Consider the following 72089-nt stretch of genomic DNA (forward strand, 5'->3'; position numbering starts at 1 on the left):
TCACTTAACATTAAATCTCCAAGAAGAGAATACATAAAATACATTTCTAAATCATATAATATTTTAACATGGAACACTTTTGCTCCAATAGAATCTTGCTTAAATGTATATTAAGAAACTCAGAGGTAGAAGTTCACTATTATTTGTTTGAAATAAATATTCACTTTTGTGGTGGGGTAATTTTCTCATTCTTATTTTTTTTAATTTTTCTAAAGGTTTTGTCATATATTCAATATTATGATCATTGTAAGCTTGCTTCATTTGACCAGCTGCTGTGATATGTTTTGTTACTAGATTGATTATTTCAAATCTTCATTGAGTTGATTTGGTGACAAATTATGTTTGGCCATGGTAGGTTATTATCTTAATATTCAGTTAAGTTTAATTTAATATATTTTTATTTGTAGTATTAGTTTATATCTTCTAATTGAGGGCTGTTTTACATATTCTGGTATCATGAGGCTGCCAATACTAGAAAATGCATATGAATATTTAAACATTTTATCTGTCTTTTAGATCTTATCTACGATTTTTGGAAATTTCTTACAAAAGTAATTTTCATGCTATCAGGTCTGCTATGTATGAGTGAAACAGCTTTTTTTACCAGTAGCAGTTGAGAAAATCTGAAAGCAGCTACTTAGTAACCACTGAGGAAATTTGAACTAATTACAGTTCCGGTGTCTTCTTTATATTAGTATTTTAAGCATAATAGGTGTTGTCAAGAACTGTCAAGAATCTTGAGATTTTACCATTCTTGTAGGCTAACAAGTTAGTCTTCTAGAGTTTCATGGATGCCGAAAGAAGACACAAGACTCCAGGATCAAAGGCACAGGACTTTATTATACAAGGCATAGCAGGCAGAATGAACTTCATGTTTGGATCAGTCCCATAGGAAAAATGTGGAGCTGCCCAGCTTGGTGTATACACTCAGTAGGTCATGTCACAGCTGAGGGACACTGAGTTTAGAAAATACTAATCTGTGAAAGACTTGCTAGCAAACTTGCTCCACTTTGCCTCAGAGGGAGACAATATCTTTATTATTCTGGAAAGCAAACATATCTGCCTTTGCTGCACTGGGAGACACTATCTTTATCTCCCATAGCCACTCACTATAAAACATATTCTTAAAAAACTGCCTATTCTGTGACTCAGAAGCAACTCAAAAGCTCGGGAGATGGGAATAAATACCTATGGAGAACTATCTTCCAGCAGTTGTTTTATCACTATGTTTCCAAACATATCTTAAGTTTTGTCTCCAGTGTATAATCTACCCTTTGCTTGTACCTTTTATATCTCATTTTTACATTTAATTTTTTTTTGCGATACCCCTTTCTACTTCATGATTAAATTCAATCTAATTTTGCTTGTTTGCTCAAAAACATAATCTTGGATGAAAGTGTCCATCATGTTACTGAGTGTCATCTTTGTGCATATCCCGTCTGTGCATGAGCTATTTCTTTCTATTTTAGAGAGTACATTTTTACCTCTAAAACTTTGCTTTGTTTTTATCTTATGACATTTTAAATTAGACAGCTGATTGATTATTAACCAATAGAAATCTTAAAACCAGTTTTCTGGCCCACCTAAAGAAAGATGAGTGTCTTTGTGTAAGCTTTTAAATATTTACATACAACTTCACTTTGACCTTAACCTTTGGTTTTCTTTACCTTTTTCCCCAATATGGTTGAATATAAATAACTTAATAAGTATTTGTATCATTTTAGTGCACTGTAACCAAATAGTGCAGCATGCAAAATATCCTCCAGTCCCTGAGCTAGGTGGTAGGGATAGGATGATGAACTAGAAAAACAAGGTCATTGCTCTTGCAAAGCTTGCAGAAAGGTATATATCCACCATAGCATTTTTTACAATTACAATTTTGCATATTTTGTGAGATTATTATTTTTTATTGAAGTGTAGTTGATTTTCAATGCTGTGCTAGGTTCAGGTGTACAATAAAGTGATTCATATATATATATATATATATATATATATATACACACACAGACATGTATATTCAGATTATTTTCCATTCTAGGTTATTATAAGAAATTGAATATAGTTCCCTGTGCTATACAGTAAATCCTTGTTGCTTATCTATTTTATGTATAGTTATTCATATCTGTTTATCCCATGTTCCTAATTTATCCCTGCCCACTCTCTTTCCCTTTTGGTAACCATAAGTTTGTTTTCTATGTCTCTGAGTCTGTTTCTGTTTCCAATATAGATTCATTTGTATTATTTTTTTTAGATTCCACATATGTGAGATTACTTTTTATTATGTATTTTTAATATATTCTTCCTCACTGGACTGTAAGATCCATAAGAACATTGACTAAACTTCTACTCACACATTGCCAAAATGTAATTCTCCAACCTTATAACTCATAAAAATAGAACTTCTCCATATTTTAAAATATTTAATTTTTAGTTCCTCAAACAAAGTGGACTTGTTGCCTCAGTTTCTTACAGTATACTTTATTTATTTGGCAAGCTTTTCCCAGTATTTCTAAAAGGGATTCAGAATTTCTCTGAGGCTAAAACATATACCAGAACAAATTATTCCACATATAAAAATATTACCCCTCAACAATCATTTAGTTTTTGCGAGATTAATTTGAGTCTCTTTCCTTTCCCTTAATTCATTGTGACTTCTCAACTCACTTGGAATATTTCTAAGAGATAGTTTTTATCAATTATTTCCTGGTAGCCAGAATTATGTGTGTTTTTTTAAATATAAAATATCATTTGACCATTTTAAAGACTAGCTTTCTTTTTCCTTTAATATATTTAATTCCAAGTACAAAGTTCAAGATTGTTTACATTAAACCCCATACAACTTTCTGGAATCAAGATACACCTTCTACAACTATTCTACATGTGCCTTGTACTCTAGCCACTAAAGGTCATTTTTACTTTTTAAACTTTATATATATTTTATGCTTTCATATCTTTGTCCAACTCTCTCCACTGGCTGTAGTAAAATAATTAAAGATTAGAAGAGATGACAGGGAAAGGAAATTAACCAAAATAGCATAATTAAGAACTGTTACAGAGCCCAAGCTCTTACTGCTCATCACAGAACAGTAAATCAAGAACGAGGTGTTGGGGCAAGGAATAGCAACTTTATTTGGAAAGCCAGTAAGCCAAGAAGATGGTGGACTAGTGTCCCAAAGAACCATCTTACCCAGGTTAGAATGCAGGTATCTTTATTACTAAAAGGGGAAAGGGTGTAGCTGGTTATCACAAACTTCTTCATGCCAGAACTTTTTGTGCTTGTAGCTGTCCACGTAGGTCTGATCATAATGTTCCTGTAAACTTCCAACAAGACAAATGTTATTCTCTGTTCTGAATGGAAAAAGGTTATATATTTAATGGTCAAATCTGAGAGGCAGAGCATTGAGAAAGGGCTATTACATATATTTCAGGCTATAGGTCACATTATTTTATAATGGTGCAGAGCAAGCATGACTAAGCACAAGAAACAGAGCACAAAGATTAGAGCTAAAGGACTAGATCCAATATGGAGTCAGGTTTGTTCTCCTCTGTTGAAGAATGTAGCAAACAGATAAATTGAGTGACATAAAGAAGGATTAATGGAATAAACACAGATAGCCTTTGTAAACAGGTTAAGGGAAAATAAATAAACATTTAAATTCACAGAAATAGGAGGATTCAAAGGATATTGAATTCCCTGAAATGTCTGGAAACAAAAGAACTAAAGTAATAATGAGAAACAAGGGTTGAAACAATCTAAGTAACAATTATTAAAGTTTTAAAAGAAGTTATCCCCAAGAGCTATTATGAAAACAGTAATTTGAAATTGGGCACATAGCCATGAGTCTGGAAGCAAGATTTCCTAGGTCATTACAGGAATTCACTATCAACTTCACAGGATTGCTACTGTATAAATCACAAGTTGGAGAAAAATGCAAAAGAAGTTTTTGTCTTAAAAAGGGAAAGAAGTGCCTGACTGTGGCTGCCTTCATATAGATTTCAGGCACACGAACTTGTGTTCAGTAACAGTAGAACATTCTAAACGTGAACCAATGGGCTAACTAATTGACTAAAGTGTTAATTTTGATCATAATTTTCATGGGATATCTAGAAAAGAAAATAATAATTGATTGAAAGATGCATGTGACACAAGTTTAGAGCACGTTTCAAGAAGGAGCCAAAGTAAGGATTCAAATAGGATCTCATTTTATTAAATTTTGTGTACCTAGACTCTAGAGCCTTAACACAACACCTGTTGATTAATAAGTGATCAGTAATACTTGCATAAATGTTGGATGAATATAAGACTCAGATTCATACTCTTGAGATTTATAAGCTATTTATTTGGAGTTTGAACATTGAGTGTGATATTTTTGTGGAATAAATGAGTTCATGGCTGGTAATAAGTGCTGTTAAGTGTATCTTTCTTTTCTCTCTCTCCTTTTCTTTCTTTTTTTTTTTTTTTGCAATTTTACTAGAAAGAGGAATTACAGCAATTTTCAAAGGAGAAAAGAAGGAGTTTTGCAGAAATGGGTATTCACAGAGATTTCCAGTGTAAACCTTCACTGCTCTATTCCTTAATATGATATCCACCTCATCCTATGATGTTATAATATATACAATTACATAAGACTGTATGTAACTAGCAAACCAGGAGAAAAATTAACATCCAGAGTTCTAGCAGCCTTTGTTTCACTCAATTCACTGATGTATATATCTTAAAAAATAATCTTATTACTAAGTTTGTAAAACATGACCTAATTTTGATTTTAAAAATGGAGCACTGTTATGTCTTTAAAGTAAATCCTTCATCACAGGAACATTGAATTAAGGATTTTAAACAAATTGGGATATGACAGAGCATACATCTAAAAAAGAATTTACATTTTACTGGAGTCTTATTCTTTGCATCCCCTTCTATAGTTCTGTTTAAACAGATGTATCATAGATGTGGAAACATCTGGCAGGTCAACACATTTCTGCCATGCCCATACTCAGCTTAGGATTGTACATTTTTTGAATCTAATTGTTAAGTAAGGACCCTTCCCTGGAAAAAGTTTGGTACTTTGCATCAAATGATATTTTTCCACTTGCTTCTCCTTTCTTTCCAATAAGTGTTTTCACATGTGCTCACTAGAAATATTTTGGTAGCCATGGTTACTTTTTATTTGTTTTAGAAATGTATGTATAATCTCATTGACCTTTAAGTAATCACCTACTTAAGCGTTAGGACCAGGTTGAATTATAATCAATAGATCTTAATTTCATTTGTGGGCCTATTCAAATTACAAGAAAATTGTTTCAGTTTTGCATGGTTAAATATATAACAATCCATCGAGTTCTTGAGTCTTCTTTCTTCAGTTGTGTTGCATATGTCAAGGAGATGAATGAGACTTCTTTTAACCTTACACCTAACCACAGAAAAGACTTCATTTGGCTTCTCTCTTTTATTAGCATAATATAGAGGACTGAGTATACATATAATGTATACTGAGTGTGTGTATGTTTGTAATTTTAGGATTTTTTTTGGTAGAAGAAGGTATAAGAAATTAGAAGATTATAGAATTTTAAATTTTATTTTTGTAGTACACATTTATAAACCTAGCAGTAAAAAGTTGCAATGTTTACTTTAAATTATCTCTCTGCTTTTATGAGCCAAAAAATAGTTATGAGACTGAAGAAAATACAAAATTCAGGGTCTGAATATCTATAACTTTACCCAAATCAGAGCAAATTAATAAGATTTACAGCACTTTGCAGAGAGTGTTAGTAAATCCTGAGGGGAAAAGCAGATTGTAGCATTTCATTCAGTGCTGGGAATTTGGGTGATATGTGGTGACAATAAGAGACTTTTCACTCTTGAAGAGACTGAGGCTGTATGACCCCAGGGATCAGCATGCACTGAGGCATGCTGTAAACCACATCTAATATTTATCAAGATGTGCAATGTAATCAAAACATCCTGAAATAATACACCACACAAACAACTTTAGTCCAGGAATAGGATAGCAAAACAAGGACATTTAAGGATAAACTAGGTTCTTAAGGTATGTTTCTCAGCACCATTTGTTTAGATTCATCAGCTAGTTGTTTATTTTTCTAGCTACTTTAGAATTTCTTATTGAACTAAATTTATTTTCAAATGCAACATGAAATACCAAAATTGCAAGGTTCTTGTTTGTTTGCTTGCTTGTTCTCCTTCAAAACATGCATTTTCCTGAAAAGTTTACTTTTGTTTGTGTTTAAAATCAACCACCTATCCACAGTTTAATCAGGTTATGGAAATCCTAAATATTAACTCTGGCTCAGAAATTCATGACCACCCCACACCTACTTGGAAGATCAACAAACATAAACCATGAGTTTACACAGTATCACCACAGGACAAAAGCACCGTGAGGGAACATTCGAAGTTGTGAATATTCTAATCTAAAATTTTCCATTACAGATACTCACTGAAAACAGATTTTTTCAAAAAACCAGATGATTGTTATAGAGTTGCACTAAAGAGGTCCAGAAATTCTAACAAAACAGTCTTCATGGCAATCATTCCACAATGGGCTTCTAATTCCTTCACTATAGAAGCCAAGTCTACTTCCAAGTTTCCAACCAGGATGTTTGCAATGTGCCTCCCCCATTGACAGCTGTTAAATGCCATAAGGGTTACAAAAGCATGCGCTGGGAGTACTCCAGATGTCTTCACACAGTGGTAGGTCCATTTCTAATAAAGACAATGAGAGAGAAATGCTGACATAATATTTATAGGAACTTCTTAATCTCTAGTGTATTGTAAATGTTTACAGTTCAAGGTGGGGGAATCTGGCTGCTTACCAAGTGTACTTTTTCACCTCTGAGTTTAAGCATCAGATTATATTTAAATCTTTCTATTCCCTCTCACTATCCATATTTATGTCTCTGTCTCAAGTCTGAATCAATCTCTTTCTCTTTCTCTTTTCCCACAAATATTTACTGTGCAATTTTTCCCAAGGTGTATTTAACTTATCCCTGCCAATCTCTGGCAAATAATAAAGTTTCCATCCTTTGGACCTGTCTATATACCAAAAATGCTCTGGACTGATTCAATGTAACATTGGCATGTTTTTTAAATTATTAACCCATATATAAAGATGCCTTATTGAAATCCTGAAGCAATTTAATTTCTAAAGAGTAGTTTTCCATTGGACCTATTTGATTTTGACCACAACCCCTTTGTGCAGAAATGTTTCTTTGGTCTTGCCCTCCTCATAAATTATAAGAGATGAATGAAGAGAGAATTATTTTAGGCCAATTGTTGAATTTTTAAAAAAGCCAATGAAAGATAGGAAATTAGTAAAAGATGCTGAAGAAAACATCACAAAATGTGATATTGGGCTGGTTGCAAGCTTATTTTTGAGGGAGTAAGGAGTGGAGTTCTCTCTCTTTTGTAAAAGGAGAGAATTCAGTTATATTTTTATGGTTTCTTCCAGTCCTAAAATTTATTAATCTCTAGTCCAACATTTTTTCGAGCCTTCTGGCTTTCTACAGCTCTCATGAGCATGGCCACCTTAATATCTGATATCACCTTTCATATTTCTTTAAAAGTAACCTTGTTCTCACCAACTCCCTTCCCTTCAACCACACCAGAAAATGAAAGTAAAGAGAAAAAAACTGATAATAAAAATAGAATAAATTTTTGGTCTATCATGCTATTTTTTAGACTGAAGATACTAAACAAGGAATATCCTTTGATCACTTTCTTTTGGAGCTACAACATTATCTTAATGACTCAGGGCAGAAAAAAGTTACTACATGAAAATAAGCAAATTGTGCTTTGATTGTGGAAGCAAAATCTGATTAAAATAGCTATAGAAAACAAAAGTCTTCAATAGACTAAAATTAAGATCTATTGCATATCCTACTAATTTGTATTTATTTTGATTAGTATTAACACAAAAATTAGTGAATGGTTAGTATCATTTAGTTAATGAAAGCTGTTTTGTTTTAAATTTGGAGATATAGGAGGAAGTACACATTCGTCCTTTGATTTGCTCATATATAAGATTTTTCAACTCAGAACTGCTCTGTAATAATGACCACCCAGTCACCAGTTAATCATTAAGAATGTTTTGCTATTTGTATTCTAAGCAAATCATCAACAAGGTACTTTAAATTCTAAAAGTTCTTTTTCTACCACTTATTTTGATAATCGCTTTTGTCTTATGAACAGTACATCTGCCCACTGGTAATTTATAGCCATGTTATGACATTTAAGACAAATATACAATTAAAAGAAAATCTAACCGTATTAATTTTTTTGAAGGGAGAACAACTAAGATCTAGTCTCTTAGCAATTTTGTTGTTTGTAATACTGTTGTCCCCCATTATCGGAGGGAGATTGCTTCCCAGACGCCCTTGGAGAACAAAATCCGAGGATGCTCAAGACTCTTATATAGAATGGTGTAGCACTTGCTTATAACCTACTCACATTCTCCCATATACTTTAAATCACCTTTAGTTTAGTTTACTTACAATACCTAAAGCAATGTAAACACCATGAAAATAGTTTTAAATACAAATACAAATAAATGCTATGTAAATAGTTGCCACCATCCGGAAAATTCAAGTTTTGCTTTTTGAAACTTTCTGGATGATTATTTCTTAATTAATGTTTACAATCTGCAGTTAGTCAAATCCTTGGATGTGGAGGCTGCTGATAACAAAGGGTCAAGGGTACCATATTGTTGACTATAATCACTATGCTCTGCACTAACCCTCCAGGACTTATTTATCAATTAGTTTTAAGTTTGTACCCTTAAACAATATATCCCCAATAGCATTATTATTTGAAGAGGTTTAAGACATGAGTTAGATTAGTTTATCAAATATTGGACAAGTATTAGAATCACCAGGAGTACTGTTTAAAAGAAAAAAATGTACCTGAGTTGACCTTAGGCTTCCTATTCAGAACATAAGGAACTGAATTTTAACCAGCTTCCCAACTGGTTCTTAGGCACACGACTCCTGAAAAACACTACACTACAGCCAGCAGCGAGGAATCTAACTGGTCTTCCCTTTTTGGATCCAGGATAGGAATAACTGAATTGCCAGAAGGTATCCAGTGGGTCTCAAGATAGAGGCTCTGGCTTCCCCACCATTGTGAACAACCTTTGCCTTTCTCCCTCTTCCAATGAGAAGGAAATAGTCCTTCAGAGGTAGCAAACTACCTGTCCTGCTGGTCCCTCAGCTTCAGGTGTAATCTGAGATACTAACCTTCAAATATTAAGCAACAGCTCTACCACATGGCCAGTGCTCTAGGATACTTCAGTGCTGCTAACTAACATGGGTATTTATTTATAAATGAAAATGCATGCTCTTTTCCTGTAAAAAGAAACTCCCAGCCTCCCATAGCAAGCATAAAATAATATAGCTTGTTTTATCCCACCATAAATTATTTTTATAAAGTTTAGTTAAATATAAGGGACACATTCTAACAATGAGGGGTCTTAATAATTAAGATTTGTCAACTGAATAACATATATTAAGATTTAGACTTATTTAAATGCAAAGTCCGAGGTCCTGATTTTTAAATAAAAATGACTTACAGCTTCTTTCCCTTATATTATTTATTTCCTAGTAAAGATTCTATTAATTTAATATACTCTTATTAGTTCTTGAGAGAACAAGCACTAAACTCATAAAGGTTAACAACTGTTATTAATTTAAAGTTAAACTGAGCTTACAGTAACTGAGTTAACATTTAATTAGTCAATCATATTACTGGATTAAAATTCTAGGCTCTTCAGTCCTGACGGTTGCAAATTTTTAAGTAAAGTTTATATTTTCTTATTATTCTTGCTTGGGGTATATCTCAAGATTGAATTTAATTGTTTAAATATTTTATTTTGGAAGGATTGAATTGTATGAAATCTAACTTTCTCTATCTCTCTTCTCTCTCTGTCTTTAATAATGCTTTGCATTATTGCTTACCTTGTGGTTTGTTTTTGACTAAATTTTCTAACATAATAAGGAGCTTAATATTTCACTTTCTAGGAGCAGGAATTGTACCATAGGGTAAGGACGGGATAGAGTACTGAGATCTAGAAGTAGGTTATGACACAAAGGTACAGAATTAGTGGGAAGAGAAGAGAAGTTGAAAGTCATTTTCCATATGGATGACCTTATTGGATCTTTGTGTAGTCCCTCTTTCAAACTGATTCTTTTTTCTCTCCTTTGTGTCCTAAGCTGTTGATATACAGAGATGGATTTTGATGTGTTTCTATCATATCGGAATTAAATGTTTTCTACAACCCCATTTGAAATGGGGTTTATTCCCTATACTAATTAATTTCTAATAATTTGTATTTAATAATCCAAAATGAATTGTGTTATTGCTGTTGTTTTGCATCAATTGTTTATACCACCTGTCACAGAACGAGATAAGAGTTCACTAGAAGCTGGGGCGTTAGTGTAGGAGGCACCAGTAGGAATAACAGTTGGAAATTTCTCTTCACTAGAATCATTGCTCAGACTGAAGGATCAGACATTTAACATGATGCACAAGCTGAAAACTGGAGATTACTAGGAACTGATCTAGAGGTTATCTAGTTGAAAATCCTTACTTTACTGATAAAGTGTTATCTGGAAATGGTAGGTGATTTTCCTTAAACCCATATCAGATAATTTTCTTCTGCAAACAATTTTATTTAGTAGACTGCTGGAGTTCATTTAGCAGAATGGGTGGCTTGGTGTAGCATCACCATTTCATCTGTGACCTCAACAAGTTCATTACCCTAAGTAACTCAGTTTCCTTATCTCTAAAATAAGGATAATGATAGTTCCTACTTTGTAGAACTGACCTTGACTATTTAAAATATGTAAAACATTAAAAAGAGTAAAATATAATAATGTATTGAGTAAAACAATGTGTTAGTTATAAATTCTATTAGAATGTTTATTCTAATTTTTGAACTTTAAAATAATTGGTTTTAATTTAAGTTCAGTTCATTATGAATGCAAATAATATAAAGTTTATAAGTGTCAATGTTCTTATAGTTTAGGCAACAAAATTCTAGAGCTGTTTACACTGCCAGAAAATCTAAGAGATATATATATATATATATATATATATATATATATATATATAACAGTGAACATATGGGAAATTATTTTCTTTCTGTTTATTTCAAGGAAAAAGCCTTTACATATTTAATGCCATATTTAAATATTTTCTTTAATTGGGAATTTTTCTTCCTACTTTTCATCTCAATAAACTTTCAGTCTTCATCAAACTGTATTGGTGAATATAAAATATCATTATCTTTGCATTGAACTATTCAAATTTTTAATTTTAATGAAGATTTTGCAGCATCTTCAATATTTTTCCAAATTTTGGAGTGTTTTTTTGATACAACTTGGTAATATGCTGATAATTATGTTCAAGTCCTTTATCAAAATAAAAACATACCAAAAACTCATTGTTTTCCAATGTATGCTCTTGTTCCATTTCTTCACTAAATAAAAATAATAATAGCATTCTGAATTTAGTTTAATACATATTCTTTAGTAGCCAGTTTCTTTATAATAATCGAAACTTTTCTTTTCTTCTTTCTTTCTTTATTTTGCAGTACGCAGGCCTCTCACTGTTGTGGCCTCTCCCGTTGCGGAGCACAGGCTCCGGACGCGCAGGCTCAGCGGCCATGGCTCACGGGCATAGCCGCTCCGCGGCATGTGGGATCTTCCCAGACTGGGACATGAAGCCGTGTCCCCTGCATCGGCAGGCAGACTCTCAACCACTGCGCCACCAGGGAAGCCCAAACACTTTCTTTATTTTTAAAGTACATTGACTGTTTAAAAAAATTTAAAAATGTTCTTTGTGTAGAAACAGATGAGTTATTTTGCTTTCTAGCCTCATCTTAAAATTGTTCTTGTTGTACACTACCTAAAATATCTAACCTATCATCGTACTTTAGATAATTTCAATTTTGGGAGAGCTTTCATACTATATTAATGAATTATTGACATACAAAATGTTTGGATGTCTGTTGTAATTTAAGATCGATTTTCTTGTCACATAGTTTGCTCTATTTAGCCACAATAAAAGAATGAAAAACCCTGGCCAAAGCAAGTCTTCAAATCAATGTTTTCGGTAAATACATAGTGTTTATGTATATGAGTGTTTTTTATTCTACTAAATTATTCTGCAATAACAAAATAGATTAAAATTAAGCTACAGTCTAGATTAAAATCAAACTTTAAAGAGTTTTGAGGTCAAAGCAGATTTTGCAAGGATTGGCTAAGGGATTCATTAACTAAATCTTGGAGATTAGAGAGTATTCTCAATAGACCACTTTGGTACAAGTCACCATTTCAAAACGAACCCTCTGTGACGGAAGAGGCAAAAGGACCATGAGGATACAGTAAGGGAAAGCACAATTTCCTGAAGAGGGGTTGTGTTGTTTTAGAAGATGAGGTGGACGGAAAACAAAAGTAAATAGGAGTCTACTCTGGTCCATTGCTTGACTTCCCAGCAAACACACACTGACACGCAAACTGGTACAAACTCTTCTATAATATTTCCAAAACTATTCTCACCCAACTTGATGCAGTGTGCATCACTCTTCCAAAAAGAGACACCCCAAACTCATTCCAAGCTTAAATACTTGCGGATCAGTGATCTAATAGCCCAGATTTTCTGACATTAATTTTGTTTTGTTTTATTTTATTTTATACTATTCAATCTTGGGCAATTCCAGATCCTGCTTCTTACATATACTGCAACTAGTGAGCTATAATACCAATATAGAAATCCTGAAAACACTTGACATATAAAATAAAGAAAATGAAAAATATGCATTAAAACTATTTATTTGCCACTTCATCCCCTCCCAGGTGTGGTGTAGTCATAGCTGAAAGCACTTTGGAGTAGAAATTGATTCCCCTGATTTATGTAGGAGTTTCTGTAGTCTCCTTTCCTAATCCAAGATCCTACTATTTCCTATCTTACTTGTTAATGTTAGGATCTGGTAAAGAATCTATCCTCTGCAACTAAGTAAGGTGCACAGCCCTTAATAGTTGCACATTACTTGCCCTATGCAGACATGTCCCTTAAAAACTTATATGGTTATTTTCCTCTTGTCTCTCTGTTTTTAAACATGCCAGCTTGGAGTGAAGCTTGTTTTCTTGTAGTATCTCAAGAAGGTTACTAGAAATTGGTTTAGCACTCCTCTCTCCAGTTTTCATGATGTGCAGTGTTCCTTGTACACTCCTGCTCCATCTCCCCAAAAATAAATGGAATAAGCAACCATCATTGATCCATTTTTCTCATTTGGATGAAATAAATCTACCTAATGACTTAAGCCTTAGGAGACTGAACTCTCATTCCCTGTCCACATCAACCAGTAGAAAATAAAGACTAGATAATGTTCTTACAAACTGAAACTCCTTTTCAGGTAGGTAATTCCAAGGTCAACAGTGGGGCACAAAGTGTTAGTAAACCTGGTCTAGCTGTCACACTTAGCTGTGCCCTGTTACTCAGTCTTAATAAGAAGCAAGGGAAATATTTGTCTTTTTTATCTAATGACTATCTTGTATTATCTCATATTTGATTCAGAACTCAAGCAGGAAATAGAAGTGGTATTTATGGGACTCCCTCAAATACTAAAATTGGAAGGAAAATTAGGGAAATATTTAAGCAAATTTACTGAGTTTTTGGGATATCAGTTTCACTAGCTCAACTAATAGGTACTGATCATTTTCTCCACACAGCAAATATCTGTCAATATATAGAGAAAATTTATTCAAATTATGGATAATATTGAAAGTAATGGAACAATATTTTCTTTATTCTCAAAGAGAACTCACATTTTCTGCTTGGGGGTAGAAAGGCAAGAGAAAAAGTTTTGTAATGCCAGGGGTATTTTTTAATCCATTTCATTCTAAATGATTGTAAATATTTTGTTTCTATTTCCACCCACAGGTCTTTTCATTTATCCAATGCCTTGGAAGGTGGAAGTGTGGATGGAAATAAGTAGAAGAATAAAAATGGAAGAACCATAGCATTATAACAGTGCCCCTTTTTATGCCAAGGTTACAGTTTAACTCCTTTGCTCCTTTTAAGTCCTAATTTGGTGATATGTGACTATTTTATGCATGAGTATAATAATTTTCCTTTCATTAAAATGGATAGAGCACTTGATCCATACATCAATTTCATCTATAATCATAACTTCAAAGAAAATTGAAGAACAAAGTAAATTATTCAAATAATCTAGAATCACGTTTTTATATATCAGTGTCAAGATAATTGACAAAACATCGCAGACTTCGATTACCTCCAAAATGTATTTTGATTCTCTTGGTCATTTGGAATGTTTTGATGTGGGTTTGCATTTAATCTACTTTATTTTTATTCTTTTATTGTTATTTTTAAAATATATTTTATTATTGTTTTTATTCTTTTGTGACTATGTCAACATCTTTTGTAAATATTTTGCCTTCTGTGCTTCTAAAAATCCAATCCAAGTATAGAAACAATAAGCCCATTTATTGTAAGAAACTTCAGGTATTCAAATACACCTATTTTCTTTTCTTTCTTAAGATTTTCTGCAATTACAATGAGTCAATATTCTGATACTTTTCCCCAAGTTTCTATTTTTCTGGTATCTCTTATCTACCAACATGAGACAGGGAAGTAAAAAGGCAAAGGAAAATCATCCATAGAGGAGCTTTCAGGAAAGGAGAAATAATGCAAAACTCAAACAGAAAACAGGGCTTCCATCAAGAGTCAATCTCTATGAATCAGTCAGCATGGGTGAGAAATCTGAAAGGAAAAAAAAAATTGTTTTATTGCCATATTTTAAAATCTCATTTCAAGTACTCATTATTAACAAATGAATAAAAAAGAAATGGCTTTGAAATATAAGCCTTCCAACAGAAAGATGGGTGGGGTAGATATCTTCCTTTGAGGGCAAATGTACACAATTTTTCAGGGAAGTAATTACTTTCATTTCAACTTCTGGGTCTTACACCAGCTCTCCTCCAATGACACTAAATAGCAATAGTGATTGCAGTAGCCAATACTGAAAACAGCTCTGCTCCAAAATGCTCTTTCTTTTGAATGTATGACATAGAGAAGCACCAGAAAACCTGGTGAGTGTTTGGGTCACCTCCATATCTCACACATCATTACTTTGTTAGTACCAGTGGCAGGACTACTGCTAATGCAGCAAAAGTCCTCAGGGAATCTGTCTCTGTATGGGCTGAACATAAAGAATTCTGAGCCCAGTTAGTGAGACAAAGCCACAAGATTACATATAAAGAATCATTTTTCCTCTAGCTCTTCACTAGTATAAACAGTCTAGGCAATTGTTTGAGCAATAATGAACAAAATCTCTTCTTTGCAACATTTTAGATTTTTTCTAATATATAAATATCAAATAGAATCCTACTTTTAATAATTATTTGTGTGTTTTTCTTCTTCTGTTTTCCTTTTAGCCTGCCTATACTGGAAAAGGTTGTTTCATTACTATAAGAAAGTGCTTTACTTTTCTCCTGCATTAACATTTCAAGATATGTTAACAATATAAATGTGTATAGAATTTCAAATGTTGTTAACTGAGTGAACTGGGCATTGCCTTAAGGAAATATTTCTATTTGCCATAATAGAAATCCCAGAACCCAAACTAAGTAATAATATACTACTATTATCAAAAATTGTGTATAATAAGTTATATTTTTATACTTTTATTTACCCCTTGTTTTTGATTTGTTTGATTGTGTTCTGAGGTCTTTTGAGGGAGCAGAACTCTATCAACAAGGGACTATCTTTGCTTTAGCTACGTGGTTCTCTAAATGGCTCAGTTATCTATTTATTGTCTTTTGTGGAAAACAACAAAAGGTGGATAAATTACAATGATGCAAACTTGAAATATATAAGTATCACATGAAATTACAAACATAAACACACTTGATCATGGAAAAAGTAAGCTATCAAAAGTAAGCTAAGTACAAGCTATTATCTCAGAGGTTGTTCAATTATTTTGCATTATAACAGACACTGTCTTTGAAAAATAAAAACATTATTAAAATTAATAACTTCCTACCCATTTTCCTGACATTTTAAAAACCAATCGTGTGTTTACTTGTAATAATGAAACATCTTTGTTCAGTTAATAATATATCAGTCTTCTAGAGGAATATAGATTGAAGTCACTATATAAATGGTTTTAGGTAACATTAAGTGAGTAATAAAAGTAACTAAAGGAAGATGGAATTTCAAGATTTAGATAGGACCAAAGCAAATTCTTAAGACAAACACAAAATTTTAACCAAATGCTTGAAAGATGACAAAACATTACAATATCTGTAACTGTAGTACTTTAAAATAGAGATTACAATTATTTATAAATAAATTTTTCAAAACTTATGTCTCACAGGATGTAGATGTAAGAATGACATCAAAATAAATCTAAGTAAATGAGTGAGTTGAAGAAACTCTTTATTAAAAAGAGTTGAAAGTATCTACATCTTTTTATCAACATCATATTTTGCCTATGGATCATTTCTCATTTCTGCTTCCTATTACAATCCTCTCATCATGGAGCCGTGGTTTCATGGGGATTGGCAGCTCCCAAATCCACAGGAGAGATCTTAATCCATCTAGGCCACTCATGCCAGTTCCATTTCCTTTTACCTATGACTTGTTTAGAATTAGGTGTGGACTCCAGTTGTGGCCAGTGAGACAGGAGGAGAATTTTTCTTGGGGTCTTTGAAGGTACACTTCTTTATCTTCAAAAAAAAACTAAAAGAAAAACTGTTTTCTTCTGGAGATTGCTGTCCTGGGAAGTGATATCTAGAACTGCTGTAGCTATTTTATAACTCTTAGAAGAAGGAATATTGAAGGGCAAGTATTTAACACATTAAGGGTGACAGAGTAGAGAGAGGAGGAAAAACATCTGGATTCTCAATGATATTAATAAATTTCAGATTAGATATTAATATTAATATTAATATTAATATTAATTTTAATATTAATTAAAATATTATATATTTATATATATATTTATATATTTTATATATATATATATATATTATATATATATATATATATATTATATATATATATATATATATATATATAATATATATATATATATATTATATATATTATATATATATTTATATATTATATATTATATATATAATTAAAATATTAATATTAATATTAATATTTCAGATTAGATATTAATAAATTTCAGATTAGACCAGGGCAACAGCCTGCCTTAATTCTTTTTCTTCAGTGAGATGAATAATGATGATGATGATATTGTTCAAGAAAATTTGAACTGAGTATTTTATCTCTTCTTGCCAAAATATTCCTAAAATATACAATTTCTTATGCATACCAACAAACCCTGTCTGATGACTTATATGAAATCAAATTAAAGGGCTAAGAGTACAACAAGTAAAAGGAAAAGAAACAGTACTGAGACATTTATTAATGATTGTTTGGTTACACCACAAATAACCCAATGCTCATATACACACAACTTGAAAGAAAAAAGGTTTAATTTCAGAATCTTTCCCCAAAGCATCTAGTGATGCCAAAATAATTAGTTACTTTGATGGCATTTATATAGCAGCATTTATATCAGTTTGGTATTATGCAGACCGGGCAATCAGTAGATTGATTTCATTCCAAGTGTTTTGGCATAATGAAGAATAAATAATCTAGGATAATTTTGGAAGTTTGTTTTGGGACAAGGATTTCAGTTCTAGTTATCCAGTAAAATATATTGATTGAGTATATATACCATATCCCATAAAATTAGAGAAGTGAATAAAATATAAACCCAACTCTGGGCTTCCCTGGTGGTGCAGTGGTTAAGAGTCCGCCTGCCGATGCAGGGGACACGGGTTCGTGCCCTGATCCGTGAAGATCCCACATGCCACGGAGCGGCTGGGCCCGTGAGCCATTGCTGCTGAGCCTGTGCATACGGAGCCTGTGCTCCACAATGGGAGAGGCCACAGCAGTAAGAGGCGCGCATATCGAAAGAAAAAAATATATATCTATATCTATATCTATATATAGATATAGATATACCCAATTCTAACATCCCAATGCATAATTCAAGGTGTTAGCAGTTATAATATCTCAGGTCTTTCTCCAAGGTATGAATAAAAGAAAATGGAGTAAATCTCATACATATACTTCAAATATAATCTGTATTTCCAGAGTAACAATCAAAATGGAAGAAGATTTTTTGACTAAATATGTTTACAATGCAGATTTTTGGGGAGCATAGTTTGTGGATGATCTAGTTCATAGCATAATTGTTTAATTTTGCTTTGTAGGTCTTTTTAAATATCTAATAGAATAGACATGAAAATCTAATTCAATCATTTGCTTTTATTAAAAACTCACTGCCCAAAAAGCTTCTTTCTTGATGTTATCCCATAACATCTGAGGATCCATTTTGGCTCACATAATTTCAGCATGAAGGGCATGAAATACATTCAAATAATGTGTCCATGGTATGTTGGCATTAAAAATGTTAGGCTATTTATTGTTGTGAGGCGCTCGAATTTGAAAGGGACAGCTGATAAAGATGTAATTAAAATCTTGCCTGTTAAGAAATCTTATGAATTATTAAAATCCCGATCCTATTATTCCTCCTTAAATTATTCTTTTCAACTTCTTGTTGCCACGTGCACCATCCTCCCTCAAGTGTTAAGCAATTACCCTTTCTAAGGTCAAAGAAGCACCCATAGGGCCCATCTGGAAAGCTGAGATAAGGGCCTATGGTTCAGCCAAAATAGCTCTTTGACTGAAACATTAAGATCAGGTTGGGGAGGAAGCCATTACCTTGGGGTTCTCTGAACAGCTAAAAAAGATTTATTCTAGTACACTTTACATCAATTCTTGGATGCCTGTCTTTATTTTTATACAGCTTCATTTTCATCTAACTTCAAAATGTTGGCTTTGTATTGACTTATGTGAAATGCTAGATTGAAAACTGGAGACAATTTTTTAGACTTAAAAATATACTTTATGAAAGATGGATTAACTGTCTATTAATTTCATTAAAAATATTAAATAGAAATGATCCTTATTCAAACTGTTCAAACTTGAGGTTTATTTTAAAGCAAAATTTCTTTTATATATTTATTTTTTCGGAAGAAAATTTCTCTGTATTTCCAGAGGACAGAAAGTTTTATTTAATCAATGCTTGAGTTTAAAAATACTCGTAAACATTCCATCAAAGGAATTTGCTAGGTTAACACTATGATTGGGCCTTTATAGAATCACTGACACAAACATTTGTATCATAAATTCGGCCTATTCTTTTACTTATAATATTGAATGTTTTCAAAGATAAGTTAAACTTTGGCTTGTGACCTGTTTAGACAGAGTTATGTTGGCACCTCCACTGAGGCTGAATTCTTAGATGCTGATGATATAATAGATCCTTAGCCAGGGTGGAGTAGAGATGAACAATGACACTGCATGACTATAGCAGGAGTTTATGAAAGTAAACATTTTACTCTGAACTCAGCCCTCCATCAAAGTAATTATACATCACTAATGAGAAGTTTTGATTTTCTTCATACATGGGTAACAGCAGAAAAATTTCTAAGTATTCCAGAGTTAAAGCAGATAGGGGTTAAAATACTTCATTATGCCTCCAGCTGGATCAAAGCAATAAAAATCATTGGTGAAAACATGAAATATATTTACATAATCATCTGAGCATAGATCCTACATATAAATATTGATGTGACAGTGTGGATTATTATTATTTTAGCCAAAACCCTAAATCCGCATGGCTATTTTAACCATTATGCAAGAATTCTTCAAATGTGTACTGCTAAATTTTCATCTATGTGTATATCATTTATTTTGTTATGGCAATATATGTCATGGAACACTTCTTTAGTGAGTCATGCAATGTAATAGAGAGCAAGATTAAAATTTTATATATATATATAATATTATATATTATAATTTTATATAATATATATAATGTGTGGGCCATATATATATATATTTATATTTATTAATAATTTACTGTATGGTGCCAGGCACTGAACTAAGCATTTTTATGTATTATCTCATTTAATATTTTTTAAAAGTCTAGAATGTGTAAGTAATACTATCATTTCTGTTTTTCAGATGAGAAAATTGGAGTCTGGGTAGTTTTAAGTAGGGTTACATTACATGGCTAGTAAGTGGAGGGATTATGATTCCAACTCTTGCAACAGAGAAAGCTGTATAGTTGCTAGAATAAGTGAGAGTTTTGTCTTCTGATTATATGTGAGGTCAGGGATAAAGAGCAACCGTGTGATCATGTGATATTTATTAATAAATTTGTATAAATTCTAAAGCAAAATAATCATGATTATATCATAATTATTGCTTCCTTCCTTTTTTCTGTTTTTAATTTTTTTAAGTGTGTTGTCATAATTTCAAACTCTAGTGTGGTCTCTCCTAGTTCCTCTAGCTCAACTCAGGCCCTAAAAGATCTGCATTTACTTATTTTAAATTGTTCTATGTATGAGCATAGAAAGTTGAGGAATGGATATCCTCTTTAACATGGGGGATAAAGAAGGCGTGTTGAAAGTTCTTGCAGGATATGAATTCAGACCAATTCATTTATCAATTCTTTCTCCTCATTTGTCATTCAAAGAGAAGTTAAGCAATCTTGATCACGGAAAGCAAAAACTGGCTGAGTCAGTTCAACTGTCTTTACAGAGTTGAAATCATACTGTAATCAAAATTTGAAATTGAGCATTCCCAGTATCTTACTGATCATAAAAATGCTGCCTGTTTTTCACCCTCACAATCCATGTTCTTTGAGAGGAAAGTAGAAAAGTTGAGTCTTATGGCCTATGATGGAAGTTAGCCAGTAAGGGCTATAAAATTAGGTCATAAAGATCTATACAGGAAGGAAGGGAGGAAGGGGGAAAAAGAAAGGAAGAAAACATTATTTTGGATGAGTTTTTTAATAGTAAATAACAATAATGTTTACTGAATAATTACTTCATGAAAGGACAGACCTAGATTTTTGGGGTCCTGAAAGTTATAAAATCAGGGGCCCTTTTAAAGAAAACAAAGTTCCAAAAAAAATATAACCATGATCAATCCAACACAAATTGACATGAGAAATCATATATAGAAGACCCTTATCTGGGAATTGGGCACTTCTGAGTTAAAAGCCCAGAGGCTTAAGCTCCAAAAGCTTCAGGTGAGTCTGTCTCTGACTGAAGATTAGACTGCATTGAGCTTATTTAACACCCTCATCAAAAGAAATGAGGGTGGAAACTGAGGTCTGGAAAGGTTGAATAATATCCCCAAGAACCAAGATGCCCACTAGTCATTCGTTCAGATGCCAAAGCACATGTGTTGAACTCCTCTAGGTCTTTTCTGCGGATCTTATTAGTATCTGTAAATGTATGTTATAAATGCAGCATGAAAAGAAAGGAACATCTGGTTAACACTGGTAATTTCACGAAGGTTTTAAAAATTGTGTATTTTTATGTTATTTCTTTTTTCTACTAAGGTTGACTTACATTGTTTCCTAAAGGGTACAGTTAGCCTGCATCATATCCTGTATTATGGTGGAAATGTGTTAATAACAGCAACAACAGCAAACCTGAATGGAACCAAGAAATGGTCCAGAGAATAATATGTTAATTATCTGAGGAATAGAGACATTTACATATTGAGAAGACACTAAATTCTCAACATTTATTATTATATTCATTATTAACTATGAAAAGATGGAAGCTCATAAATAAACTGAAACTTTTTAAATGGAGGATTTGATAAATATTTATCCAACTGTATAGATAAATAGAACAAAGGGGAAAGTATTAATGCTATGAAGAGATGGGGCCAGAAAAAGGAAAATAAAGTGCATCTTTACTCTGTGAAGTAGTGGGAGGTAAAATAATACAATATGTTATCCTTAGAAAGGGATTTTAAAAATGTTTTCATTGGAACTCTAGGAATTTCAAGACATTCCTGGACACTGCCTCTCTACCTCAGACACATCTCCACCTATATCATATATTCTAGACACATTTTTGAAAGAAAGTAAAGAAATAAAAGCAGACTCTGTTTATGGAGGATCCCCAGGAATCATGTCCTAAAGGTACAAGTAAGGAAAAATAATAATATGCTGGTTTTAGGGGTTTATTGATACATGTGGAACTAACTAAAATCAAATCAACAAAAGTCTTGCCTATACAAATAAGCCCAAACTGGGTATGTATGTAATGGACTGGTGGTGTTCTTAGGAAATCTAACTTCAGATCAACCAGAATAAATAATAGTTCATGAGTAAGAAATCCTATGATGATGATACATGTTTTGAGTTTAGAATTTAAATAATTGGAAAATTTTCAGACAGTAAAATTCATTTTCTAATACCTCATCAAGTTTGAAAGAGCATGTTCTAACACTCAGTGCTTTGCATCAACTCTAACAATACAAACAACTCAACAGTAATGTCATTATTTCATTTTTTCAAAAAAAGTCTGGAAGTTATAAGTTTTGTGAGTAAAAAATTAGAAAATTTTGTTTGTTCTTAAGTCTTGGTTTAGATGTAAAGAAGGGACACTAAATCTTTGCCAGACATAATAAAAGTAGAAATGCTAGGACAAAGCATGGGGAGTAATACAAGCACAATAATGTTAACTGAATGAATAAAGTAATGAATTAATTAAATAAACTTACCAGTAGGGAAAGAGCATTATTCTTGTCTTGAAATTCACTGAGAACTCTTAGCAACTGTGCCAAGCATAGCTTCATAAACACTGATTCTTAAACTATAAACTTTCCAAGATATCACAGAAGTGATTTTTAAATTGCTTTGAAGAAGCCTGGGGGTCCAAGAGGGGTTTTTGTGTTTGTTTTGTTTTTTTTTAATTAAAGATTTAAACTTTTCAAGGAATCCAGGTTTTTTTATGTTTTGTGAATTTGTAATTCTAAATAAAATTTCAACACAAAAATACTTAAGTCTTAAAGGAGGACAATCACCACCATAAAATCTTTGAGCACATATGAGACAACTCTGGAGAATCTCATTAATGCAGCACAGAGGGAGTTTGCAAGGAGAATGGGGGTACTATAATCACAAGCAAGGGCTTAACCAGCTAAACTAGCACAAATGCTAAGACCTCATTTATGCAGAAGACTGGTAAGGCCTGAGGATTTTACGTTGGCGAAAAGATTCACTTTTTATCTTCCAGATTTATGGATGTTGAATACCACACACTGATACTCTGAAGCCTGTGGCAGTAATTAGGCATTATTGGGTTGGGCTTGAGTATAATGTATCCAATGAAACTAGAAGAATTATTTCTGAAATAAACTGCAACCAATACATTTTATTATTATTAAACTCTTAACTATGTACCTGTAAATTCATGAAGCCATGGTCCCAATCAACCCAATGAGTGAATGAGAAAGAGAGGTATCAGGATACTGAACATTGCATATTATGACTTTATTAGAATAACCATGTGTTAACTTGAATTGCCTTTTGAACTGTGGTGAGCTTGCTGAGAATTAGGTTGGAGAGTGAGAGGCATTTTGCCCCATACATACCAAGGTTCTCATAATATTTAGTTTTTAATAAAGCAAGAAAAATTAAACCACAGTGTAAATAAAATCTCTGTAGAATTTTTATATAAAATGTGATCATATTTTCATTTTTATGAAAAACAAAGTTATTTAATGCCTTATGGATTCCACACAATAATAGGCAGAATCCTGTAGACAACAACATAACAACTTGTAATTTGAGATTTGTTGAGACAGAAAACATGTTGGACACTGCCAACTGGAAGAATTAGATGAATCTTTTCCTTAGAGTGGTTACAAAATAAGAGTAATACACATTTTAAGAGTAAGGACTTAAATGTACATGGTTTAGTACATCAACTGTCCAAGTGGAAAATGGCTCTCATTTTTCCTATTGAATTATGTGTTTTGTATACAGGAAATCAAATTCTATTTTGAATATTATATTAACCTTAATGGCACATTAGATAATTATGAAATAAGACTTATCTTAGTCAAGTATCAGCAAGGTTCCCTGGATGACTAGTATTAAGCATTCAGTAAATACTGGTTGCATGCATGTTTAAATTAATGAATAAAAGATGTTTATTCCTTCTTTTAGTTTAGCATTATCCTCAGAAAGATCTTACAAGAATTTCAAAATTTAAAATGTGCCAATACACATAACTGTGTAAGTATAATTAGTCTTATATAGTTCCCTCCTGTGGATGAAAGATAAAATTTAATTATTTATTAAGAGATTCATAACTCAACCATTTAACTGAATTGATTATAAAACACATTATGCTGAAATATGTAAAAGTGTTCTAACCATACTACAAGAAAACTACTAGAGCTAATCAATGAATTTGGTAAAGTAGCAGGATACAAAATTAATGCACAGAAATCTCTGGCATTCCTATACACTAATGATGAAAAATCTGAAAGTGAAATTAACAAAACACCCCCATTTACCATTGCAAAAAAAGAATAAAATATCTAGGAATAAACCTACCTAAGGAGACAAAAGACCTGTATGCAGAAAATTATAAGACACTGATGAAAATAATTAAATATACTACAAACAGATGGAGAGATATACCATGTTCTTGGATTGGAAGAATCAACATTGTGAAAATGACTCTACTACCCAAAGCAATCTACAGATTCAATGTAATACCTATCAAACTACCACTGGCATTGTTCACAGAACTAAAACAAAAATTTCACAATTTATGTGGAAACACAAAAGACCCCAAATAGCCAAAGCAATCATGAGAAAAAAAAACGGAGCTGGAGGAATCAGGCTCCCTGACTTCAGACTATACTACAAAGGTACAGTAATCAAGACAGTATGGTATTGGCACAAAAACAGAAATATAGATCAATGGAACAGGATAGAAAGCCCAGAGATAAACCCATGCACATATGGTCATCTTATCTTTGATAAAGGAGGCAGGAATATACAGTGGAGAAAGGACACCCTCTTCAATAAGTGGTTCTGGGAAAATTGGACAGGTTCATGTAAAAGTATGAGATTAGATCACTCCCTAACACCATACACAAAAATAAGCTCAAAATGGATTAAAGACCTAAATGTAAGGCCAGAAACTATCAAACTCTTAGAGGAAAACATAGGCAGAACACTCTGACATAAATCACAGTAAGATCCTTTTTGACCCACCTCCTAGAGAAATGGAAACAAAACCAAAAATAAACAAATGGGACCTAATGAAACTTAAAAACTTTTACACCGTAAAGGAAACCATAAACAAGATGAAAAGACAAATCTAAGAATGGGAGAAAATATTTGCAAATGAAGCAACTGCCAAAGGATTAATCTCCAAAACATATAAGCAACTCATGAAGCTCAACATCCAAAAAACAAACAACCCAATCCAAAAAAGGGCAGAAGACCTAAATAGACATTTCTCCAAAGAAAATATACAGACTGCCAACAAACACATGAAAGAATGCTCAACATCATTAATCATTAGAGAAATGCAAATCAAAACTACAATGAGATATCATCTCACACCAGTCAGAATGGGCATCATCAAAAAATCTAGAAACAATAAATGCTGGAGAGGGTGTGGAGAAAAGGCAACCCTCTTGCACTGTTGGTGGGAATGTTAATTGTTACAGCCACTATGGAGGTTCCTTAAAAAACTACAAATAGAACTACCAAACGACCCAGCAATCCCACTACTGGGCATATACCCTCTGAAAACCATAATTCAAAAAGAATCATGTACCAAAATGTTCATTGCAGCTCTATTTACAATAGCCCGGAGATGGAAACAACCTAAGTGCCCATCATCGGATGAATGGATAAAGAAGATGTGGCACATATATACAATGGAATATTACTCAGCCATAAAAAGAAACGAAATTGAGCTATTTGTAATGAGGTGGATAGACCTAGAGTCTGTCATACAGAGTGAAGTAAGTCAGAAAGAGAAAAACGAATACCGAATGCTAACACATATATATGGAATCTAAAAAAAAGAAAAAGAAAAAGAAAGAAAAAAAAATGGTCAGAAAAGCCTAGCGGCAAGATGGGAATAAAGATGCAGACCTACTAGAGAATGGACTTGAGGATATGGGGTGGGGGAAGGGTAAGCTGGGACAAAGTGAGCGAGTGGCATGTACATATATACACTACCAACCGTAAAATAGATAGCTAGTGGGAAGCAGCCGCATAGCACATGGAGATAAGCTCGGTGCTTTGTGACCACCTAGAGGGGTGGGATAGGGAGGATGGGAGGGAGGGAGATGCAAGAGGCAAGATATATGGGGACATATGTATATGTATAACTCATTCACTTTGTTATAAAGCGGAAACTAACACACCATTGTAAATCAATTATACTCTAATAAAGATGTTTTTTTAATAATTAATTAATTAATTTTTTTGAAAGTGTTTTAACCAATGTTTCCATATTCAGCATATACTGTGTACTATAGGAATGTGTATAGAATGTGAAGTTTGGCAAGATATGGGCAGTTAATAAAAGTGAATGATTCTGTTTTAATTCAATTTCAAATATAAAACTTATTAAAGAAATACTATATGATGAACATTGTATAATACACTAAGAAACAAAGCTATGGTGAAGTGATGAAATCAACAAAGTGATGGCTGTCAAGCAATGAACTGCTAGTCATTCTGCCAAGAAAATACTAAGGATCTTTAGAAATTGTAATCTTGAGGTTAGAAACTGTGAAAAAGAGGTAGAGTCACTTTGTCCTTCAATATTGGTATAAAGTTTAAAGTCAAAAAAATACTGTTGAGCTTCCCTGGTGGTGCAGTCATTGAGAGTCCACCTGCCGATGCAGGGGACGTAGGTTCGTGCCCCGGTCTGGGAAAATCCCACATGCTGCGGAGCGGCTAGGCCCGTGAGCCATGGCTGCTGAGTCTGTGCGTCCGGAGCCTGTGCTCTGCAACAGGAGAGGCCACAAGAGTGAGAGGTCCGCTACCGCAAAAAAAATAAAATAAAAAATAAAAATACTGTTTGCTTAAAAACTGTATTCAATCAAAGAAAAAGCAAAATTGAAAGAATCTTATAAAGACCTTACACTCACCAATTTGATTTTATTATACTCACTGTGTTTTGTATCTATCAAACTATTCTTTTTATATCCATTTATTAATCAGTTTTTTATTCCATTTAAATTACAAACAATAGAACATTCTTCCCTAAATGCTTAAACATTTATGTCATTAAATAGATACTATATTTGTTTATGGTATTTTTTGATGTAAAATCAAAATAGAGTAAAATGTATGTGTATATCCTCTTAGTCAAAACTTTTGAAGGTACAGAACATTAACATCATCTCCAACAATTCTCTCTCCCCCTTCCCAATAAATTTCTGCCCTCACACCCAGAAATGGATGTTCTGATTATTTCCCAGGTTAATTTTGCCTGTTCCAGGATATCATAAAAATGGAATTACAGAGTATAACTTATTTTGTGTGAGGCATGATTTACTCAGCATAGTATCTTCTAGATTCATTCATGTTGTTGCATATATCAGTATGTCATACTTTTTATCTTTTTGCTAAGAAATATTATGTTATATGGATATACCAAAGCTAGTTTTTACATTGTTTTTCTGATGAATACCTAGGTGTATTTTCACTACCGCTATTAGAGATTAAACTGCCATGAGCATTCTTATACAAGTCTTCTTGTCAATATATGCATTTATTCTCATGGCCCAATATGTAGGGATTGATAGGGCATTTCACCTTTCCATTTGCCAGATAAGTAAATGAGCTTGAAGACTTTTATGTTTATTTCAGATATCTGTAAATCTTCTGTAAAGTTTCTGTCCAAATCTTTTTCCATCTTTTTTTGCTTCATTTATACATATTTTATTATTAATGAGAAGTAGAAATTAGGTATAGACATAGGTATAGATATAGATCCTGGATATTAGTACTTTGATATGTTTTTTCAATATTTTTCCAAATATTTTTGTGGCCTGCCCACTGATTTTTTAACAGCATATTTTAATCAACAGAAGGTATTAATTTTGAAGTTTAATTTATCTTTTTTCTGATAAGATTATTGCTTTTTGTAAACTATATGAAGAAAAAAAATCTTGCCTGCCACCAAGACAAAAATATCCTCTTATGATTTTATTTAAAAGCCACTGTCATTTTTTAAATTGAATAATTTTTAAGATAATTTTTAGATAATTATAGATTCACATGCTATTGTAAGAAATAATACAGAGAGATCTCCTCTACCCTCTACCCAGTTTTCCCCAATGGTAACATCTTGCAAGACTACAGTACAGTAAGTACCACAACTAGGAGACTGATATTGATACAGCCAAGACACAAAACATCATCATCACAACAATACCTTATGTTACTCTATTATAGCCACATTCACTTTTCTCCCACCTCTACCCTCTCTTTAATCCCTGGCAAGCATTTATTTGTTTTCCATTTTTATTATTTTTCCATTTCAAGAACATTGTATAAATGAAATCATACAGTATGTAACCTTTGAGAATTGGCTTTTTTCACTCAACGTAATTATGTGGAGATTATTATGTGTATCAGTAGTTTTGCTTATTTGTTTTAATTATTTTTATTGCTGAGTAATATTCCGTGGTATGGCTGCACCACACTTGTTTAATTCATTATTCATTGAGGGATACCTGGGCCAATTATAATTTGGGGTTATTACAGATAAAGCTACTATAAACATTTATGTCTAAATTATTGTGTGCACATTAAGTTTTTATTTCTCTGGAACAAATACCCTAGAGTGAAATTATTGAGTCATATAGTAATTGCACGTTTAGTTTTAAAAAAAGACAATCTTCTTCCAGTGAGACTATATCATTTTTCATTTGTACCAGCCATGTATGAGTGATCCACTTTCTCTGCATCCTCACCAACATTTGGTGTTGTCACTACATTTAAAAAATTTTAGCCATTCTGGCTGCCTATGGTTATTGTTTCTAAATGGTAGTCTGACTTTTGATACTGTTTAATTCTGTTGACATATGCTTTATGTTTTGAGTCATGAGTTGAAGAGTATGTTCCCCATTCTGTTATTTTAACCTGGTATGTGGGAGAGTCCAAAAGATATGAATTTATAAGAAAAATAAAATCTATCATAATACTTAAATTTCCAAAGTGCACTCCATTTTTCTTTTATATCACTTTTCCAGTTTGTAATTACATATTCATTATGTGACTGTATGACATTAGATTATTTGCTTACTATTATATCTGCCTCCACCACTAGAGGACAGGAATCCTGTCTATCTTCCCCACTGTATTGCTTCTGCCTAGTGTATAACACCTAATAGAAATACGTAATTATTTAATGTTAATATGTTTTCCAAATGTGTTCATATCTTGAATATGCAATTAATAAATAGATGATTTAAATTGGCAGTTACAGAAATAATTGTTTAAAAATTGTGTTAATGAGCATTCTATAATACTTTGGTGCATTGGCTTAATTCATTTTTATCACATACATAAGAGTTAGAAAGACCTGAGTTAACTCCCACTGGTTTTTAAGTATCAGAGAATATTATATTCTTATTCAAAAGGGAATGTTTCTCTTTTAAAACATTTCTAGTGAAAAATAGTTTTAAAGCTTAAAAACCAAATCTTTAGTACAAATAAAAATGACTCCTTTTTATAAATTTCTGGTAGAAAACTACAGGAGTTATTCAATATCCTTTGCTTCAGACACCGTACAGAGAAAGTTCCCCAAGACAGAACTTAAATCATTCTTAAAATTTTCCAGTAAAAAATATTGAACTATCTGTATATTTTCCCCCATCTTAATATGTGATCCATTGCACATTCTTGATTTTGTCAGTGCCCTGTTCGTATGTTCTTGCCTACCTTACCACAGTGCTGGCTCTTGCCAGCACATGTATTTTTGCTGAGTACCTGCCCTTGCTGGTAGTATCTCTTGGCCATCTACATGACAGACTGTCACTGCTAGAGATGTAGCTCTCTAGCAGGGACTGATAGCAGTTGATGTAAGAACACTGGCTCCCAGAGTTCTCCCAGCAGGATTAAGCTCTAGTAACCAACAGTGTAAAACTTGCTTGAAAATGAACACGTGTTTGGCTGCCTTACTTTCTCTCTCTTACTTTCTAACCCCAACTGATGCTTTTCGGAATCATCTCCAAAATACATAACTTGGATTTCAATCCTTGCTCCAGGGTCTTCTTCTGGGGGATCCAAAATAAAAATTCCTATTTGAATTAGAAAATGGATAGCAGTTATTCCTATCTATCCAAATATTCCTAATTTTCATGAATGTAATGCAGTGAATTTAATGAATGAGCTGAATTCTGCCAGGTGCAAATAGAAAGGAGTGTTGTTTTTTCCTCCCTCACTACAATCCTATTAAACTTATTATGCCAATTCTCCCATCTCTAGGTAAAAGCTTGTGGAATTCTGATAACTTTTCTGTTCACTTTCAAGTATAATAAACAGTGTCATTCTTAAGTATTAAAGTCTGTGATTTTTGCAACCCCAGATAGAAACTGATCAGGCTCAGAAATCAGCACTAGAGAAAGAGGCAAGGTTTCTTTCCTTTTCTTTTTTTTTTTCTTTACTATTTATCTACTGTAGGAGAGCAAAATTTGCCACTCCAAAGTATGTCTCTTTGGCATATTAATTATTTTAAGCTGGTTATTTCCTAAGAAACAGTAGACATGGAAAAAACTCCGAAAACCAAGTAGGAGTTACGCTTTAGTGAGAAATATTTATATTTATAAGGTAAATCTTAATTTTGCAAGGGTCTCCCTCCACTGTACCAGGAAGAAAAGGATGACCAAATCTCTAGAAACATATCAATGGAAAAGCTTTGACTTAAATCTGCATAACAACCTTACCCTTGTTTACTGTGCTTTTCCTGGTAACCTCCCCTACCCTCAACATCCTCTTTTGTCTTTAGCTGAGGATGGTATTTAAGGTGAGGGCTTTGGCCATTTTGATGAGTTACTCAGTTTTCCTGGGTCTCTCCCATGTATACATGTTATTAAACATTTGTTTGATATTTCTTTTGTTAATCTGTCTCATGTCAGTTTAATTCTTAGACTAGCCAGAGTAACCTAGAAGGGCAGAGGAAAGCTTCTCCTTCCCAGATACTGTATTACTCTTCTCCTGCTCCACTCACTCTGCTGCCTCTGGCTCCTCAGGGTTGGAGCAGAGAAAGAAGAGAGAAGGCATGGCCAGAATGTTATAATCTGGAATGGTGTGGCTGATGGCACAGTGCTGGCTCTTTCTCTTCTTGGAATTATGGAGGGCCAGAAATCTCCCCATCTTTATTGTAGATCTTGCTTAGCACTATTGCCTAAAGTAATAACGTAGTCCCCAGGTGGAATTTTGCAAGTCTTGCCCTTTCCACCTTTGCCCATTCCCTCTGCATTGGACAGTATACCCCTGCCTCTTTCAGCCAGGATCATCTTTCCTCAGGTAGGAAGTCCTTTGGGTGGGACTATTTTCAAAATAATTCAAGGCTAGTTAAATTTGGGAGTTCCATGAGGTCTCATGCACTGCTGCCTATGGTCAGTGAAAATAAAATTTGCTCCCACCAAAGCCCTCTCTGTGAGTCAACCAGTCAGGCAGCTATAGGCAGCCCAGCCTCTTGACATCAGACTTCACCAAGAATGGGTCAACACCAAGCTTGTTCCCCCAACTCCAGGAAACAAGGTCAAGTACTGAGGGCCTCTCCATTTCCTTGCCCCAGATTAGTCTCCCTCCTGGTGGTAAGCATGATCATGCTGTGTGAGGCAATTTCTTACTTTCCTCAGTTGGCTTCAGATATGGAGAAGAAAGGAGAAATGTACAACTCTTCCTACAGAAACCTATTTCTTATGATCTTTCTCTTATTGATCTTCCTACTTCCCTTCCTATTGGCTTGAGGCAGCTCACAGACAAGTGTTTATCCATCTGTCTTATTAGTTACCTCTTAGCAAGTTCTACACAGCTGGTCTGGTACCTCACTTTCAAATTAGTGGGTATTTAACACCCATTCTTCAAATCTTTGTGACCTCAGCTGAAATACTGAGACAGCAGAAGTTTCATTTTAACATCCTGATACAACTATAATTCTAAGTAAAGGAACTGAAATTTTTAGGGTTTACATTTTTCCAAAATTTGTGCTATATTTTGATCATACATTATCCCATTAGAATTGACTTATTTTATATATCATTTGATAATTTTCATTAGTGACACCCAAGTTAAGAATTCAATTTACAAGCAGTTTCCATCAAATGATTTTTTAGGCATTGAGACCAACTTATAAGGATATATTGGGAGAGCATATTTAAGAAAACACCCGGGCGTTTGCAGATATTTTCAAGAATTGTTAAAAATGTCTTATATATAAAATATATTGTGAATCCTAAAATGACAAAAGAAATATTGCACATCGTATTCTGTAAACTCTCATTACCCAAATTAGTTGCAGATTCAACATCAAATATCATTTTAATATCACTTTAAAAGTCTCCCTTCTAATACCTTTCTGACACTGAATCCAGAGGCATAGTGTTTATGTGCAGATATTAAGAATAATGACTTTTATAGAAACTCATAAACCCGGGATACATGCATTATGTTTTTTTCTTATCTCAAGTTGGGAAGCAGAGCCTTTTTAACCAGAATACTATTTAGAACATTCATCTCACTGAAACTCAAAATGATTATTTGACCAAGGGAAATTCTACTTTATAATAAATAAACATGAGCTTCAGAGAGTTACAGAGTTTGAGATGGCACTTAGTAGTGTAGGTTTCTCCCACTTTCTTTTAAATAAGGAATTCCTTGAGATATGTAAAAATCAACTAATTTTAACCTGTAATTTGCAGCAATATCAGAATTTATGGCATTTTTCTGTAACAGAAACTAAAATTGTCCTCTTGGTTGTAGAAATTTAATGGGCCTTAAAAAAAACATTCTGTTTAAAAGATGTTATTGTCTTATTACATAAAAATGATTAGTATTTACTTGTTGGAAAGTAAAATCATACGCATTCAACCTGTCAATGACCTTTCTCTATTTACAAATAAAAAGTTTCCTTTTCTCATGCCAGGCAGTGAACTGAACCCGAATTCTCAGAATCATGCTGTGTTCTTTCTCATTCACATCACAGTAAGGTTCTGCAATTAGAACTGAGCTGACAATTTTGGTGATGAATGAGGCACAAAAAGACTTCTGATTGCTCTTAAACAATGGCATCACTGGCTTTTTATAGTATCAGCAGCATTCAGCTTTTTTTCAGGAAATAACATAAAAATAGAGGAAGTGGCTTAGATAATGTTTGTCTCACATTTAAGATGTGTGCTAATATTCTCAGGGTGATACACAATGAGCCAGAAGGGAAAAACAAAAAATCAGTTAAGAGTGGGAGGCAAGTGTTCCTCAGAGGCTGTATGGGGAGCGGTGGGTTACCGGATAGTATCCTGGATCTGAGCAGCTTAGCAAGGATAGGAAGAAGGGAACGGAGAGCAGCATTGGGATAAATAAATACTGCACTGTCTCTTCAAAAATATTAAGGAAATAAAAATCTGAAGTGAGGTTTTTAGTATTTTTTTTAAGATCTCTGTCATTTAAATTTAGGTTTTATTTGAGTGTATCAGGCACGGGTGACAGGCTTCAAGGCAGGCAAGCAATGTGCTGCTTGCCTATATAATATCAGAAACAGCCAAGATCATTTGGTTTCACAATTAATTAACATCTTACTGACATTTTAAAAGGTGATAAAGAATTTTGCTTGACTACTCAGCTTGTTCCTACCTGGAGTATATGTTTGCAGAGTTAATTCTCATCACTCTTTCAGATAAAAGAAAAGACAATGAATGTTGTGATATTTTGTGTGAGACTGTGTATTCATTTTCTGTTTGGTGTCATAGCAGACTACCACAAACTAATTAAAAACACACACACAGGGAATTCCCTGGCAATCCAGTGGTTATGATTCCACACTTTCACTGGTGAGGGCCCCGATTCAATCCCTAGTCAGGGAACAAAGATCCTGCAAGTGGCATGGCTGGGCCCAATACACACACACACACACACACACACACGCCACACACACTCACACAAGTATAATCTTACAGTTCTGGAACTCAGAAATCTGACACAGTTCTCACCAGGCTAAGATCAAGGTATGTTGCAGGTCTGGGTCCTCTTCTGGAAACTCAAAGGGAGAATTGTTTTCTTTGCTTTTTCCAGCATCTAGAGGCTGCCCTCATTTCTTGGCCCATGGCCTCTTCCTCCATTGCAAAGCTAACAGTTGTGGGCTGAGTCCTCACGTTGCTTCTCTCTGAACAACTCTTCTACCCTTTTCTTCCTCTTTTAAGGATTCATGAGATGAGATTGGGTCCATCTGGATAATCCTGGGTAATCTACCCATTTCAAATTTGGCTGATTGGAAACATTAATTGCACTTGTAACTTTAATTTCCTTTTGTCACATAAGGTATCATATTCATAGGTTCCGGGGATTAGGGTGTGATCTCCTTTGGTAGGGGTCATCATTCTGTGAACAAATTCCTGCACCACCTACCAGTTATGTTAAGTCATACGAGAGATTCAAAACAACAGTGATTTAGATAAAATAAAATTTATTTTTCTCTTACATAAATGTCCTAATGGAATGACTAGCATCTTTATATTATAGATGTTAGAACTAATTACTTCAATGAATTACATGGACAACAGATATTATTAAAAGATGAGTTTGTTTCCATTTTAACACCATCACAAATTTCTAAAATAGGCTAATTCTATGTATATATTAAGTCATTACAACCAGTCATGTTTATTGACTTAGTACAAAGCAAAATTATTTTCTAAAAAGAAACAAGAAAAATGAAAGCTAAGATCACTTTTCATCCATTTGTATTAGGATCACATAACAACAAGTGGCATTGGGAATAGTAACTTGCAGTGAAATCGATCACAGAAATGTGTTTTTTGGGAGGATATTAAAAGGCAATGGGACTTCTTGGCTATATGGACATAGCAATGTATTTTTAAAAGGTTTGTGAGAAACTGAATCTCCTAAAACACCTTAATGGACAGAAATACTAAAATAATTCTTAAAATGTAAAATTTAATAAGGATAATGTGATTTAAAAAATAAAAAGAGAGAATAAGAATATAGTATTTTAGGAGACACATCTGTTCAATTTTTTTAGCTGGTAGTAGAGACAGAATGTCTTAATAGTATAATATCCACATGCTCATTACATTCTAAATGAGTAAAAGACGTTGTATAGAGAATATTTTTTTAAAGGTGGTGGGGATTATGATATCCTGGGCTATTCAGAACACACCTGAATATTAAGTACAATTCTGACACAGTAGCAAAAAAGGCATGTTTAAGCTGGAGCACTTCCAGAAGACAATAAATCAGCAAGTGAAAGCCTGAGACTGCCAATTCAGAAGCCAGAACTGTGGTCTCATGGAGATAAACATGTAAGAAATGTGACTGTCTTAAAATATCTAAAGTGTGTCAGGTTACAGGACATTAAACCTGGTTCATGTGGCCTCAAGAGACAGTACTCAGACCAGGGGAGGTTTGGGTTCAATACATTGTCAATATCTTTTTAATAACTAGAGCTTTTTGGAAGTAGAATGGACTACATCATTAGGAAGAGAATGATCCACCACAAAATTGTACCTGCACAAACCAGGAATGTATCTTCTAGGAACATTTCTAGAGAAGACTTAGGTCCAGTCTTTAGATGTTCTCTAAGCCTCCTTGACCAATTGCTCCTATATTACTTTTAAGTAAAGCATGAATGATACTTTCATATATGGCATCCTTATTCTTTGATTCTTGCTATTCTACTTCTTAGACTTTGGGGATGCTATATTCTTTCAGCCAGTATATAAGGAGGAGAATTCTGCAAATTGCATTTTAGGAAAAAAAAAAGCCAAAATATATTTTGAATATTACTGGTTGTAATTCTATAGTAAAGAATATATCTTATTGGTACCCTGATATCAGAGATAGCATTGAACTCAGGACCTCAAGTGAAATTGTGTTAACATGATAGTAACAACAATCATTCTCACAACTCCCCACAGGATTTCCTTCTTTCTTTGAAATGACAGTAACTAAGATTGCCAATTTGGATACACCATAAAAATCCCTAAAAGTATTATAGGAGGGAGGATATGTGAAAATGAGGAATGTGTTTTGTAATAGGTAGATGGCAGCTTGGATCTATTTTGTTTGAATAGCTCTGGCTAAAAATGTTAGCTTCTGTAAGATCAATGTTCCCACCAAGAGAAACAGAGAAGCTAGATAACACACACACACGTACACACAAACAACATAAAATAAGGTAAAAGCTGTTTGAAGGTATTAGAAAGAACAAAGCAGCTAGACCTAAAGGGCTAAGATCCCAGGAAGAAAGGAAATACCTTTTGGTGAGTCTCAAATTGTCTGTTTTCCCATCCAGGAATTTTTGACCAAGCAGAAAACTGCAGTTCAGTGTCTCCCACAGTCTCATAAGGCTGGGTAGATAAAAACTGAAGTTTAGGGTTACCTAGGCAGGCACCACACTAAAAGATAAGATTTTAAAAATATTTTGGGCTATTTTTTCCCTTGAGGCATTCTGCCAGTTCCTAAACTGTGTACAAGATACTGAAAACTTAAGCAGAAATTGACATATGAGAGGCTAAAATTAATCAGGGATTTCAGAAATCCCACTAGGATGAGGAAATTTAAAAAAAAAAAGAGTTCATGGTCTTACAAAGAAAATGGGCTCTAGTAATCAAACCTAGACCTTCCGTCGAGACTGAAGGACCACACCCTACTAGTAAGAGCAAACCAAAATAAAGAAGCTTTTAAAAAACCCTGAAAATACTCTTTAATCATCTCAATTGCTGACTGGATTAAGGTTATTTTCCACTAATTAAACTGCTTTCCAAAAGAAACATAATTCCTCCTTTAGTAAAACTGGCATCATTCAAAGGCTAGATATATTTTTATGCACAATGTCTGGGGTTTAATTTTAAAATCCACAAGATATGCCAAGAGATAAGATCAAGTAGCTGAAAATCAAGGTGGAAAGAAACAGAAAATATAAATAGATCCACAGGTTATTCAGATACTGGGGATATCAGACATTGTGCTAATCTGGTATTGATGTATTCCTGGCTACAAAGATAAATGTACAGTGAACACTATGATTAGTATATTTTTTAAAAAGTTGAAAAATTATACTTGAAAAATGGAATCCATAAAGAAGAACTAAATGAAAGTACTAGAATTAAAAAAAAACAGTTTAAATGAAATTAAGGAATCAATAGAATAGTTAACAGCATTCTAGTTAGTAGGTCAGTAGAAAATATCTGCACTGAATTAGGGAGAGTAAAAAGAACACAAATATAGAAATAAACATCAGAACTAAATAAGATAAGATAAAAATTTCTACCATATGTGTAATTGGTGTTCAGAAAATAGAAATATTTGAAAATATATTGAACAAGACTTTTCCAAACTGATGGAAAACATTAAGCCAAAGATTAAAAAAGCTCTGTGATCTACCTAGAAGAATAAATAAAATTTAAATCACATGTAAGCATATCATAAAAATTATATAAAAATAAAAAGGAAGAAAGAAAGGAAGAAATAAAGAGAATGATTATTATAGGAAAGAAAAAAATGCATTACCTTCAAAGAAGTAAAAACACTCATAGTTGTGTTTTAAGCCAAAACGTTTACAACGAGAAGATGAAATAACAACCTTAAATAGCTAAAACAAAACAAAATAAAAACAAACAAAAAACTAACCCAGCAAAAATATTCTTCATAATGAAGGCTAAATAAAAATATTCTCAATCAAATAAAAACTGAGCTAATTCATCATCTATTGTATAACATATATTGTATACATTATATGTATATGTATGTATACATACCAGTGAGTAATAAAGGCTGTTATTATTCAAGGCTAGATAAATAGACCAATGGAGGTGACTAGAACAGTAGTTGGCAAACTGTGACCTGTAAATCAGCTGTCTCTTTTTACAAAGTTTTATTAGAGCACAGTCATAGCCATTCACTTACATATTGTTTATGGCTGCCATATGATCCACAGTGTCTGACATACGATTGACTTAATATCTGTCCTTTAAAAAATTTTACCTACCATGTACTAGAGAGTTTAAAAACAGATTCAGATATATATTGCCACTTGACTTATGACAAATGTAAAACAGTTATGCAACAAGTATGATCATTTCAATAAATTGTGCCAAGTCTTACAGAAATGCTTAGAGGAAACATAACTCTTGAACTATTCTTTACATAATATTCAAAACAAATCCCCCAAAAAAGTGCAAATCTAAATCTGAAAGGTCAAGTTTATACAGTAAGATTTTGGCATTAACAATAGGAGACCTTGGGGGTAAGCAAAGAGTTATTAAACAGGAAAAAAAGGCACTAACTCTAAAGGAAACCTGGAATAAATTTGACTTCATTTAAATTAAGAATCTTCTATCAATAGATATCAGCCTCCACACTGAGGGAAGATATATATCTTGACAAATCATATGTGTGAAAGACATTATATGAATATATAAAGACCTACTACAAATCAATGTGGAAAATTCAAACATGAAAATGTCACAGATTATAACAGGGATTTCACCAAAAAAGTGATATAAAATTTCCAATGAACACATGGAAAATGTGCTCAAATTAATAGATATATGGCAATATTCATGAAGAAAATGAAAATTAAAATCACAATAACATACTTCTACTTTCTCATCAGAAATAGTCATTTTTAAAAAACTGACAATAACAAGTATTATTAAGGACTTGTAGCAGCTGTAATTCTCTTACACTGGTTGAAGTATAAATTTTTATAACCACTTGGGATAATTGATTGACAACATCTACCAAAGGAGAATATATGCACTATATGTACTCAGTAATTCTTTTTCAATAGAAATATATCCATATGTGCACCAAAGGACATAAACAAGCATATCTATAGCAACACTGTTGTAACTACCCCCAAATGGAAACCACCTAAATGTTTATCAACATTCAAAGGAATAAATAAATTAGGTTAAATTATACAATAGAATACTTTTAAACAATGAAAAAGTCTGAAATATACATATGTGCAAAAATATAGATGAATTTCACAAACAATGTTAAGTGAAGGGAACCAAACTAAAACGCCTACTATATGATTTCAGGTACATACATTTCATAAGGAAGCAAAGTCAATCTACAAAGGTAGGCTCCAGGAGAGTAGTTCTCTGGGTCAGGGTGTAGTTTATGTGAAGGGGCATGAAGGGGCTTTTAGAGTGATGGAGATAGTCTTTCTTGACCAGGATGGTAGTTATACAAGTGTGTTCACTTTGTGAAAATTGATTTATGTATTTATAGTTTAAACACTTTGGGGTATGAATATAATCTGTCAACAAAACATTACCTAAAAAATGTGACCTCATCTTATTCCTCAGCTTTTGAAGCAGGTCATAATGTTTACTATATCACTACTACTCTGTTGAAAAAGAATGGAGAATATTTTAAACAATGATTGTTTTTGTATAGTAAGTTTAATACATATGCATATATAAAATTTTCTCATCTTACTATAATGAATAGGAATTACTTCTATAATAAGAATGAAATAAAATAAATTAAACTTTATTCACAATAACACAGTTGGAATTTTGGTCTCAGCTATGCAAGCTATATATATATTTAGTCTCTCACGTTTCCCTGAATTATGCGTACAACTGACTTTCAATTACAATACATTCTTCCAAATTACTCTTACAGAAGGCACCCTGAGAAATGCCTATTATAATTGTGGTATCAGAGATCTTACTGTTTAATCTGTCCTTAGGTAATATAATATTTTAATATCTAAATACTGATTTATACACATTCTAACACTATGAGAAGCCTCATCCTTTATGTACTTGTTCCCTTTTTATCAAAATTTCACCTTCTCTTTCCCATACTATCTCACTGACATCATGCCTGAATTGGGGTAGTAAAGTTAAAAGTCTCCTGATATTCTGCATTCCTGAATTCCTGTTTCACTGATTTATACTCACATTCATGTGGATATAATATTCCCCCATAGGTATAAAATACATTTTTATATATTTTGTGGGCCATCAGGTTTCCTTGTACTTTCTTGTTAAATTAAACTTGTCTCTTTCTTCCATCCCATCAATTTTCTAAATCTTTCTTATATTTTTCAGTCTATAATAATTTGTTTTGAAAGGAGTTTTCCTTTTATGTACCAGAAGAAGATCCTTTGGCACCTGAGCTTTTCTTTGTTTCTATTTGAAGTCCACCATTTTTTGCACCTGAGTACTAAATTCATCCAGTATGATCAGAGAAGCAAGCACATACCATATGGACCAAGGCAATTCAATTATTCCTAAGATTATCCTACACTTGGGGGCCATTGTAGGATGGGCCAAGCAGTGAAAGCAGGATCAGAACTTCCTGAGCTACAAATTGTGATCATTTTATTTTCAAATATCCTCTTAAATAAGTTATTATATTTGAAGCACAGGTGGCATAGCTCACAACCACAGACTGAACAACTTCTTTTTATATTCAGAGATGACTAAACAAGGAGGGCCAAGTTGTACAGCAAACAGCATCTCAGTTTATACCACAGTGTAATGTGCAAATAGGTCAGATGTATAAAAGACTTCAAACTTATCAAAATGAGAAAAGTGTAATCAAAGCAACACAAAACAAGTAGCTTAAAATAGCTTACAAAATTGTATGGACCACCGTAATGAGGAGTCTTGGGATTCTTTTAGTTGTTATACAAAGCAACAGTAGGCATCTTTCTCAGACAGATAAGATAGATACTAGATCATTCTTTAAACAGCTCTGAGTCTGGTCTGTCTGAAAAATTGATAGCGTTTAGAAAAACACTTAAATATAGATGGAGGAGAGGTATGGACTTCTCACTCCTCCTCCCTGATTCCACCCAAAGGGGTGTAAGTTCAGGAACCATTAGAAGTCTTCCTAATCACCTTATTGGTGATAAAGTGTTCTTCAGTAGTATGCCCAGCTTATACTATCTTGGGTATTCTTCACTCCAGACCATATATTCTGAGTAAAGAAAAGAAAGTAGATTATTTTGGCAAATCTCTTGAAGGCATACATATTTCATTGCCACACTACAGAGCTCCTTTTGGTATTTACTGGAACTGTTTACAGTCTACCTGAAAATCCTAAATTTGATTTTCAGCATTCTTCACTCAGTTCTATCATACCAATTGCAATGTCTAGTAATTTTTAGCTCTCTGGAAGATTTTGTAATATCCCAGTATGTCCCTGCCTGCTGCTTTATTCAACTATCTGAAATCTGAGTAGCAAGGGCCAATATTATTTTCCATCACTCGGAGCCAGTCTTTTCTGAAGGAAAGTGGGAAATCATTTAACTGGTATGAATACAGGGATTTTTGGAAGTCTAGCTGAAGCAAACCAGTCTCTCAGCTTCTATCAGGTGTCAGGAAACTCTTTTCTGTAAACAGCAGACATTTTAGGCTCTGCAGCAACTACTCAACTATGCTATAGTAGTGTGAAAGCAGTCATAACAGCCATAAATAAACAAATGGGCATGGCTGTGTTCCAATAAAACTTCATTAACAAAAGCAGCTGTCTGGCTAAATTTGGATAGTCGTCCATAATTAGCTGACCCCTCTTACAGGTCATTCCCCAAATTGCCCCATTCCTTTATTTCAAGCCAGTGACTCTTTTCATAATATAAGGGAAACTTCTATGTACTATCAGCTCTCATATACAACGTTGTAGGAATAATCTTTCAGCTCCAAAAAGCAGTTTTCAAAATAAGGCAAAAAAGAAAAAAACAAAACAAAACAAAAAAACACAAAACACTGAGAGACCTGGGCATAAGTAAAGCTGACACATGGCATCAATTTTCAGAAGAACTGATAAGAAAAAATTGACTGGAAAGCAGAAGGCAAACCACAGTGAATTAAGAATTTTTCCAGGGTCCATATCAACTTATTCATTCATTCATTTACTCATCTATTCAGTCAAGCATTATTGATAACTTAGTTACTATGTCAAGGGGTACTATAATAGGTATAAGGATAGGGCAATGAATACATATGAGCCAAAGTCCAGGTCTTAACAGAGTTTTCAATCTAATAGGAAATACATATGCCAAGGAGGTAATTAAAAGTATAATGAATACTGCAGAAGAGAAGTAGAATACACTGTGAAAGCAGATATGGGAAGTCTTATGTAGAAGATTGGGCTGGAGGGGGGCTGGGGATGCTGAAAAAACATCTCTGAGCAAGTGGTGTGTAAGCCAAGATATTAGGAATAAGTCAGTCAGTCAGTTGAGGAGGACTGAAAGAAAAGATGGGTAAAGCTATTAAGGTTTTTTAATTCAGATTGCTGTCCATTTTCCAAAGTCAAGTCCTTAGAATTGCACTTAATTAAGATACTGAGGATAACCTTGTTTCACTTGGTACATTAGAGTAAGTATTTTCTTATTGTGATTACTGGATTGTATTTCAGATGCTTTGGAACAAAGTGAAAATTTGTGTGATCCCCTTGAATGAGCTCTGAACTCTAGGCCAAAATTTTGCCTAGTTTCATATTTGATTTTTATCTAAATAGCGAATATAATTAGTTCACTAAGAGTAAATCAAAACATAAGGGAAACATTTTAGCCAGGATAAAATTTATATTGAGTGATGAATGTGAAAGAAATAGAAAGAAAGAGAGAGAGAGAGAGAGAGAGAGAAAGAAAGAAAGAAAGGGGGGAGGGAGGAAGGAAGGAAAGAAGGAAAGAAAGAAGAAAGGAAGAGAAGGGAGGGAGGGAGGGAGAGAGACAAAAAACAACCTTGATGTGAAGAGATCCTGACTAATAACTAATAGTGGAAAAATGCCTTCAGTTTATTTCTTTGAACTTAAAATGCCACCCAAAAGGCATTTGGGGAATTGTTTTGCAAGTAAATGTCATACCTGTAAGAAAAAAGACTAATAGACTCTCTGAACTATAACGGTCTGGCCTCAGTAAAATATACAGTCAATTTTTATAAGACTTATTCATTGTGTAATGAGTAAAGCTTTTGTCTCAAAATTATAGTGTCCCTGATAAATACTGCATTTGTCTCCTTTGTTACAGTATCTAATACTCTGTGTATTGTGAGATATACACCAGGTTTACAAGACTTAGATACTGAGAATTGGTATAGCCCCTAGGCTTGCTTTATGATTCTGACATTTTCATTCAGCTGTGATGCCTGCAACTTCAGCAGTGTAACATTAAAGGGCAAATACATTCATACAACTGTCATCTCTTTTATCACACATCTATATGGCCATGAAGATCACTGAGGCTCAGTTGCCCTGAGATCCCAAATTCAATATTTATCCTCAAGTTTTCTGGAGAGATTTCAACCTTTCAGATTCAGTAGACTGGCCCCTACAATATCCAGACGGTTATTTCCTAAATGGAATATCAGTGACTCAACTTTAAGGGGAAATTATTGATGAGTTATCCCAGATAATTAGTGTATACACTGAGATAACTATTTCAAACTGTTTTTCTTTAAGAGCTTATACCATACAAACAGCAATAGGTAGATGGTAGATGGTTAACTCCTATTTATTTTTCAAATATCATTGCAATGGTCACTTGTACAGAGATGCATTTTTCTATCTTACAAGCAATTGTGAATCCCCCACTTAAAAATTCTGATAACTTGAGTTCCTTCTCATTTTCTGTAGTACTTATCACATCGGAATTTTACCCTTATTTCAGTAGGTATTGGATGAATATCAGTCTTCCACAAATACCATAAATGATGTGAGTATGTGAAACATATCTAGTTTTACCAACTTTTGTGTTCCAGAGAAGTGCCTGCAGTATCACATAATAGATGTTGAAAACTATTTACTGAATGAATAAATTAATGAATGGAAGATTGAATAAAATAATAGCCAATAAATTATAGAGGGCTTAATAGATTTATAGAAGGTAAGTGTTTGCTTTGATCTGGGGAGTATAGTCAGAATATGCTTAACAAAAATATGCACAATCAGATTGCTCAAGGCATTTAATTAAAAAATATTAGAAACTTAATCTTTTATTAGAAATTTCTGGTAAAATGCAATTATTCATAGGTGAAGATACTGCATTAGATAATGCATTAGATGATTAATCCTATAGCTGGGTTTACTAAGATCTGTATTTCTGGATCTGTCAATGAACGGGAACATTTTCACAGATGCTCTTTTTCAAATTAATCTTTATGGCCTGGTAAATAAAGAGAATGAATGAGTGAGTATGTGAGTGAGTGAAGTAGGGAGGGAGGGAAAGAAGGAAGGAGCAGAACTTAGAGCAACCATAGCGTAGTGGTTTAGAGCCTGGCATCAGATTGTTGAGCTTTATAAACCTCTCTCTAAGGTGCATTCACTGTGTGTCTTATGCAATTTTTTAAACCCCACTGGGTCCTCAGTTTTTCCATCTATATAACAGTTTTATTAATGTGCCTACACCATTAGGCAATTGATAGAATTAATTATAGCAATGTATGCAGAGTGTTTAAAACAGTGGTAATCACACTGTAAGTGCTATGCAAGTGTTCACAATTAATTTTACACCCTTCTCTAAACTTTATATGTTTCAGTCCCAGAGGCATATCGCTGCTCTTTTCAGAACCATAACTCTTTAGAATTTGACCGTCTTAGAATATAAAGTTGTGGTTCAACATTTAGGAAATACTGCATAAGGCAGTTTGCACACAAATATTCTTGTTGGGTTTGCAGCTTTTGTATTTCATGTAGTAAACACTAAAAAGTGTTAGGATAGATAACAAAACCGAGAAAGTGATATAATTAAAATATTTTTACCATACTTCTTTCCCTATGTTCCAAGTGTTCTATATCTATATTTCATAGATGGTAATTAAACAATAAGCAAGAATACGGATACCATCATTTTTTAAATATACATAGACACACACAAAAGTGAAGATTAGAGTCTTTTAGTACAAACTGTATCTGTCTCATCACTCTTTATAGGATCAGAATGGCCACCAGGTAGCACATGGATTTCAAGTGATAATACAAATTAGATAAGGCATCTAATTTCCCGAAAAGCTTATTGTCTCCTAAACCTGGCTACACCACAGAATCACTCTTTCTCCCCTCTTATCTGTCTACAAATTTGGAGCTTCCATAAGTTGAATCTTCACTATACAATCAAAGTAATGCTCACCATTTGAGATACAGTTTTAATAATATATGCATATTAGTTCTATAACAATACAAATAGTATTTTATTTTCATTCTGTAGCCCCAAATGCTTTTAGGAAAGAAACTGCCTTCAAGATATTCCAGGGGCTTCCCTGGTGGTGCAGTGGTTGAGAATCTGCCTGCTAATGCAGGGGACACGGGTTCGAGCCCTGGTCTGGGAGGATCCCACATGCCGTGGAGCAACTAGGCCCGTGAGCCACAACTACTGAGCCTGCGCGTCTGGAGCCTGTGCTCCGCAACAAGAGAGGCCGCGACAGTGAGAGGCCCGCCCACCGCGATGAAGAGTGGCCCCCGCTCGCCACAACTAGAGAAAGCCCTCGCACAGAAACGAAGACCCAACACAGCCAAAAATAAATAAATTAATTAATAAACTCCTACCCTCAACATCTTCTTTAAAAATATATATATTAAAAAATAAAAAGATATTCCAAAAATATCAGTTTTAATATCAGTCCTACTATACTAAAACTGGAGGAAAACATCAATTATAATGATTAGAATTTTAAAAATCAGGATTAAAACTTTCTTCACACATGTCCTGCTTTCCATAGTCATTTGTTTGTAACATTAATGGATGTGTTATTAGCATCCATAAATGCTTACTAGGATTTTTCTTAAACATCCATAACCTCTCTAAAACTGTCATATTCAAAAAATAAGCCTGGTGTGAGAGGAATATGATTCAGTAAATAAGAAAGGAATCATAGAGTCATAAAGCAAATACATTGGGCTTTCTGTTTCAGGACTGAATGAATTTGAGGAAATTTAACAGGAATTTTCAAATGTCAGGAAAGGCCAGTGTACTAAAATTGTTAAACAAGTACTCAAGAAATACTTTATACCAAACCAAAATGCATACATGATTCAAGGCTTAAATTTATTGAAATTTGGCTCCATTTGAAACTAGACAACTGTATTTATAGTTTATTAATTTCATCTTCAAAATTATATTAAGGACCTACTATGTGTCAATCACAGTTCTACATGCTTGAGATGTAAAGTTAAAATAAGGTCTTGGTTCATAAGTGACTTACATATATTAGGTTCCATAGACACTGTCAAGTAAGCAAGTAAAATAATTTCTGAAAATAATAAGTCATAAGGCAAAAAAAAAACAAAACTGCTCAGAGGAGAAACTTTTGAAGGGCTTATATTAGGCTTATATTAGGCTAAGAGTTTTCCTCCTGACCAGGAGGAAAAAGCTACATAAAGTTTTACAGGAATAGTTACAGAGAGAGAAGTTACCCAGTGCCAAGCCCTTGGCAGAGTACCTAGCTGAGGCTGGCATGGGTGTACAGCAATAAGAAAGCCTTTGTGGCTAGAACTCAGTATGTATTTATTAGAGAGAGAGAGAGAGTGGTAGGCAAGGACTAAATAGTAGAAATCCTAGAATGCATTGGAGCACAACTTGGACTGTCTTTATTGTCTTCAATGTATGATATACAGTTAGAAGCAGTACAGTGCCATGATCTTCATTATAAGATCACTCTGGTTGCTACTGAAGCCGTTTAGATAGAACATAATGTTAGGGTAGAGTGATAGCAGTAAAGATGGAAAAGATTGAAAGGTAAGAAAAGGGAAATATTCTGGAATAATGGCAAGGTTTTGGTTTGACTAATTGAGTGTACAGGGTAAAATTTACTAAGGAAACATTGGAAGAAGAATACAATTTGGAGAAAATTAAGAATTTTATTTTGACCATGTTACATTTCAAATTCCTGTTAGACATCCAAATGGAGTTGTTAATTAAATAATTAGATACATAGCTCTGGGAGAAAATCTAGAAAGGATATATACATTTGAAGAAGTCGAGAGAGGAGATGCATAGAGATGGAACTCACTAGCTGAAAGAGAAGAGGGAAAGTTTCAGCAGCAATATTGAGGTCATGCTGACATTGTTACTTGAGCAGTTGATTAGAACCTTGTAAAAGGGAAACGTGAAGATACGCTGTTTTACAAAGTACCAAGAATTTGTTTTTATCAGTCATGATAAGACATGCAGACACAGAAATGACTGTCATGAAGGCTTTTTATATTTACAGATCACTAGAACATGAGGCATAGCCACACGGGGAAACATCAGGGTTGGTCAGGAGGGAGAAGAAATGGAGAAATAGGTAAGCAAAAGAATGTGGTTTTTACAGGAAGGAAAGCTAAACTATGTCTAGTTGGAATAATTTTGGCAAGCTCTGGGGTGTGACGTTGTCCTTAGTTGTCTGGTACCTGGACTTGGGGTAATTAGAGTAGGGGAATATTTGCTTTCAGTTTAAGAGCCTTATGAGAGCCCAGTAAAGGAGATGATTGGGGGTACGGGCTTTGGATTGATTGGTTCATGAAAGGCACACTCACAGAGAAGTCATTTGTTATCTTTAGGAATTACTCAGCCCTGTGAGGGGCAGGCTCTCCTAGATCAGCAAAGTCCTAAGTTGTCAAAGCATCAAATGCTACAAACAAAAAAAATGATTAATACATAAAGTTTTCTAAATATAAAAGAAACTAAGGATATGATATGAAAGTAAAAAAGGAAATTGCAAGAAATAAGGAATTTTCAGTTATGTCAAAAATGGTTGAGAGTAGATAAAGTTGAGAGAAGGAAAGATACCATTGACATTGACAACATAGAGCTCCCAGTGACCTTAAAAATAACAATTTCAAAAGAGTTGTGAAATTGAAGCCTGTCAGAATGAGTTGAAGATACAGTTAGGGGAGATGAGAATTTTGAGAAAGAATCTTGGTAAGAAGGGAACAAAGAGATGGTATATAAGATAGCTTAATTTTGTCTCAAATTTTCTTGGTGACTTCCATTAAAGAGGCACTTGATTTTGCCAAATGAATGCTGAATGCCAAACTTACCCCCAACTGTCTTGCTCTCTCAGCTCCCAGAACACTGACACAATCAGAGACTTACAGTTGAGGCAGGGTATTGGAATTTTCTATCCAAAGGCAAAAGACCTAAATATAATAGTATTTGGATTCTCTAAAAGATGGCCCCCTCAGATGATCTTACAGTGGAACTCAAATTGACGAATCCTACCTACATACCCAGAGCTTCCAAAACAGAATTTGCATTACTCCTTCCTTATACAATATACACCATGTATGATCTTTCAATGGAAATAAGAGTTTGTGATGTTTAAGATTCTAGATTTCAGATGTACACTGTCTGGATTAAAATTGCAACTTTATTACTAACACTGTGGGTACCTTGGGCAATACATTTAATTATCTTTATCTCTAAAATGAAGATTATTAACTTCCCAGCTCATAGAGTGGTATGAAGCTAAGGAGCAAATTTGAAATACATCCTTAGTAAGCATTATATCAATACCAAAAATTAATACTGTAATTGTTTTATGACTACAGTTGGTAACAAAATACAAAGATAAAGAATGAATTTAGGTAAATAATAATATTGAGGAAAACCAAAAATAAAACTACTATAATGCTCAAAAAGATAACAAGATACTGAATCTATAAAATAATTTTAAAATGTCATAAATAACACCAGAGAACAACAAAAATTATGTTGAATATTTTTAATTGAGTAGAAATAAAGAATTCAATAGAAATATTGGAAGACAAAGTTGAGAAAATCTTTGCAAAACAGGAGCAAAGAGAAAATGAGATAGTATATGGAGAAAAAATTAGAGAATTAGAAGATCAATCCAGTAGGTTCAATATAATGTTCTCCTTTGGCATCTTAAATAAAGAGGAGGCTGAGGGAGGACATTTAAAAAAGCATGGAAGAAAGGAAATCATCAATGAACACATACCAGGTAATTGCACAGATATGAAGTGTTTGAATTTCTAGAATTAAAAAAAAAAATTCCACTGAGCTTCAGGCACAATAGATGAATTAGATCTACACATTATACTATTCTAGCAGAATGTTATTTTCATACACATGTGAAAAAATAATTTTAATGTGTAGAGTTTATTGTTTTTACACATCTTCATTGCAGTATAATTGTTTTACAGTGGTGTGTTCGTTTCTGCTTAATAACAAAGTGAATCGTCTATGCATATACATATATCCTCATATCACCTCCCTCTTGCGTCTGCCTCCCACCCTCCCCATCCCACCCTTCTAGGTGGTCACAAAGCACTGAACTGATCACCCTGTGCTATGCGGCTGCTTCCCACTAGCTATCTATTTTACATTTGGTAGTGCATATATGTCTATGCCAGTCTCTCACTTCATCCCAGCTTACCCTTTGCCCTCCCTGTTTCTCAAGTCCATTCTCTACATCTGTGTCTTTATACCTGTTCTGCCCCTAGGTTCTTCAAAACCATTTTTTTCTTTTTCTTTTTTTTTAGATTCCATACATATGTGTTAGCATACAGTATTAGATTTTCTCTTTCTGACTTACTTCACTCTGTAAAACAGACTCTAGGTCCATCCACCTCACTACAAATAACTCAGTTTGGTTTCTTTTTATGGCTAAGTAATATTCCATTGTATATATGGGCCACATCTTCTGTACCATTCATCTGTCGCTGGATACTTAGGTTGCTTCCATGTCCTGGCTATTGTAAATAGAGCTGCAATAAATATTGTGGAACATGACTCTTTTTGAATGATGGTTTTCTCAGGGTATATGCCCAGTAGTGGGATTGCTGGGTCATATAGTAGTTTTATTTTTAGTTTTTTAAGGAACCTCCATACTGTTCTCCATAGTGGCTGTATCAATTTACATTCCCACCAACAGTGCAAGAGGGTTCCCTTTTCTCCACACCATCTCCAGCATTTATTATTTGTATATTTTTGATGATAGCCATTCTGGCTGGTGTGAGGTAATATCTCTTTGTAGGTTTGATTTGAATTTCTCTAATAATTAGTGATGTACATCTTTTCATGTGTTTGTTGGCCAGCTGTATGTCTTCTTTGGAGAAATGTCTATTTAGGTCTTCCACCCATTTATTTATTTATTTTGCTGTACGTGGGCCTCTCACTGTTGTGGCCTCTTCCATTGTAGAGCACAGGCTCTGGACACGCAGGCTGAGCGGCCATGGCTCACAGGCCCAGCTGCTCTGCGGCATGTGGGATCTTCCCGGACCGGGGCACGAACCTGTGTCCCCTGCATTGGCAGGTGGACTATCAACCACTGTGCCACCAGGGAAGCCCTTCACCCACTTTTTGATTGCGTTGTTTGTTTTATTGTTATTGAGCTGAATGTGCTGTTTGTATATTTTGGAGATTAATCCTTTTTCAGTTGCTTCATTTGCAAATATTTTCTCCCATTCTGAGGTTTGTCTTCTCATCTTGTTTATGATTTCCTTTGCTGTGTGAAAGCTGTTAAGTTTAATTAGGTCCCATTTGTTTATTTTTGTTTTTAATCTCATTGCTCTAGGAGGTGGTTCAAAAAAGATATTGCTGCGATTTGTGTCAACGAGTGTTTTGCCTATGTTTTCTCCTAAGAGGTATCAAGTTCCCTGACTTCAGACTATACTCTAGGGCTACAGTAATCAAGACAGTATGGCAGTGGCACAAAAACAGAAATATAGATCAACGGAATAGGATAGAAAGTTCAGAGATAAACCCACACACCTATGATCACTTAATCTATGACAAAGGAGGTCAGTGGAGCAAAGACAGCCTCTTCAATAAGTGGTGCTGGGAAAACTGGGCAGCTACATGTAAAATAATAAAATTAAAGCACTCCTTGACACCATACACAAAAATAAACTCAAAATGGATTAAAGACCTAAATGTAATAAAAAAAAAGCCTTTTGTGTCTCACTTCCTGTCACCAGATAGGCTTAAGGTCAGGTATACTCTACCACCCATAAAGAACACATTTGAGAGAAAAAATAGTAATTACCCTGGGACAACAGGCAAACTGGAAATGCTTGTTGAAGTTTTACTGGTCTATTACCTCCAGAAATCTGAGGTGGTGGTGGGAAAGAGGTCTTTTATTACTTATTTAATTTTCAGCTAACTCTATATACATAGGTCAACAAATATTTGTGAATGCTTACTCTATGCAAATCATTCTGCCAGAGCTGTAACTACAAAATGAGCAAATTTCAATGCCTGCCTTTGAGAGGTAAGGACAAGCACTTGCAAAATCACTGCATTTGATGGCAAAGGCTCACTCACTTTCTTGACACAGTGCTCTCAGAAAGTACCTTACACTTCGTGTAGTTGTCTTCCTCCTTCTACTGGCCTATGACTTCAAATTTCCTTCATGAATACATTCACAAAATGGATATTAATTATAAATATTTCATTTTAGTCACTGATTAAAATCAAGAAAACACATTTAATTATATTTTGCGATGCTTTAGGTAAAATGTCATGACACATGAATGAATATTTTTTGAGGGACAGGAAATTTGGTGACCGCAATATGTACTTTTACTGTTTTTAATTTGTTGTAATAAATGGGCATCTTATTAAGGCTCATCCTATGTGGAATATGCTTGTAATTCATTTTCAATAAGTTCTTAAGGAATTTGTACAAAAATAATCCAATAATATAAAGAAGTTATAAGAATAAGAAAAAATATGTACTAGTTACACAAACATCATTAGAATCTTTTGCCTTACTTCAAACTTGTTTTTACATATTTATTTTACCCAATTATAAATATAATTTCTCAAAATTTTGTAGCCTGCAATTAAAAATATTTTACTTATAATAAATATTTATGTTTCTACATAGTGCTTTATTACCATAGTGCTTTCATTATATTCCACAGAGTGAATATGCTATATTTTATACTTTACACAATTATTTCTCCATTTTAGGTCATCTGGATGATTTCTATTTTGTTTCTTACATTATAATCATGAATATGGTGCATTTCTCTGTAACTGTTTTATTTACATTTTGGATTAGTTCCTTAAGATAGACTAAATTATGAATATTTCAAGTTCTAAACGTTCTCCAAAATTATGGCACTAAATCACATAGCCACAAGCAATGCACAGAACACCAGTTTCAATAGACTTACAGTAATCATGGACATATCATGTTAGAATTTTTTCTAATAGCAGAGGGAAAGTGGTACCATATTATTTCAATTTATGTTCCCTTAATGTTTATAGTCATGAAATATTTCTCCACATTTTGCTTCTTTGAATTTTCCCACTTTCTATTTATGAATAAATGCTAATATTTTAAAATAAGCCAATACTATGTCCCTACTGTCTTTTTCTATTAATTGTTACTGAGATATAATTAAGTTTGATCAGGGAGTATAAAACCCAGTTCAAATGATTATTATGATTATGTTGTGAAATTTTATGTATATACTCCACTACAGTGTGAAAGCATTTAATATTTAACTGAAAATTGTAAAAGCAAACTGATTTTTAAATAATAAATTTTGAAATTAGCTGTTTTGGGGGCCTTTTAAAGAATTTTGTTAGAAGGATTTTGTTTCATATGCATGAGTTTTGCTAAAAAAGTTCAATGACCAAGAAATGCCTTCCAATAGAAAACTTGGAAAGTTCTCATTTGGTTAGCAACTGTAATAAAAAGATTATAAGACACATTGTTAACTGTTCTATGGTAGGAAAATCAGTACCTTTAATGAATTTAAAAGGCCTGTCTGATTTCTGCATAACAGATTGCACTACAATTGTTTTCCACTTCTTTATATTATAATGTCATTGCATGTCATTCTGTCATGTTTTTACCTATTTTGTCTGAAATCATCTAAATTCAGCTCACTAACAGCAGCTACTTAAATAAAATAGTTCTGTCTATTTTCTCAACCATTAAATCAGCAGTTTGACACTCAACTTAGTACTAGCTTTGTAATGATAAATGTCTTCATTAGGAACTATACTAGTGTCATGGGTGATTTGGTTTTGCCATATAATGCTCAATGAAACTGACAGGAAGTGACCTGACATAGCTTTAATGGAGGAGCTTCCTTGTCTCTATCACTAAGAAATATATTATTAGTTTTGCTTGTTTTTTTTAAAACTTTCAACAGGAAATATTTGATACAGGCAAAACTTCTTTCTTTACTTATATGCACTCCATACATGTATATCATGAAGCACAGTAGCAGAAAAACACCTGTAAACCTACTATCTAACCCAAGAACTAGAATTTCTCAAAACCTTTGCCTTTCTACCTGTGTGTTCTTTATTCCGTCCTAATTTTTTTAGGATGGAATAAAGAACTAGCTGGGGGTTTCCCTGTTGACGAAGTGGTTGAGAGTCCACCTGCTGATGCAGTGGACATGGGTTCGTGTCCCGGTCCGGGAAGATCCCACATGCCGCGGAGCGGCTAGGCCCATGAGCCATGGCCGCTGAGCCTGCGTGTCCAAAGACTGTGCTCTGCAACAGGAGAGGCCACAACAGTGAGAGGCCCACGTACCACAAAAAAAAAAAAAAAAAAAAAAAAGAACTAACTGGAATTTTGAACACATTGTTTAGATTTTTTAATCATTTTTCAGTTTTATATATGTATATATGTATGTGTATAAGTGTGTGTGTACATTATATTGTCTAGTTTTGCTTAGCATGTGTTTTATAAAATAATATTTTATTATTTGTAATCTTATGTATTTGCTTTTTCCACTCTATGTTATGATTCTAAGATTTATTCATGTTGTTGTTTATAACAGAAGTTCATTAATTTTCACTCCATTTTAATATTTCATTGGGTGATTGTATAATATATATAGGAGTTGTCAATATGGCAGAGTAGGATGAGGTGGAGTTCACCTCTTCCCACAGGGCCATCAAGAATAAATCTACAAATGGAACAGTTCTCACAAAGCACCTGCTGGACACCAGCAGAGAATCTTAGACACCTAAAAGAACAAGAAAATATCCCCATGTAACCAGGTAAAATGAAAGGGAGAAAACAAAAAAAAGAAAAGAGGAAGCAGAACAGGACCTCATCCCTGGGGGAGAACTGAAGGAGAGGAGAGGTTCCTGCACCCAGGGAGGCCCCCTCACCAGTGGGGAGATTAGATGAGACAGAAGGGGAACTTTGGACCCAGAGGAGAGTGCAGCAACCGGTCTGTGGTAGGCAGAACAGAGTGAGACCTACAGAGATGGTCTGTGCCCCAGCCCTGTGCAACCCAGCCTGAGGTGCGTGTTCGCTGGTGTGGATGGGGTATGGGTGCTGGAACGTGGGACTTGGAGAGCAGACCTAGGGAGGGGACTGCTGTTGCCTTCGAGGAGACAGCCTGAGAGGATGGGAGTGGGGAGCTCCACAACCGGGAATGCTCTTGGGGAAGCCCGGAAAGCCTTAGAAGCGAAATGCCATTGTTGAGTGATGCGTAAAGGGTGGGGCTGCCATTGCACCTTCTCTCCCCATGTGCCAGCCCCGGTCTCTGCAGGCACTAAGAGGGGCTCCCGCCAGATCGGGTTTGTGCACATCAGTCAGTCACCTCAGTCAGTTGCCACCTCCTCCCCATCCTGCCTGAGTGAGGACAAGTGCCCCAGTTGGTCACTGCTGCTGTCCCCCTCTCTCCTAGGTGGGGGAAAGACACCTGTGTGTGTCCTACATGCAGAGGTGGAGCTGAAACCAAAGCTGAGTCCCAGGGGGGCTGTGTGACTAAGGAAGAAGAGCTGAAATTCCTCCTTGCGGCTGTGTGAACCACAGATTAAACCATCATGAAGAGCTTGGTAAACTGAGCACCTGCAGAACATCTGAACAGACAACAAGTGCACCCACAACAGAGACAGGTCTAGCTTTAGCAGCTGTGGACTTTGTGTGCACGTACATGTGGGGATTGGGCAAGGTCAGAGTCTGAGCTGCCCCTGTAGCACCTGCAACAGGTCCAGATCCATGATTACTGCAATCCTGGGACCTGAGTTCACTGTATCTACGCTGGGGGCCTGGTGAAAACAATGTCTGAGAGATACCAGGGCCAATAACTGGCATACCCACCATTAAGGTGGAGCCAAGAGCAGTGCCAACAGCAGAGTAACTTGTGAGCTCACACAATGGGTGAAAGGTGGCACAACAGAGCATGTTCACAGGTGAACAACTCCAGAGGAAGAATAGTCAGTGGCTTCTCTCCCAGTGGGAGTGCTCTAGTCCCACCTACCTCACACCACAGATCAGAAACTCAGCAAGAAATAAATCTGGAGGCCTCTACTCCAACAACTAGGGAGCAGACCCCACCCCTGACAGTCAGTGACAAACACATAGCAAAGGGGAGGCCCTGCTCAATGTCCAGGACAGGCTGTGATCACCACAACACCAAACTCCCTAACAAGGAGATAATGACCAGCATACACTGAAGAAAGAGGTGGCCACACTAAAAGGAGCCCTTGCACCAAAAAAAAAAATTAATAATAATAATATTAAACACATGCAGACTACACAAAGATGTTCCCACATAAAAGTAGCCCTCCAAAACAGTCTGACAGTCTGGCATTGGGAGGAAGAATTCTAGAGCACCTAGCCTTGAAGGCCAGTGGGGCTTGAGGATAAGAACTCCACAGGGCTGGGGGAAACAGAGACTCTACTCTTGGAGGATGCACACAAGGTCTTACATGGCCTGGAACATAGCACAAAGCAGTACATCCATAGGAACTTGGGCTAGATCTACCGAAGGGGTCTTAGAGGGTCTCCTACAGAGATGGGAGTTGGCTGTACCTCACCATGGGGGAAAGGACACTGATAGCAGAGGCTGCAGTGAATATTAATTTTTGTGAGCTCTCCCAGAGGTCCCCATTTTGGCACAAAGACTTGGCCCTACCCAACAGCCTGCAGGGTGAAGTGCTGGAACACCTCAGGTCAAACAACCAGCAAGACAGAAACACGGCCCCACCCATCCACAGACAGGCTGCCTAAAGTCATACTGATCTCACAGCCATCACAAAACATACCCCCTGACATGGCCCTGTGCACCAGGGGGAAAAGAAACAACTCCACCCACCAAAGGGCAGGCACCAGTCCCTCCAAAAAGGAAGTCTGAAAAAAACCCAGGACCAACTTCACAGACCAGGGGGCAGACATCAGAAGCAAGAGGAGCTATGATTCTGCAGCCTGTGGAAAGGAGACCATAAACACTGTAAGTTAGAGATGATAGAGAAGTATGTTGCAAATGAAGGAGCAAGATAAAAACCTACAAGAACAACTAAATGAAGAGGAGACAGGCAAATTATTTGAAAAAGAATTCAGAGTAATGATAGTAAAAATGATCCAAAATCTGAGAAAAAGAATGGAGGCACAGACCAAGAAGATAAAAGAAATGTTTAAAAAAGAGACAGATGATCAAAAAAACAAGCAGAGGTGAACAGCACAATAACTGAAATGAAAAATACACTAAAACAAATCAATAGCAGAATAACTGAGGCAGAAGAATGAATAAGTGAGATGAAAGACAGAGTGGTGGAAATCACTGCTGCAGAACAGAATAAAAAAGAAAAGAAAAGAAATGAGGACAGGCTAAGAGACCTCTGGGACAATATTAAATGCACCAACATTCCCATTGTAGGGATCCCAGAAGAAGAAGAAAAGAGACAGAAAAGGCCTGAGAAAATATTTGAAAAGATGTAGTCAAAAAGTTCTCTAACATGGGAAAGGAAATAGTCACCCAAGTACAGGAAGGACAGAGAGTCCCAGACAGGCTAAACCTAAGGAGGAACACATATTAATAAAACTAACAAAAATTAAATACAAAGAAAAATTATTAAAAGCAAGGGAAAAGCAAAAAATAATATACAAAGGATTCCCAATAAGTCAATGAGCTGATTTTTTTCTGCAGACACTGCAGGCCAGAAGGGAGTGGCATGATATACTTAAAGTGATGAAGGGAAAATACCTACAACCAAGAATACTATACCCAGCAAGGTTCTCATTCAGATTTTATGGCGAAATCAAAACCTTTACAGACAAGCAAAAGCTAAGATAATTCAGCACCACCAGACCACCTTTACAACAAATGCTAAAGAAACTTCTCTAAGCAAAGGTGGGGGGGGAAAAAAGAGGTCACAAGTAGAAATGAGAAAACCACAAATGGGAAAGCTCACTGGTAAAGGCAAACATACAGTAAAAGCAGGAAATCATCCACACACAAATATGATATCAAAATCATCAACCATGTGAAAAGAAGAGTACAAATGAAGGAAACAGGAATTGCATTTGAAATTAAGAGACCAGCAACTTCAAACAAGCTTGGATACATATAGATTGCTATATCAAAACCTCATGAGAAATGCAAACAAAAAAACTACAATAGATACACACATACAAAAGAAAAAGCAATCCAAATGAAACACTAAAGATTGTCATAAAACCACAAGAGAAGAGAAAAAAAGAGGAAGGAAAGAAAAAAGACCTACAAAAACAAACCAAAAACAATTAAGAAAATGGCAATAAGGACACACATATCGATAATTACCTTAAATGTAAAAGGATTAAATGCTCCACCCAAAAGACACAGACTGGCTGAATGGATATGAAAACAAGACCCATATAAATGTTGCCTACAAGAGACCCACTTCAGACCTATGGACACATACAGATGGAAAGTGAGGAGATGGAAAAAAATATTCAGTGCAAATGGAAATTAAAAGAAAATTGGAGTAGCAAAACTCATAACAGACAAAATAAACTTTAGAATGAAGACTGTTACAAGAGATAAGGAAGGACAGTACATAATGATCAAGGGATCAATCCATGAAGAAGATATAGCAATTGTAAATATATATGCACCCAACATAGGAGCACCTCAATATATATGGCAAATGCTAACAGCCATAAAAGGGGAAATCAAAAGTAACACAATAGGGCTTCCGTGGCGGCGCAGTGGTTGAGAGTCCGCCTGCCGATGCAGGGGACACGGGCTCATGCCCCGGTATGGGAAGATCCCACATGCTGTGGAGCAGCTGGGCCCATGAGCCATGGCCACTGAGCCTGCGCATCCGGAGCCTGTGCTCCGCAACGGCAGAGGCCACAACAGTGAGAGGCCTACATACCACACAAAAAAAAAAGTAACACAATAATAGTGTGAGAGTTACCACAATGGACAAATCATCAAGATAGAAAATTAATAAGGAAACATAAGCCTTAAATGACACATTAGACCAGATAGACTTAATTGATATTTATAGGACATTCCATCTGAAAGAAGCAGAATACACTTTCTTCTCAAGTGCACACGGAACATTCTCCAGCATAGATCACATCTTGGGTCAGAAATCAAGCCTTGGTAATTTAAGAAAATTGAGATTGTATTAAGCATCTTTTCTGAACATAATGCTATGAGATTAGAAATCAATTACAGGAAAAAAAAAAACCCTGTAAAATACACAAACTAATGGAGACTAAACAATATGTTATTAAACAACCAGCAGATCACTGAAGAAATAAAAATATACCTAGAGACAAATGAAAATGAAAACATGATGATCCAAAACCTATGGGATGCAGCAAAATCAGTGCTAAGAGGGAAGTTTAGAGCAATACAATCCTACCTCAAGAAACATCTTAAATAAACAATGTACCTTTACACCAAAAGCAATTAGAGAAAGAAGAACAAACAAAACCCAACATTAGCAGAAGGAAAGAAATGATAAATGTCGGAGCAGAATTAAATGAAATAGAGATGAAGAAAATAATAGAAAAGATCAATGAAACTAAATGCTGGTCCTTTGAGAAGATAAAGAAAATTGACAAACCTTTAGCTAGACTCAACAAGAAAAAAAGGGAGAGGACTCAAATAAATAAAATCAGAAATGAAAAAGAAGTTACAACTGATACCACAGAAATACAAAGGATCATCAGAGACTACCACAAACAACTATATGCCAATAAAATGGGCAACCTAGAAGAAATGGATAAATTTTTAGAAAGGTACAACATTACAAGACTGAAGCAGGAAGAAATAGAAAATATAAACAGACCAATCACAACTACTGAAATTGAAATTGTGATTAAAAAGCTACCAACAAACAAAAGTCCAGGAGCAGATGACTTCAGTGGTGAATTCTGTCAAACGTCTAGAGAAAAGTTAACACCTATCCATCTGAAACTCTTCAAAAAAATTGCAGAGAAAGGAATACTCCCAAGTTCATTCTATGAGGCCACCATCACCCTGATAGCAAAACCAGACAAAAATATCACAAAAAAGGAAAATTACAGGCCAATATAACTGATGAACATAGACGCAAAAATCCTCAACAAAATAGTAGCAAACAGAATCCAACAACACATAAAAATGATCATACACCATGATCAAGTGGGATTTATCCCAGGGTGCAAGAGTTCTTCAATACACGCAAATCAGTCAACATGATACACCACATTAACAATCTGAAAGACAAAAATATATAATCCTCTGAATAGATGCAGAAAAAGCTTTTAACAAAATTCAACACCCATTTATGATAAAAACTCTCCAGGAAGTGGGCATAGAGGTAAAACACTGCAAAATAATTAAGGCCATATATGACAATCCCACAGCAAACATCATTCCCAATGGCAAAAAACTGAAAGAATTTCCTCTAAGATCAGGAACAAGACAAGGAGGTCCACTCTTGCCACTTTTATTCAACATAGTTGTGGAAGCCCTAGCTGCAGCAATCAGAGAAGAAAAATAAATAAAAGTAATCCAAATTGGAAAAGAACAAGTAAACTTTTCACTGTTTGCAGATGATGTTACTATACATAGAAAATCCTAAAGATGATTGGGAAAGCTACTAGAACTCATCAGTAAATTTGGTAAGTTTGCAGTATACAAAATTAATACACAGAAATCTCTTGCGTACCTATACACTAACAATGAAGGGCCAGAAAGAGAAATTAAGGAAACAATCCCATTCTATTTCATCAAAAAGAATAAAATACCTAGGAATAAACCTACCTAAGTAGACAAAAGAAGTGTACTCAGAAAACTATAAGATACTGATGAAAGAAATCAAATATGACACAAACAGATGGAGAGATATACCATGTTTTTGGATTGAAGTATCAATATTGTCAAAATGTCTATACTACCCAAAGCAATCTACAGATTCAATGCAATCCCTATCAAATTACTACTGACATTTTTTAAAGAATTAAAACAAAAAAAAATTAGTATTTGTGTGGAAACACAAATGACCAAGAATAGCCAAAGCAATCTTGAAAAAGAAAAATGGAGCTGGAGGATTCAGGTTCCCTGACTTCAGACTATGCTTTGTCTGCTTCAGACTATGCTTTGTAAAGCTACAGTCATCAAAACAGTACAGTATTGGCACAAAAACAGAAATATTGGTCGGTGGAACAGGATAGAAAGAGAAAAACCCAAACACCTATGGTCACCTAATCTATGACAAAGGAGGCAAGATTATACAATTAATTAAAGACAATCTCTTCAATAAATGCTGCTGGGAAAACTGGACAGCTGCCTGCAAAGGAATGAAATTAACACCATACACAAAAATAGACTCAAAATGGATTAAAGAACCAAATGTGCAGTTGAATACTATAAAATGCATAGAGGAAAACATAAGCAACATTCTCTGACATAAATCACAGCAAGATATTTTTTGGTCCTCCTCCTAGAGTAATGAAAATAAAAGCAAAAATTTAAAAGTGGGACCTAATTACACTTAAAAGTTTTGCACAGCAAAGGAAACCATAAATAAAACAAAAGACAACCCAGAGAATGGGAGACATATTTACAAATGAAGAGACTGACAAGGGGTTAATCTCCAAAATATACATATAGCTCATGCAGCTCAATATCAAAAAACAAATAACCCAACCAAAATAGAACAGAACATCTAAATAGACATTTTTCCAAAGAAGATATACAGATGGCTAAAAAGTACATGTAAAGATGCTCAACATCACTAATTATTAGAGAAATGCAAATCAAAAATAAAATGAGGTATCACTCACACTGGTCAGAATGTCCTTCATTAAAAAATCTACAAAAAGTAAGTGCTGGAGAGGGTGTGGAGAAAAGGGAACCCCCTTACACTGTTGGTGGGAATGTAAATTTGTACAGCCACTATGGAGAATAGTATGGAGCTTCCTCAAAAAGTAAAAATAGAGCTACCATATGACCCTGCAATGCTACTCCTGGGCATATATACAGAAAAAACGATACCTCAAAAATATACATATGCCCCAATATTCATTGCAGCACTATTTACAATACCCAGAACATGGAAGCAACCTAAATGTCCATCAACAGCAGAATGGATAAAAAAGATGTGGTACATGTATACAATGGAATATTACTCAGCCATATAAAAAGAACAAAATAATGTCGTTTGCAGCAATATGGATGCACCTAGAGTTTGTCATACTGAGCAAAGTAATTCAGACAGAGAAAGACAAAATATCATTTGATATTGCTTGTATGTGGAATATAAAAAAATGGTACAAAACAGAAATGGAGTCACAGATGTAGAAAACAAACTTATAGTTACCAGGGTTGGGTGGGGGGAGCAGGAGCAGGGGAGGGATAAATTGGGAGATTGGGATTTACATATACACATTACTATATATAAGGTAGATAACTAATAAGGACCTACTGTATAGTGCAGGGAACTCTTCTCAATACTCTGTAATGATCTATATGGGAAAATAATCTAAAAAAAGAGTTGATATTTGTATATTTACTTGCTGTACAGCAGAAACTAAACAGCATTGTAAATCAACTGTACTCCAATAAAACTTAAAGAATATTATAATATAATGATATATAAAATAGCTTATAATATAGCATATTCAATGTGTAATATTATATATTATTTTGTAATATACAGCAACTGCCCCAGGAATATGACACAAAGAATGTTTCAAACAACAGTCACAATTTCTGGTTAGAAATATAGTCTACTTCCCTCTGAACTCCTCCCTAGCTGAGAGAGACTGGGTAACATGGAAAACTTTGTTCTCCTTTTTGTAGACTAGCATAGGGTTAAACAACCTTTATAGGTGCACTCTCTGTGGACCCCACTAAATTCCCATTTAACTTTCTTTTTAATCTCCTGTTTCCAAATGTGTAAAAATGTATGCAACTTAAAAATTACTTATAGTAAACAAGCATGTAATTATTACTCAGATCAGTAAATAGAATGTTGTCCCCCTCATGCCCCAAATTTGTTACTATCTTAGATTTTATAATAATCACTATTTTGCTTTTCTCTAAAATACAACCACTTAAGTGTACATACCAAACAGTCTGGTGTTGCCATAGTGTGAACTTTAAATAAAGTGTTTATACTTTATATCTGGATTTTTCACTCAAAATTATTTTAGTCAGTTTCATTCTAAATGCACAAGACTTTTCTTTATCTTGCATTTTTACTGATCTTAGGGGAAATTTATTAACTTTACTATTAACTGTGATGGTAGCTATAGTTATTTTTAGATGCCCTGTATCTAATTAAGAAAATTCCCTTTCATTTGTGTCTTGCTGACAATTTTTAATGTCAACAGATGTTGAATTTTGTCAAAATTTTCTGCATCTATATAGATAATCATGTGGCTAGATATGGTAAATTATATTGATTAGTCTTCTGAGGTTTAACCAAGCTTACACTCCTCCTCATTCAAGATGTATTATGCTTTTTATTGTTGAAGTCAATTTTCTAATATTTTGTTAAAGATTTTTACTTTCATGATACTGAAAAATATTAGTTGGCAATACTTTTTTCTTTTATATACTTTATGGGGTTATAGCACCAGGATAATGATGGTCTCACTAGTTTAGTTAAGGAGGGTTTTCTTCTCCACTACTTCTGGGAAAATTGTACATATGGTTGTATTTATTTCTTCTTTGGTAAACATTTGATAAAATTACCAATAAACCCATATGGCCTTCAAACTTTCTTTTTTGGTAAGGATTTTGCCTTCATATTTATTTCTTTGGTAGAGTAAGCTCTATTCACATATGTTTTTCTTCCTGTGTAAGTTTTGGTAATTTGTTACATTTTGGGGGATTATCCACTTCCTTTGATTTATCAATTTTTCTGACACATAGTTTATCATATTTCCTTTTTTAACCTTTTAATATCTTTAGGATTTGTAAGGCTGCCTCTCTTTTGTTTATGCTATTGGTAATATGCCTCATTTCCTCTTTCATATTTATCAATCTAACTAGAAATTTATAGATTTTTTTGATCTTTAAAAACAAACAACTTTGGATTTCATAGTTTTTCTGTATTTTTAAATTTTCTATTTCCGTTTTGCTATTTATTTATTAGTTCTCTTCATTTACTTTAGGTTTAACATATTTTTGTTTCATAGCCTCTAAAGGTGCAGAAGTAGACAATTTTATGAGATTTTTCTTCAATTTTAAATATTTCAGTCTATAAATCTTTCTTTAAGCACATTCTTAGATCTCCCTCAAATATTAAACGATTATTTTTCATTATCATTATTTATATAACTTATTTATAAATTTATCCTTTTATTGTTTTGAACCACCCTTCTTTATCACTTATTAATATTTCTTGTTCTGAAGTCTATCCTGTTACTGAGTCATTTGAACTCTTGTTATATTTTGCATAGTACATTTTCCAATGCTTTAATTTTTTAATAGACTTTATTTTTTAGAGTTTTAGGTCTATAGCAATATTGAGCAGAAGGTATAGAGAATTTACATGTGTCCCCTGATGCCATACATGTGTATCCCTCCATTATTAATATCACCCACAAGTGTGGTATTTTTTTATAGTTGATGAACCTACCTTGATACATCGAATCCCTCAAAATTCATTGTTTATGTTAGGGTTCACTCCATGTTATACATTCTGTGGGTTTGGATAAATGTATAATAATATGTATCCACCATTATACTATTATGAAGAGTAGTTTCACTGCCCTAAAAATCCTCTTTGCTCCACCTAATCTTTCCACACCTCCACACCTCCCAACCCCAACAACCACTGATTTTTTACTTCTTCATAATTTTGCCTTTTCTAGAGTGACATATAGTTGGAAACATTCAATATGTAACTTTTCAGTATGACTTCTTTCACTTAGTAATATGTTTTTTTTTTTTCACTTCGTAATATGTATTTAAGTTTTCTCTATGCTTTATCATGGCTTGATAGCGTATTTCTTTTTAGCCCTTAATAATATTCTATTATTTGAATGTACCTCAGTTTATCCACAGTTTATCACCTACTGAAGGACATCTTGTTTTCTTCCCAGTTTTGACAACTATGAATAACGCTGCTATGAACATCCCTGCACAGGTTTTTGTGTTGACATAAGTTTTCAACTCTAGGTAAATACCAAGTGGTATGATTGCTGGATCGTACAGTAGGAGTATGTTTGTTTTTGTCAGAAACCACCAAACTGCCTTCTTAAGTGGCTATGTGCTCTGTGCCCTTTTATGAGGTTGTCACTTAAGTGTGGCCACAAGAGGAGATGGGGAAGGGCTCAGGAATAAACAAGGTTTGCGATTCCCACAGGTCTTAGAGACTGGAGGTATGGAAGAAAACTAGGGTGGTCAAGAGACATAAGAGAGGAGCAAGGGGAAAGCATTAGGCCAGAGCCTTAACGGGAGTTCTATAAGAAAGGCAAAGCAAGGCAGGGTGAATCAGTTTAGATTGGATAATTTGAATAATTTGGTGGTCTCTAAGTTATAAGGGTGGTCACTAATTTCTGGGTACCTGGTTCAAGGATGATTAAGGCAGAGGAATACTGCCTCCTGGGATGTATAGGCCAACTAGAGGAGGAATGGCTCTGGAATGTAGTGTGCATATATCAAAGGCATGCTTGCAGCTGGGTCTTTTCCTATCTCTAAGAATTGGCTAGTCCCAGCTAGAAAGATTTTTTAAGATATCAAAACATCTTAATAATATGAAAAAATATATATATATATATATAACTATTTTGATTTCCATCAGCAGTGAATGAAAGTTCCTGTTGTTTCACGTCCTCACCAGCATTTGTTGTTAGTATTCTGGATGGTAACCATGCTAACAGGTTTGTAGTGGTATCACATTGTTATTTTAATTTGCATTTCCTTGATGACTTATGTGGAGCCTCTTTTCATATGCTTATTTTCATCTGTATCGCTTCTTTGATGAGATATCTGTTAAGATAGTCACCCATTTTTAAATTGGGTTGTTTCTTTTTTGTTTTGAGATTTAAGAGATTTTTGTATAGTTTGCACAAAAAATCCTTTATCAAATATATCTTTTGAAAATATTTTCTTCCATTCTGTGGCTTGCCTTTTCATTCTCTTGATACTGTCTTTTCTTAGAGGAGTTTTTAATTTTAACGTACAGCTTATAATTTTTTTGTTTGTGGATTGTGCCTTTACTGCTATATCTAAAAATTCATCACCAAACCCAAGGACATCTAGATTTCCTACTACATTATCTTCGAAGAATTTTACAGTTTTGTGTTTTACATTTTATCCTATGGTTCATTTTGAGTTACTTTTTTAAATGGTTTAAAGTCTGTGCCTAGATTCATATTTTTGTCTATGGATGTCCAGTTTTTCCCACAGCATTTGTAGAGAAGACTATTTTTTCTTCATTATATTGCCTTTGCTTCATTGTCAAAGATCAGTTGAGTATATTTACATGGATGAAATACCTGGGATCTCTACTGTGTTCCACTGATTTATTTGTCTATTCTTTCACCAATGCCACATTGTCTTGATTGCTGTAGCTTTATAGTTAAGTCTTCAAGTCAGGTAGTTTCAGTCTCCAACTTTGCTCTTTTGCAATATTGTGTTGGCTATTCTGGGTGTTTTGCTTCTCCATAAAAATTTTAGAATCAGTTTGTTGTTACTCAAAAAATAACTTACTGTGTTACTGATTAAGATTGCATTGAAGATCTATATAGATCAAGTTGGGAAGAATTGACATTTTGACAATATTGGGTCTCATGTTGCATGACCATGAAACATCCCTCTATTTAGTTTGTTTTGATTTAGTTTGTTTTGATTCCTTTCATCAGAGTTTGGCAGTTTTCTTCACATACATAGTGTACATATTTTGTTAGTTTTATTTCCAAGTATTTTAGTTTGGAAGGGTGCTAATGTAAACAGTATTTTGTTTTTAATTTTAAATTCCCCTTGTTCATTGCTGGTATATAGGAAAGTGATTGACTTTTGTATATTAATCTTGTATCCTGCAACCTTTCTATAATCACTTATCAGTTCTTGGAGGTCTTTTTTTCTTCTTGATTCTTTCAGATCTTCTATATAGGTGATTATGTCATCTGTAAACAATGACAGTTTTATTTCTTCCTTCCCAAACTATATAACTCTTATTTCATTTTCTTTTCTTATTTCATTAGCTAGGAATTCTAGTACAATGCTGAAAAACTGTGATGAGTGGGGAAATTCTTGTCTTGTTTCTGATCTTAGTGGGAAAGTTTCAAATTTCTCATCAAGTATGATGATTGTGGTCAGTTTTTTGTACATATTTGTTTATCAAGTTGAGGAAGTTTCCCTCTATTCCCGGCTTGCTGAGAGTTTTTATTTTATGGGTGTTGAATTTTGTCAAATGCTTTTTCCATATCTGTTGATGTGATCAAGTGATTTTTCTTCTTCAACACACTGATGTGGGTTAAAGAATTACATTAATTAATGAATTACATTAATTGATCTTTGAAAGATGGACCAGCTTTGAACAACTGGGATAAATCCCACTTGGTAATGGTGTTAATTGTTTTTATACATTGTTGGATTTGATTTACTCATATTTTGTTTAGAGTTCACACATCTATTTTCATAGAGATATTGATCTGTAGTTACCTTATCTTATAATGTCTTTGCCTGGGTTTGGTATTATAGTAATTCTGACCTCATAGAATAAGTTAGGAAGTATTTCCACTGCCTCTATCTTCTAAAAGAGCTTGTAAAGAATTGCTATAATTTCTTCTTTAAATGTTTTGTAGAATTCACCATTGAACACATCTGGATCTAGTGCTTTTTTAAATTAATTATTGATTTGATTTAGTTGACAAATATATTTCTATTCAGATTATCTATTTCTACTATATGAGTTTTGGCAGATCATGTCTTTCAAGAAATTGGCCCATTTCATCCAGGCTATTAAATTTGTGGGCACAGAGTTGTTCATAGATTCTTTTTTTTTTTTTTTTTTGCGGTACGTGGGCCTCTTACTGTTGTGGCATCTCCCGTTGTGGAGTACAGGCTCTGGATGTTCAGGCTCAGTGGACATGGCTCACGGGCCCAGCTGCTCCACGGCCTGTGGGATCTTCCTGGACCAGGGCATGAACCTGTGTCCCCTGCATTGGCAGGCGGACTCTAAACCACTGCACTACCAGGGAAGCCCTATAGTTTCTTTTATTATCCTTTTAATTCCCCTCTTTCTGCAGTAATGTCCCCACTTTCATTTTTGGTACTAGTATTGGTTTGGTCAAAAGTTCATTCAGTTTTTCTGTAGTATCTGACAGAAACACCCGAACGAACTTTTTGGCCAAACCAATAATTAGTGTCTTCTGCTTTTTTCCCCTTAGATCAGACAAAATACATTGAGTGCCAAAATGCTGCAGCAATATGGGTTCATCACTCAGCTGGTTTGGCATCTGTATGCATTGTCCCCACCCCGAACCTCAGACCAGTTTTTGATTATGTTATTTTTCCTTTTATTGAAATCAGCAAATCTGAATTTGCTACTGTGGGGAAAGCAGGAAGAAGAGAAAAAAAAAATGAAGGTTTTTAACCTTCAGAGAGTTCAGAGGTTCAGTCTGAATAAGCACAAAAACTTTTCAGTGTGCTTTTGAATTCCTTGAATTTGCAGAACTGTTCAGAACTGCTAACCTAGGGATTTTGATTCAATTAATCTTGGGTGGGGCCTGAACATCTGCATGTTTCAAAATCTTCATAGATGTGTTATGAATCATTGCTCTAAATATTTAATGAATATAAGCAAGTACTTGTATAAAATATGTGTGTGATCACCTATCTAGAAGATATTTGAAATGTAGACTATTTAAGATTAATATACTTAGAGTAAGTACAGGGGGATGATATTTACATAATCAATTTTGTGGTTGCTCCAAAATTTACTATTTATGTCTTTAATTAATCACACCAAAACACTATCTTTAACATTTCTTGTAATAAAGTTCTTTGGGAGATTAATTTTGTATACTTTTTTCATTTGAATTGTCTATATGTCTTACTATTTTTGAATTATACTTTTGCTGGATAAACAATTCTTGGTTCACTGGGTTTGTTTTTTATTCTTTTTTTCTTTTTTCTTCCAGTACTTCATAGATACTCTTCTACTTTTTCTGATTTACATTATTTTTGACCATATGCCCACAATTACTCTTATTTTATTCCCCTCTATATTATTTCCCTTTCTTTCTTTTTTAAAGATTTCCTTTATCTCGTTTTCAGTAGTCTGATGATGATGTGGCTTGTTGTGGTTTTCTTTGTGTTTATCCTACTGAAATTTGTTCAGCTTTTTGATTCGTAGTTTTGTCAAATTTGAAAAATTTCTGCCATATTTTTCCCATTATTTTTCTGTCTTCCTCTTTTGTGGAAAACCATACTGCATGTGCATTGGAGAATTAATATTTTTTTGTGAACACTTTTTTCCTGCTTTAATTTGGATATTTTCTATTATGGTATCTCCAATCTTGCTGATCTTTTTTCCTACCATATTTCCCTGCTACTAAGATCATCTGTTTATTTGTTTTAAGTTTTCCAGAGTGTCTTCATTTTCAGACACTATAGAACTTTAAATACTGTGTCAAAAAGATTTATAAAATATAAAATATTCTCAGCTCAGCCACATTTGAATGTAAGATAGTCAATATCTATGTCTGAATAAGTCCATGATATGGATATATGATATAATACACCTACATATATATTTTTTCACATGTATATATGCACATTATTCTATCTCTATTTATAGTAGATACTTCTTTTATAATTGTGATTTGATATCCATCCTCCACTATTTACTCTTTCACTCGTTATCTAAATCTTCAATTTCTTTCCATTATAAACAGTCCATTAAACCCCTAGTCAGTACTGTGAGGGTGTTCTTGCTCAGAGAACTGTTAATAACAAAGTGAAGTACTACTTTCAACCTCTCACTTCTGAACACAAGGTCAGAGTTTATCTGATGATGCAGCTGTATACTTCCAACAAGGAGGGTATTTTTCTTTGGTAGTTGGCATGACAACCACTTTATATGAAAGCTCTTCAGAAATATCACCACTTTCTAAACTAATTAGGATTGTGCCTTTAAGCTCAATTACATCTGCATTTATTGCTCAAGGTTGTTGAGTGAGTAAAGGTGTGTGAGAAGTCATCATTAATTCCTTCAGCTGAGGGGTACAAGAAGTCTCCTCAGTTCATTGCAACTCTACTACCTCAAAAAGCAGACCAAGTTCTATCACAGTGATAGCTTTGTACTCTGTTGCATTTTTGCCAGAGATGCTTCCAATAAATGAATCTCTCATTGCACATGCACTCTTTACTGCTTCCACCTATCTTGCTTCTTCCAGTTCCTTGTTGTACTATTCTACTCAGTACGAAAAACACTCTTGAGTTCTTTAACATGAGGTATGTGCTAGAATATGTCTTCAGCCATGAGAAAGAGTGAAAGCACAAACAATATTACATCCAAAATTTTAGTTGATGCAGTCTGACAAGTTGATTTGATTTGACTTCATTTGAGTTGATTTGAGATCATTTTCATTTTCACAATAAAGCCTAACTTTGATTACACTGAAATAAAAGAGTTCATAAAATGCTTGTAATAGGCAAACGACTTTTCCAAGATCACATTGTTTATATGACTCAATAATCTTGTTTGCAAAATCCTACACTTAAGTGTAGCATACTGGTCTATGACACACATATCCTTAGCAGGACTGAAACCAGTTCTGTACTGAAACCAGCCACCTCCTCCCCCGCAAAAAAAGCACATGGTATTCCTAAACTTGCTAACATCCCTGGCAGCATTAATAACAGATGAACCAACTGTCACTTTAATGATGACACAAGACTCAGCTACCACCAAAGGAGGATATCAGTACCGTAGGGAGGCTCCCTGCTTTTATCTTGTGTTCCACTGATGACATTATGATTAATGATATTCTCAAAGTTTTAAACATCTATTATCCTTTTCTCCAAGGTTAATTCCTGACAACCACTGTCTTACTAAGTGCTTTTCTCCTTGCTGTCACACATGTTAATCAAAAAAGACTGAAACCAACCACCAAGCTGGACTTTTCCTCTCAAGTACAAATTGGCTCTTTAGTCAGTACCTGGAAGAACATGAAGCCATGAAAATCTATTAAACCAGATGTAGAAAATATCCTGGCCTAGCACATATTCTAAGGTATCAGGACCACCAATCTGAGATTTGACTTCTTTTGGAAGCAGTTGCTCAGGGGAGGGAGTCTGTTAGATATCACTGCTGTGTTGTTCCACTTGTTCAATAATATGCTCAATGGTTTGGATGTTGATCAATAATTCATCTTGTGTATTATGACAAAACATAGGAATTTGAACACCTCAATCTCTTTGCCTTGATATATACTACTATAGTTTTGTGTCCATGATTTTGACCATGGCATTCACTCTTGATCTAGGAGGAAGTTCCCCCTTTTTAAAAGGGGGGACTTGGCTGTGGTCGTAAAATTCATGTGGTCTTAATATATTACAAACCACTGCTTGCAGACATGAGTAACCATTGGTTTCTGAGTCCTCCAGTCATAAGGATAGCTAAATATCAAATTATCCTCTTTCAACAAATGCTTTGCTGCCTGAAGCACATTTATTACCACAGCAGTTCCTTCTTTAAGTACAGTTTTTGAAGTTTAGGATCTGAAACATCTGTGAAAATGTCATCCTCATCTAGTGAAAATATCATTAACAGGTTGTGTTGAAAATCTACACTGTAATCTTCCTTATCATGAATTGGGACTGTGTGAACCAATCCTATTCATTTTGTCATGGTCATATAATTTGAAGATAAAAGAGGAGAGCTTTATCAGGAAATATAGGATGGGTACAAATACCATTTTTCAAAGTTATACTTGAAAATATTGAAATAACTTCAAATATTGTTTCCAAAGTAGAAGCAACAGGTGTTACTTTATCTGCAGGAAATATATAGATATTTCCAGAACTGGAACATTTCTCAATAGTGTACTTGGATTTGGGCACATAGAAAACAATGCAACTGGTTGGAAAAGTCCAAGACTGTGTGGTTCAGACTAAAAAAGCTAACAGAAGATAAACTATCTATAAGGGATGTCAACTTAGAAAGTTTCAAGTGAGAGAATTTTAAATGTATAGAACAACTGACACACTCAGGATTTTATTCAAGTTCTGCTGAAGTAGAACCTAAGCAGTCCTTGACCAGGGAAACCAAAACACAGGTTTTGTAAAATCAATAAACCAAGCTGTTATCAAACACTTATTAGAAAATTCTCAATTGTTTGGCTTCATATTTTCTATCAAATGTAGAGTAACAATTATTGCAATCTGCCATTACTATTCAAAGACTAAATGTCGATTTCTGTTTCTCATTGGCTGCTTTACCAAATGAACTTTCTAATTTCACGGATGAAAGATTCTGAACTTTTTCACCAAGTTCTGGTAATACTTTTACTTCAATGAGTAACCCATTACAATATCATCATGACACAAAACGTACTTTGGAAACTGTCATCATAAGGTATAAGCCGGTCATGTCTTTCAAAATTTTATTTAAAGCATGTCCTACATGAAGGTCACCATTTGCATAAGGAGATCCGTCATGAAGACAAAATTCTGTCGTTTCTTTCTCTTTGCCATGAAGTTATGAAAATCTACATTTCTAGAAGTTTCTTCACTTAC

The sequence above is a fragment of the Leucopleurus acutus genome, assembly GCF_964270905.1.
Source record: "Leucopleurus acutus genome assembly, chromosome: 17".
Classification (NCBI taxonomy): Eukaryota; Metazoa; Chordata; class Mammalia; order Artiodactyla; family Delphinidae; genus Leucopleurus; species Leucopleurus acutus.